The sequence below is a fragment of the Dendronephthya gigantea genome, unplaced genomic scaffold (genome assembly GCF_004324835.1).
Source record: "Dendronephthya gigantea isolate DGI-Jeju-01 unplaced genomic scaffold, DenGig_1.0 000204F, whole genome shotgun sequence".
Taxonomy (NCBI): domain Eukaryota; kingdom Metazoa; phylum Cnidaria; class Anthozoa; order Malacalcyonacea; family Nephtheidae; genus Dendronephthya; species Dendronephthya gigantea.
The window spans coordinates 1593-73681 of NW_021163214.1; the positions used below are offsets into that span (position 1 = coordinate 1593).

Here is a 72089-nt window from a genome sequence, read left to right on the forward strand (position 1 = left end):
TATATAACCTGTGCAGTTAAACCCGTCTCCTGTATATCCAGAAATACATCATTATGCAGATATAAGATGCATCTGTGTTAATGGACGTAGCATTAGAAAGACATGGGGGAGATGTTACGAATTCGTAAATATCTGTGATTGCTGTTGTAGCATTTTCATTTTTTTTGTGTTTTACTCAAGCATTTGTGAAAAACATTATTTCTGAAATAAACGTTGCAGCATTTTATTATTTTCCTTTACTCTTTTTCACTTAACATTTTGTAAAAAAAATTTATGTTGTCTTACCAGTGCAATTAAATCCATCTCCAGAATATCCAGAATCACATGTGCAAATATAAGATCCATCTGTGTTACTGCACGTAGCATTGGAATGACATGGGGATGTTACGCATTCGTCAACATCTAAAATGACAGTTGTAGCATATTTTTTTTTTATTGTGTTCTACTTTAACTTTGTGAAAAATATTATCTCCGTTGTATAACCTGTGCAGTTAAACCCGTCTCCTGCATATCCAGAATTACATGTGCAGATATGAGATGCATTTGACTTAATGGACGTAGCATTGGAAAGACATGGGGAGATGTCACGCATTCGTAAATATCTGAAATGCCTGTTGTAGCATTTTCATTTTTTTTTTGTGTTTTAATCAAACATTTGTGAAAAATATTATTTCTCAAATATCCGTTGTAGCATTTTATTATTTTCCACTTACTTTTTTTACTTAACATTTGGTGAAAAATATTTCAGTTTGTTGTCCTACCTGTGCAATTAAATCCATCTCCAGAATAGCCAGAATCACATGTGCAAATATAAGATCCATCTGCGTTACTGCACGTAGCATTGGAATGACATGGGGATGTTACGCATTCGTCAACATCTAAAATGGCAGTTGTAGCAATTTTAGTTTTTTTATTGTGTTTTACTCCAACTTTGTAAAAAACATTATCTCCGTTATATAACCTGTGCAGTTAAACCCGTCTCCTGTACATCCAGAATTACATGTGCAGATATGAGATGCATTTGTGTTAATGGACGTAGCATTAGAAAGACATGGGGGAGATGTTACGCATTCGTATATATCTGAAATGGCTGTTGTAGCATTTTCATTTTTTTTGTGTGTTTTACTAAAACATTTGTGAAAAACATTATTTCTCAAATAACCGTTGTAGCATTTTATTATTTTCCACTTACTTTTTCTACTTAACATTTGGTGAAAATTAATTCTGTTGTCCTACCTGTGCAATTAAATCCATCTCCAGAATAGCCAGAATCACATGTGCAAATATAAGATCCATCTGTGTTACTGCACGTAGCATTGGAATGACATGGGGATGTTACGCATTCGTCAACATCTAAAATGGCAGTTGTAGCAATTTTATTTTTTTTATTGTGTTTTACTCCAACTTTGTAAAAAACATTATCTCCGTTATATAACCTGTGCAGTTAAACCCGTCTCCTGTATATCCAGAATTACATGTGCAGATATGAGATGCATTTGTGTTAATGGACGTAGCATTAGAAAGACATGGGGGAGATGTTACGCATTCGTATATATCTGAAATGGCTGTTGTAGCATTTTCATTTTTTTTGTGTGTTTTACTAAAACATTTGTGAAAAACATTATTTCTCAAATAACCGTTGTAGCATTTTATTATTTTCCACTTACTTTTTCTACTTAACATTTGGTGAAAATTATTTCTGTTGTCCTACCTGTGCAATTAAATCCATCTCCAGAATAGCCAGAATCACATGTGCAAATATAAGATCCATCTGTGTTACTGCACGTAGCATTGGAATGACATGGGGATGTTACGCATTCGTCAACATCTAAAATGGCAGTTGTAGCAATTTTATTTTTTTAATGTGTTTTACTCGAACTTTGTAACCCGTCTCCTGTACATCCAGAATTACATGTGCAGATATCAGATGCATTTGTGTTAATGGAGGTAGCATTGGAAAGGCATGGGGGAGATATTACGCATTCGTAAAGATCTGAAATGGCTGTTGTAGCATTTTCATTTTTTTACTCAAACATTTCTGAAAAACATAATTTCTGAAATAACTGTTGTAGCATTTTATTATTTTCCATTTACTCTTTACTTAAAATTTGGTGAAAAATATTTCTGTTGTCCTACCTGTGCAATTAAATCCATCTCCAGAATATCCAGAATCACATGTGCAAATATAAGATCCATCTGTGTTATTGCACGTAGCATTGGAATGACATGGGGATGTTACGCATTCGTCAACATCTGAAATGGCTGTTGTAGCATTTTCATTTTTTTTGTGTTTTACTCAAACATTTGTGAAAAACAATATTTAATGAAAAAACTATTGTAGCATTTTATTATTTTCCTTTACTCTTTTTTACTTAACATTTTGTAAAAAAAATTTATGTTGTCTTACCAGTGCAATTAAATCCATCTCCAGAATATCCAGAATCACATGTGCAAATATAAGATCCATCTGTGTTACTGCACGTAGCATTGGAATGACATGGGGATGTTACGCATTCGTCATCATCTAAAATGGCAGTTGTAGCAATTTTATTTTTTTATTGTGTTTTACTCCAACTTTGTAACCCGTCTCCTGTATATCCAGAATTACATGTGCAGATATGAGACGCATTTGTGTTAATGGACGTAGCATTGGAAAGAAATGGGGGAGATGTTACGCATTCCTAAAAATCTGAAATAGCTGTTGTAGCATTTTCATTTTTTTTGTGTGTTTTGCTCAAAAATTTGTGAAAAACATTATTTCTCAAATAACCGTTGTAGCATTTTATCATTTTCCACTTACTCTTTTTTACTTAACATTTGGTGAAAAATATTTCTATCGTCCTACCTGTGCAGTTAAATCCATCTCCAGAATATCCAGAATCACATGTGCAAATATAAGATCCATCTGTGTTACTGCACGTAGCATTGGAATGACATGGGGATGTTACGCATTCGTCAACATCTAAAATGACAGTTGTAGCATATTTTTTTTTTATTGTGTTCTACTTTAACTTTGTGAAAAATATTATCTCCGTTGTATAACCTGTGCAGTTAAACCCGTCTCCTGCATATCCAGAATTACATGTGCAGATATGAGATGCATTTGACTTAATGGACGTAGCATTGGAAAGACATGGGAAGATGTCACGCATTCGTAAATATCTGAAATGCCTGTTGTAGCATTTTCATTTTTTTTTTGTGTTTTAATCAAACATTTGTGAAAAATATTATTTCTCAAATATCCGTTGTAGCATTTTATTATTTTCCACTTACTTTTTTTACTTAACATTTGGTGAAAAATATTTCAGTTTGTTGTCCTACCTGTGCAATTAAATCCATCTCCAGAATAGCCAGAATCACATGTGCAAATATAAGATCCATCTGCGTTACTGCACGTAGCATTGGAATGACATGGGGATGTTACGCATTCGTCAACATCTAAAATGGCAGTTGTAGCAATTTTATATTTTTTATTGTGTTTTACTCCAACTTTGTAAAAAACATTATCTCCGTTATATAACCTGTGCAGTTAAACCCGTCTCCTGTATATCCAGAATTACATGTGCAGATATGAGATGCATTTGTGTTAATGGACGTAGCATTAGAAAGACATGGGGGAGATGTTACGCATTCGTATATATCTGAAATGGCTGTTGTAGCATTTTCATTTTTTTTGTGTGTTTTACTAAAACATTTGTGAAAAACATTATTTCTCAAATAACCGTTGTAGCATTTTATTATTTTCCACTTACTTTTTCTACTTAACATTTGGTGAAAATTATTTCTGTTGTCCTACCTGTGCAATTAAATCCATCTCCAGAATAGCCAGAATCACATGTGCAAATATAAGATCCATCTGTGTTACTGCACGTAGCATTGGAATGACATGGGGATGTTACGCATTCGTCAACATCTAAAATGGCAGTTGTAGCAATTTTATTTTTTTAATGTGTTTTACTCGAACTTTGTAACCCGTCTCCTGTACATCCAGAATTACATGTGCAGATATCAGATGCATTTGTGTTAATGGAGGTAGCATTGGAAAGGCATGGGGGAGATATTACGCATTCGTAAAGATCTGAAATGGCTGTTGTAGCATTTTCATTTTTTTACTCAAACATTTCTGAAAAACATAATTTCTGAAATAACTGTTGTAGCATTTTATTATTTTCCATTTACTCTTTACTTAAAATTTGGTGAAAAATATTTCTGTTGTCCTACCTGTGCAATTAAATCCATCTCCAGAATATCCAGAATCACATGTGCAAATATAAGATCCATCTGTGTTATTGCACGTAGCATTGGAATGACATGGGGATGTTACGCATTCGTCAACATCTGAAATGGCAGTTGTAGCAATTTTTTTTTTATTGTGTTTTACTCGAACTTTGTAATAAACATTATCTCCGTTATATAACCTGTGCAGTTAAACCCGTCTCCTGTATATCCAGAATTACATGGGCAGATATGAGATGCATTTGTGTTAATGGACGTAGCATTGGAAAGACATGGGGGAGATGTTACGCATTCGTAATATCTGAAATGGCTGTTGTAGCATTTTCATTTTTTTGTTGTGAAAAACATTATTTTTCAAATAACAGTTGTAGCATTTTATTCTTTTCCATTTACTCTTTTTTACTTAACATTATTATGTTTACCAAAACTCGAGACGTTTTAAAATGAACTCACATTTATTTAACAAGTTCTGGCCTTTTATACAAAACACTATACGATATTTGCATAACATAAAACAATTAACATACACCTAATAACATAAAATTAACATAAACATAACATTTCCTCCGCCACAAAACTGAGAGTTCAATGTTAATGGTCAGTACTCTTAGTAATTATATCTATGTAACTATAATAAATCTACTTATTCTATTTCTATTTTTTTTTAATTCTTTTACCGATAAATAGAGGCATTTCAAAGTCTATTAAGAGATTATACTTCTTCGATTAAACGTTTTGGATTCGTGCGAATACGAATTGGATACCTGCGAGTACTTGAAAGTTTTTCCCCACCGTTTATAATACCAGTAATAGGTTCTTCTGTATTCGTTGATGTTGGTAGTGGAACTGGAGATAGTGAGTCTGTTTTCGGGATTAAGGTGGTAGTGGAACTCGCCTCAATGGTTTGTCCTGGGTTGCCATTACTTGCCACACTGACTTCCGGCGTTGAAGATAAAGCAGTTGGTGGTGACATAACATCAGCTGCAGTTGATCCGGCGAGACTTCGTAATTGATCCACATGTCGTTTCCAAAACAGATCACCAACCTGAACTCTATAAGTAATTGGACTTAACTTCATTTGAACTACTCCTTTTATCCATGGATCCTTTCGTGGTCGATAGTCTTTCACCATTACTGGATCTCCAATTTCCAAGTTACGCGGTGGAGTTTGTGGTAAATCTTTGGATTTTCGCTCCATCTTAGCAGACAAACTAGGATGCAAAATGTCCAATCTGGTTCGGAGTCTTCGACCCATCAGGATTTCAGCTGGCGTGCAACCCGTAGCAGTGTGTGGAGTCGTGCGATATCCCAACAGAAAACGTGCCAATTTCTCCCCAGCAGATCCCTCTTCCTTCTTACGAATCTTCATGGCGTCTTTAAACGTTCTGACTGCTCTTTCTGCCTCACCATTTGAAGCTGGATGATACGGCGATGATAAACGACGTTGTCGAATTCCATTCAACTTTAAGAACTCTTTCATTTCTTCCGCCACAAATTGAGGACCATTATCTGACACGATCTCTTCGGGTAGACCATGAACTGAAAACAGGAAACGTAACGCTCGAACCGTGGCAGCAGCGGTAGTTGATGACATTGATAGGACTTCAATCCATTTAGACTTGGCATCTACCACCACCAAATACATCACACCATCCAGTGGACCCGCAAAGTCTATATGAATTCTTTGCCATGGACGCACTGGCCAAATCCAAGGATTACTCACTTTCAAGGGGGACTTACAACGGTTAGCTTGACAACTGGTGCAATCTCTGACAGTCTGTTCAATGTCTTGATCCAATGTTGACCACCACACATGTAAACGTGCCAAAGATTTCATTCGCACCATTCCTGGATGATTCATATGTAACTCCATCAACACTTGCTCTTGATATCTAGTTGGAATCACCACTCTGGTTCCTCTAAGAAGACAGCCTTCTTCTACAGTAAATTCGTCTTGCTTGGTGAAGTAAAATCGAAGTTCCTCATGCAAACTACCTTCCTCTGGCCAACCATGCAACAAGAAATAAACCACGCGAGACAAAACAGGATCTTTTTGCGTAGCTTCTCGGATCATACAAACCGAAATCGGTGCCCGTTCCAGTTGAACTCGATTTACTTCTTCAGCTTCTGAAGTCCACCCATCTGGCTCTTCCACAACTTTCCTCGGCAACCGGGACAACGCATCAGCATTAGCATTATTCTTGGAAGTTCGATATTCGATATCATATTGATACGCCCCAAGTTGAATCGCCCATCTCTGCAGACGTGATACTGCTAACACAGGAACACCACGTTTAGGTCCCAGAATCAACGTGAGAGGCTTGTGATCAGTTATTAACGAAAAACGCCGTCCATATAGGTACTGGTGAAACTTCTTCAATCCAAAAATTATTGCCAAGGCCTCTTTTTCGATCATGGAATAATTTTGTTCACTAGCGGAGAGTGTTCGAGACGCATAAGCTATTGGTTGTTCTTCTCCATCATCAGATACATGCGATAGTACAGCTCCTATTCCACAGGACGATGCATCAGCAGCTAGTCTCACGGATTTCTTGGGGTCGTAATGCGTTAACAATGGTGACTTCTCCAAAGCTGACTTTAAAGTTTCAAATGCCTTCTGACAGTCGTCGGACCAGTTCCAAGGAACATCTTGGGATAGCAACCGATTAAGAGGATTTACCAAAGTTGCCATATCCGGAATGAACTTGCGATAATAGTTCACTAAACCTAAGAATGACTTTAAATCTGTTGGATTTTCTGGAATTGGAACTTCCCGAATGGCTTGAACTTTACGAGGCGAAGGATGGATTCCTTGTCGATCCACCACAAATGCAAAATACTCCACTGAGGGTTGCAGGAACACACACTTCGATTTCTTCAGCTGAATTCCCATACTCTGAAGACGATTAAGAGTGCTGTCGAGATTTCGCAAATGTTCCTCATCATTCTTGCCCGTAATGATCAAATCATCAAGAATACCTCCAACTCCTTGTAGACCATTCAACACCACGTCCATAGTCTTTTGGAAAATGGCTGGGCTTGAGGCTACTCCAAAAGGCAATCTCGTGTACCGATATAGCCCCAAATGAGTGTTAATCGTAACATATGGCTTTGACTCGTCATCCAAAAGAACTTGTTGATACGCAGATGATAGATCAATCTTCGAGAATTTCTCGCCCCCGTTTAGTTTTGTAAATAATTCCTCAGCAGTAGGCATTGGATATTCTTGCACATCAAGACATGGATTAATGCTGACTTTATAATCCCCACATATCCGTACACTTCCATCTGGTTTCAATACAGGCACGATTGGAGTTGCCCACTCGGAGAACTCGACCTTTTCCAACACCCCGAGTTCCTCCAACCGGTTTAGTTCCTCGCCGATTTTGTCTTTCAGAGCAAATGGAACAGGTCTGGGTTTGAAAAATTTGGGCGTCGCGTTTGGCTTCATCTTCAAATGTGCCTTCACTCCTTTGACCGTACCCAACGAATCATCAAATAACGAGGAATACTGACTAGTTAGTTGCTCCACATTGTTGACCCGCTTAATTGAAACTTTCTTTATTTGACTCCAATTCAGCTTTAACACCGACAACCAGTTGCGACCTAATAGAACAGGGCCTTCATTATTAGTCACTATAACAGGTAGATGAGCCTTTTGGTTCCCATACACCACGCCCACATCAATTTCACCCAACACCGGAATTTCGTGTCCGGAATAACTTCGCAATTTAACGTTGGACTTTCGTACTGGTTTTGTTGACGACAATTTCCTCCAGACGCTTTCTGGCATAATTGACACCGCAGCTCCCGTATCCACTTCCATCGTTACTGGTTTTCCTTCAATCGATACGAGTACTTTCAGCTCTGTATGTTTTCTCCCCGAATCAGTCAACATAAACACCGGCCATGTTGTATCCATAACCTCTTCTTGGCTTTCCCGGTCACTTTCAACGTCGCTATCTGTCTTTACGTTATGGATTCCGCTCGGTTTCTTTTTTTTCCTCTTTTCATCCTTCCCTTTCGACTTTCCAGATCTTGTTTTCTTCCAGTTATTGTTGCCAGATCTCTCGGGACATTTCTTAATTATATGTCCATAATTTTGACAACCATGACATTTCGACTTTCGAAAGAAGCACTTGTCCGGAACGTGATTCTTCTTGCCACAACGAAAACACTCGGGTAATACGGTCTCTAGTCGGTGCAACGATTCTCCATGCAAGGCTGAAGTTTCTCTGTCCGTTAGTTCCGCTGCGCAAGCTTTTTCCACGGCTAACTTTAAAGTCAATTCCGCTTCACCTAGTAGCTTGCGTTGAATCACCCGGTTTCGTAATCCACACACAAATCGGTCTCGAATCGCTTCGTCTCGATAGCCACCAAATTCACAAGTTTCAGCTAGTCTCTGTAATTTAGCGAGATAATCCCTTATCGATTCAGACTGTTCTTGTTCAGCCTTGTGGAACTTGTATCGCTCGGCAATAACGATCGGTTTTGGCTCCAAATGTTGAGTCAACGTCTCTACAATTTCTTGATACGTTAGTTCTTTCGGTCTTCTCGGTGCTGTAATAGATCTGAGCAAAGCATACATCTTACTACCCATTAAGGTAAGTATGCTCGATGCTTGTTTCTCCGTAGGTACATTGTTCACTTCGAAAAATATTTCAAGCCGTTCGACGTATTGCTTCCAGTCATTATTCGACGAATATTCTTCTATATGTCCCATGAACGACAGATTAAAACCAACATTTGGCTGGGCAGCTTGCCCTTCTTCGTCCATCGTAATCCACAAAATCCTCGTCGCCAATTATTATGTTTACCAAAACTCGAGACGTTTTAAAATGAACTCACATTTATTTAACAAGTTCTGGCCTTTTATACAAAACACTATACGATATTTGCATAACATAAAACAATTAACATACACCTAATAACATAAAATTAACATAAACATAACATGGGGGAGATGTTACGCATTCGTAATATCTGAAATGGCTGTTGTAGCATTTTCATTTTTTTGTTGTGTTTTACTCAAACATTTGTGAAAAACATTATTTTTCAAATAACAGTTGTAGCATTTTATTCTTTTCCATTTACTCTTTTTTACTTAACATTTTGTAAAAAATATTTCAGTTGTCTTACCTGTGCAATTAAGTCCATCTCCAGAATAGCCAGAATTACATGTGCAAATATAAGATCCATCTGTGTTATTGCACGTAGCATTGGAATGACATGGGGATATTACGCATTCGTCAACATCTGAAATGGCTGTAGTAGCATTTTCATTTTTTTGTGTTTTACTCAAACATTTGTGAAAAACAATAATTTCTGAAAAAACTGTTGTAGCATTTTATTATTTTCCTTTACTCTTTTTTACTTAACATATTGTAAAAAAAATTTATGTTGTCTTACCAGTGCAATTAAATCCATCTCCAGAATATCCAGAATCACATGTGCAAATATAAGATCCATCTGTGTTACTGCACGTAGCATTGGAATGACATGGGGATGTTACGCATTCGTCATCATCTAAAATGGCAGTTGTAGCAATTTTATTTTTTTATTGTGTTTTACTCGAACTTTGTAACCCGTCTCCTGTATATCCAGAATTACATGTGCAGATATGAGACGCATTTGTGTTAATGGACGTAGCATTGGAAAGAAATGGGGGAGATGTTACGCATTCCTAAAAATCTGAAATAGCTGTTGTAGCATTTTCATTTTTTTTGTGTTTTTTACTCAAAAATTTGTGAAAAACATTATTTCTCAAATAACCGTTGCAGCTTTTCTATGGGAACATCGGGAATTTTTCAATCCCGCCCGTGTTCTGTTATCCACGGACGGCGTTCATTGTAACACACAAGGGCAATATTGTTTGTATAGGAGCTATCGCGGGGCTATTTTGAAAGCTCTTGCACTGTTGTAGTTCATTTATCGTGTATATATTATGCATATATTATATTATGTTTTTCTGTATATCTCTTACTACGCATACTCCGCATTTTTATTTGTCGTTTATCATACGTTTGATTTACTCAATATGGGCTAGAGCAACATGACTGTTTACAGATGCCCACGTTGAGATTTCAACATTGGGTTTTTTGCTGCGCAGGACGAGTTCATGATTTTACTTGTTATATATGCGTTGTGTGGTTTGTGATGTTTGTCGTGCTGATGTAGTTTTATGCATATATCGCTCGTTCGTTCTGTGTAGGAAAAAATGCATGTCTTAGTGGGTAGGGCGTTTTACGTTTCCGGATGCCCACAGTTGAAGTCAATATATTGTGGGTTGGTGCGGCATGTTGTTTTCAGATTGCCCGATAATTTTCAGTATTTGCAGCATCACGGGATAATCAAATGCGGCTAACCTCGTTGTATGCCATGATTATTCCGCTGCCTTTTCCATTCTTCCTGTCTTTTTTAATATTTTTCAATTGTATTGTGCGTGGCGTGTCTCTGGTATATAGTATTTTACGTATCACCACAGACATTCGTTTCGCTCTTGCTCTGCTCTTTGTTTATTCCTTAGTTCTTGCTATACGGAATTATGCCTGCTACCACTACCAGAGCGAGTAAACGAGTGAAGAGGCGAACGCAACCAACCCGACCCGGCCGACCGCGACGATCGTCCCGCTCCGGTCCACTCACGGCTCCCAGTACATCGGTGAATACCTTGCCGCAGCCATTGTCCGCGCCAACTACTGCACCAACAACAGACAACACCTCTGCGGGGTCTACCAACCATTTTACCCTCTCAGAAGCTACTCTTGCCCGAATAATTTCGGAAACAACGCAGGCGGTCATGGCCAACCTCCAGTCACACACCATCCCATCTACACCGCCCGAGTTCTCGACGGAGACGCGTGAATTGCCAGTGGTTGCTTCGGGTGTGTTGGGTACGGCAGACGCCACGATGCAGGGGCCGGTGGCGTCTGCTTTACTCAATATATCAGGTGAGCCTAATTTAGTGCCGGTATCGCGGTCCCCAACGCCAAGCTCCAAATTTAATTCCATCAGTTTGCCTATCGGAGCAAACGTTAGTGCCAAATTGAAGTCGAAAATTTGGGCCAATGAATTTTTAGATTTCAGCCTATTGCTTGGTTCTGGGGCTTGTGATACTCGTTATCAGCTGTCGGTGGGGCCTCAAGAAGGCTCCAATGTTCCGCTTTTATCTTTGGAACCAACACAACAGAGTGAAGTCCATCCCTAATATCGAGGCATGGACTTCAAGCGTTTCAAATTTTTGTCGGGGTGTACACAACTAAATTCCCCATGGAGGCCCCCGCTTTGATGAAATACGGCGAAGTTGTTCGCGATTTGGCTGCTCGCGGGGGTGACTGGCGTTTTTACGACGCTCAATTTCGTCTTTTGCGTCAAACTAACCCAGCCGATGCACCGTGGAGCGACACTCACTGGGAACTGTGGATAAGGGCGCAAAATTTCAATCATTCACGCTTCACTAAAACCCAGCTACCTACGCGTAATCATGGGTCTAATTCGCCAGCGTCAGTTCCTGCCCTATTTGTTCCCAGGGGATTTTGTCGCAAGTTCCATCGGGGCGGCGATTGTCCGGGCTGTAATTTTAAACATCAATGCTTTAAATGTGGTGTAGTCCACTCCGCACTCCGATGTAATTTTCGTCCCTCACGCTCAAATTCGCAGTCAACCCCTGCAGCATCCAAGTCCCGTCCTGCCAACACCAGTACAAATTAATAAACTCTCCCCTCTACTATGTGGATATGATGTGCGATTGACATCTATGTTATATAATGGTTTTCAATTTGGTTTTCCCCTTCATTTTGAAGGCATTCGTATATCGTTTTTTGCAACAAATCTTGTTTCGGCCCTGCAGAACCCGGAAATCGTTAGTGCTAAACTTTCGAAAGAATTAGCGGCGAATCGCATTGCTGGGCCCTTTGACAATCCCCCTTTTCCCAATTTTCGAGTCTCTCCGCTAGGCGTTGTTCCTAAGAAAACTCCAGGGGAGTACCGTTTGATTCACCATTTGTCATTTCCGAACGGTGCTTCTGTTAACGATGGGATTGCTCCCGAGCATACCTCTGTGAACTATGCTCGTGTCGATGATGCAGTTTCTATGATCAAGCAGCTTGGGCGCGGTTGTTTTCTTGCGAAGACAGATATCAAAAGCGCATTTCGTATTATTCCCATACGCCCTGCCGATTACGATCTCTTGGGTATTTTTTGGCAAGGCAAATATTATTATGATCGAGTTATGCCTATGGGGTGTGCGTCGTCATGTCGCACTTTCGAGATGTTTAGCACTGCTATCGAATGGGTTGCTAAGACACACTTGTCAATCGCGCATCTAATCCACATTCTCGATGATTATCTAATGGCCGCACCTACTTATCACCAATGTCGCATTGACCTTGTTCGCTTTTTGTCTCTCTGTGAACACGTAGGCGTGCCAATCGCTCCAGAAAAAACAATCGGCCCACACAACGTTCTTTCCTTTGCCGGCATTGAATTAGATACTTTGCGCATGGAAGCCCGCTTACCTTTGGATAAAACTGACAAATGCAAGCAATATTGATATCGGCCTTTCTTTGTCGCAAAAAGGTCACATTACGCGAGATACAATCTTTAACCGGTTTGCTCAATTTTGCTTGTTCAGTCGTTGTCCCTAAGCGGGCCTTTCTCCGACGTCTTATTGATTTAACTAAGGGCGTACGGTGTGCTCATCATTTCATTCGCCTAACTAAATCGGTAAAGGCTGATCTCGAAATTTGGCAGTCGTTTTTAGCCAATTTTAATGGCCGATTATTATTTTTTTATTTTTATTATTATTTAAAAATATTTTAGAACGGTAGCTCTTCAGGGCTCTTACGCACCTGATTTTCAAGAGGCCGTTCGTTTACAAGTTAAAAACACACTATACTATACAAATATATACAAATAAATTACCAGTTACTTAAGTAAGTACAATAGGCGTCGGAAATGTTTATCATTCTAGAGAATAGTGACCGAGAATTGATCTAAACTTCTGGCTACTCAAGCCTGGGTCTTTAGCCTCTGGGGGTAAATTATTCCAGGCCGAAGCAGCTGCATAGCTTATGCTTTTTTTCATGAAATTTGTATTAGGTTTGTCAAGGCTGAAATCTCGGTTGTTGCTACGGAGGTTATACCTTGAGTTTGTTTTAATATCAAACATATTCGTTGTGGTACTTGGCATTTTGTCATTCCTAATCTTGTGCGTAAAAATTAATTTCTTTCGTTTAAAGCGTTCTTTCAGGGGTTGCCAGTGAAGTTCTTTTAAAACATCTCGTGATCTCGTTTCGTATGTTTTACTAGTGATTACGCGTGCTGCTCTGTTTTGCAATTTTTGTAATTTATCAATTAAATAATCACTGCAATTGTCCCATACAAGGCTACAATAGTCGAAATGTGGTAGAATAATGGCATTGTAGACTTTTTAATGTTGTTTTTGGAACTAATTTTCTCATTCTCCGCAACGTGCCAATACCTTTTGAAATTTTTGTTTGAATGTTTTCGATTTGCCTTTCCCAAGTAAGGTGTTCGTCTATAACAACACCAGAGTTTTAGAAAAACTTACTCGTTTGATTTTTGTTTCACCTACGTGGATTTCCGGTTCATTTGACATATTAGAGAGCTTTTGTCTAGATCCAATTACCATGTATTCGGTCTTCTCCTTATCAGAGTGAGTTTGTTAGTCAATAGCCACTGGTGTATGTTCTCTAGGTCGTGATTTAGGGAATCCTGAATTTCCATTGCCGATTTGCCTTGTGTTGAAATGTTTGTATCATCAGCAAACATGCTAACAGTCGATGTTGACAAGCAATTTGGAAGATCGTTTATGTACAATAGAAATAGTAATGGTCCGAGGTTTGAACCCTGCGGTACACCACATTTAACGATTCTTTTGTCAGATAATATTTGATTAACTTTACAAATTTGAGTCCTATTAGAGAGATAAGACTGGAACCATTTAAATGATTTTTCTCTTATTCCATAGTGGAAGAGTTTCCTTAGCAAAATACTATGGTCAACACAGTCAAATGCCTTTTTTAGGTCAAGGAAGATAACACCGTTCAAACTTCCCTTATCCATGTTGACAAACCATTGATTTGTTATATTAAGGAGAGAGGTCTGAGTGCAGTGTGATTTTCTAAAACCAGATTGTTGTTGTACTAGTATATCATTCTTTTCTAGATAAGTTTCCAGCTGTTGAGTGATAAGTTTTTCGAATATTTTTGCAACGTTAGATAAAATTGAAATTGGTCTGTAGTTACTGCAATCGGTCTTGCATCCCGATTTATGTATTGGTGTGATTATTGCCGTTTTAAAATCATTTGGAAATATGCCTGTATTTATAGACGTGTTGAATATTAGTGTGAGTGAATGTGCTATTATATCAGCTGAGTCTTTTAAAAGTTTGTTAGATATTCTATCATATCCTGATGATTTAGAAACATCGATAGATGATAGGATTTTGTGAACGTCTATTACAGTAACATTTTTTATCTGGAATTGCGAGTTACAGTTGGAGAGGTATGACTCAGGCAATTTTGAAGCTTGTTCCAGATTATTAGCTAAGTTGGTTCCAATTTCGTTGAAATAAGTATTGAAGGTGTTTGATATGGATGGAGCATCTGTAAAACTTTGGTTTTCGTGCTTAACTTCAGAAATAATGGTCGTTTTTGTATTTTTATTAGTAAGTTTATTGATTGTTTTCCACATCTGTTTTGGTTGGTTTTCGCAGTTGTTTAGGGTGTTTGTAAAATAGTTGGTTTTAGTTCTCTTTATCAAAATGTTAAGCTCATTTCGTGCTTTTCTAAAAGCATCATGGATTTGTTTTGATCCAGTTTTCACTGATTTTCTTTTCAAAAAGTCCCTACGATGCATCAAGTTTTTAATCTCCCTGGTAATCCATGGGGCATGTTCACTTCTTACTTTCCTAGTGATCGGTGGTGCATGCCTGTCAGCTACTGTAACATATATATCTTTCCATTCATCCCACATTTCATCCGGGTTATTCGTTACTGAGATTGTTTGCAAATGAATTGCTAATTCTTGTTTGAATTCGTCAACGTTGTAGTTTTTAAATTGCCTTGTTTTAATTATTTTTGGCGCTTTTCGTTGTATTGAGATTTTTCTTTGAATAAATATGAGACTATGGTCGCTAATCCCTATGTGGTCTACACCAGTATTCATGATTATTTCTGGTTTGTTTGTAAAAGCTAGGTCAATTTGTGTTTTAGATGTCTCAGTTACTCGTGTAGGTTCGTTAATTAATTGTTCAAATTGTAGAGTTTTTGTGAGTTCGGCAAGTTTCTTTGTCTGGGAACTGGCATTGTTGTTTACAATTTGAGACCAGTCACAGTTGAAATCTCCAATTAATATTACTTCTTTGTTTTCATTGTCCATTTTCTTAACGAGGTCTTCATATATATTAAAGATTTCTATCATAGAGTCAGGTGGTCTATACCAACAATTTATCAAAAAGGGTTTCGATTTAGGTTTAGAGATCTCAATTGTGATCGTTTCAAGTTCGTTAGACATCAGCTCTTTTCTTATGCTATAATTTATATGAGTTCTTAAGTAAATAGCAACTCCCCCCCCATTTCGGTTCCTGTCTTTACGTACAATTTCGTACCCATTATTCCGACTTCATGATTCGGAACCGTAGCATCAAGCCGAGTTTCGTTAATACAAATGACATCAAATTGTTGGTTTAAAAGATAAAGACGAAGTTGGTCTAGGTTTTTCACTAGACTTCTGATATTCAGAAGGGCAATAGTAAATCCTTTTAATTTAAATGGTTTAAGCTTATTAGCATTCGAATTTGGTTCGCAGTTGTGGACTTCAGTTTTACTATTCTCGATCACTTCCCTCCTTAAATTATGTTGATAGTTGCATTTGGAATCATTTTTGGTGTAGTGATTAAGCTCAGGGCGCGTATTATTAACTATAGTATTACGATTAGTTAAAGAAATATAATCTGCTGTATAATTCCTTTTGTTGTGAAATAGTCAAGTTTTAAAAAAATTGATATAGTTTTTTGCCAGTAAGGCTGTACCTTGCCTATTTAGGTGTAAACCTGATCCATTAAGATGTCTAGTGTTTATATTGCTGTGATCAATAAAGTACCAATTTGATTCTTCGCAAAGATTCGATAACAATTTATTAGTTTCATGAATCTTAGTGTTTAACATCGGATCTTGTCGTTTTACAATTTCTGAGATAGCTATTTCGCAAGTAGGATTCCGTTTTACTATACCTTGACATAACGCCTTCGCTTCGGCTGCTAGCTCCTCTGGTTTCTTGTTCTGTATGTCGTTTGTACCAACATGTAAGATAATCGTATTGGGCTTTGTACGTAGCGTTGGTTGTACGTAATGCTCCATGTCCGCTATTTTGGCCCCTGGGAAGGTTTTAACTTGGATTTTTTTCCCAGCAGAACGCGAGAGTTTGGCTGGCTGCAGCATCTTTACCATAGAGTCTCCAAGGATAATGATTGGACTTTTTATTGACTTTGTGTTTGTTGCTTGTGTTTGAGGTTGAGTGTTGATGCCTGCCTGATTCCTATCAGTTATATCCGATTTACCATTTGAATTAATGCCTGGTTGCTCATCGTCGTCAATATTAAGAGCCTCATAGCGATTACTGAGTTGAATGTTTGCTCTCCGGTCTCGGTTCTACGGCCTTGTCCTTGTTTTCGCGTCGAATTTAGTTTTGTTTTGTTCTGTGCTTGAGACGGTTGTTGCTCAATATTAGTATCGGTATAGGGAGCTGCTTGAAGAAGTCTTATTGATGTAATTAGGCTAAGCCTTTCATTGTCAAGGTCCTTGATTTTTGTGTTCATATCCGAAGCTATAAGTGTTAAATTTTCAATCTTGTTCCGAAGAGTTTGGTTCTCGTCCTTTAACTCTTGATTTTCTCGTCTTAGCTCGTTTATTAACATGTGTTTGTCATCAACTTTTGTTCCAAGCACCTCTTGTTTCAGATCATTAACTTTCCTGTTTAATGTAGTGTTCAAATCATTGATTTTATTCTCCAAATAGTTAAAAACATCTTTAAATGCTTCGTCAACAAGTGGGAGGTTAGGGTCGTATGACTCGTTGCTAATTTCCGATTCATTAGTATTCAGGGTCGAAGCAACATAACCTTCGTCCTCGTGGCGACCTTGGTTCGATTTGTTTAGATTTAGTAGACTTTCGGATGCAACTAGGGCAGCTGATTTCATTTTATCCGTGACTTCATCTCTCTTTTTTCCATTTACGGTGACTGTTAGTGAATCGGGATACCACTGCAAGTCAATATCTTCGGATTTAAACTGCTTTGTAGTTCCTCTCGGACAACCCCAATCTCCGTCGGTCAAATTAAGTACTTCTTCTACAAATATCTGCAAATCTTCGTACGATCTTGTCCAGGTTAACTTGCCTTTCTTATTGAGTGCTACGCCATGCAAACAGCTAACTTTTGCTGAGGAATTATTACTCATTATCAAATTTGATTATAGCTTTTGAACGGAGCTCCCAACTCAAGGGTTGTACAAAGGTACCACGTAATTTTTCGGTAATAATTATACCTAACTAATTATTCCAAAGTCTCAACATCTCCCTCATTCAAGAAGATTTAATAAATGTCAGAAGAAATTATAAAGTTTTAAATGTTTTTTTTCTCAATGTTTTCTCACAGTTATACTAAATATGTTCTGGATACTCAATCTGGATTCACTCCGTAACGCTGTGGCTTACGCACTCTGCGTCCATATCTCGTGATCTGGATTCCTTCTGTATTTGCGTGCTTCTCTTCTTCAACTGGTAAATGTTCTGTCTGCAGTGGTACGTGTTCTGTCTGTGGGGTATCCTCTTCTGAGTCCTCATTGAATGAGTCACACTGCCTTTCATTAGTCTTTAAAAGGTGTCGTCGATTTCGTCTGAATATTTGACCATCTTGAGTCTGTACCAGATACGATTGTGGTGCCGTATCATGTTGCTCAATGACAGTCACTTGTACCCACTTTCCTTTCCTTTGCATTCTTGCAGCCTCTCCTTTACGAAGGGGCGGTAGAACTCTTGACCCAATGTCATAGTATTTCTTTTGGATTTGCTGACTTGATCGCAATTTTTCCACAACATTTTGTTGGATTTGTGGCTGTAACAATGGTGTAATGGTCGGAAGACGACTCTTCAATCTGCGACTCATAAGCAGTTGTTCTGGCGATTTATTAACGCTATCCAAAGGACTATTACGGTATTCCAGTATTGATAAATAGGGATCTTGGCCACTTTCATCAGCTTTCTTTAGTAATTTTTTTACTGTTTGGACTGTTCTTTCAACCTGTCCATTGGACTGAGGATACCCAGGGCTCGAAGTGATGTGAAGAAACTCCCAAACTTCGGAAAAGTTCTTGAATTCAACACTTGCGAACTGTGGTCCATTATCGCTGACGACCTCATCCGGTATTCCATGACGGGCAAAAATTGACTTTAATGCAGTGATGGTTGCTGAACTCTTTAAACTCGGAAGCTTAGCTACTTCTGGAAATTTAGAATAGTAGTCGACACACTGAAGATAGTTAGTGTTCTTGAACTCGAATAAATCAACTCCTATCTTTGCCCATGGCCGGTCTGGTATCTCATGAGGAGTCAAGGGCTGTTTGATGTTACTGCCGATCGTTTTTTCTCAATGACATGTGGCATGACTCTGCTAGCCTTAACCTGTACACTGATTCTGCGGCTAGCTTCGGCTATGGCGCGCTTTTTGGTTTTGAGTGGTGTTACGGTGCCTGGCCCGACAATTGGAAAACTTTTAACATAACGATTTTGGAATTCTACCCAATCGTATTAAGCGTTCTTCTGTGGGGAGACCAGATGCGTAACCAGCGTATAACTTTTTTCACCGATAATGCGGCATTGGTTAATATTATAAATAAGGCTACTTCTCGTGATGTGACTGTTATGGTGTTTGTTCGACGCCTGGTGCTGGCTTGTTTGCAATTTAATATTCTCTTTCGCGCTCGCCATGTAGCGGGGGTTACAAATGTTTTGGCTGACTCCTTATCTCGCTTGCAGGTTTCGAAGTTCAAACGGCTAGCTCCGGTGGGCGTTCGGCCAACACCGACAGTCATACCGCCTCACCTTCTCCCACACAATTGGCCGCTATTACCTCGCGGTTAATTCAATCTAGTTTGCAGCCTTCGTCAATCCCTACCTATCGCAGGGCATGGAAACTCTACAATCAGTTTTCTTCTGCAGTTTTTCAATCTGCTTCAGTCAAACTGCCCATATCGCCTTCAGACTTGGGTTTATTTATCGCATTCATGTTTTAGCGCAATTATGCAGCCTCGACCGCGAATACATATGTTTCTGCATTAGGTTATTGTCACCGTTTAACGGGCGTGCATGACCCTACAAAGGTATTTTGGGTTCTCGAAATGTTGAAAGGATATGGTAAGCTTGGCTCCGGTGTTGATGCACGCCTTCCAATCACTATTTCTATCCTCCGCACAATTTTACAACAGACTTCTCTCGTTGCATCTAGTGAATATCGCGCACTTTTATTTAGGGCAATGTGTAGAATTGTGTACGACAGCCTTTTTTGCCTTTTTGCGGGTTGGTGAAATAACGACTTGCCCACGGTCTCCCGGCGTGCTTCAATTATCTCAAGTGGTTCAGCTTGTTGATAATTTGGGCAATATTTCCGGTTTGAAAATCAATTTTGCGAACTTTAAACATTCCTACAATCAACCTCGTGTTTCTCTTACACTTCACCACCGTTCCGATATTTGCCCTGTGCAGACATTACTCGACTATTTTGCGCGTCGCGGTTTATCCGATGGCCCACTTTTTCGCACTCTCGATGGGCGCGCAGTAACACGCAGACTATTTACTGAGCATTTGGCTTTGATTTTTCGTGCATGTGGTCTTGACCCTACTAAGTATAAGGGGCACAGTTTTCGAATTGGTGCAGCTACTTTCGCTGCGGAATGCGGTTTTTCTGACGCTCAAATCAGAGTAATGGGTAGGTGGAAATCCAACGCATTCCGCAAGTACATTCGTAGTCCAAACTTATCTTCGCGACCTATTTCGCATCATATGTCGACATGAGTCATTTATTGCCGTGCCTGGTGGGGGTTGACCTTGGCTGCACACTTCTTAGTTCGTACTTATTTCGTTATATCCCATATTCGTTGCAACTACGATAACTACGATGAGACTCATTGGTAATCGGGCGCAATGCTGATACAGGGGTAAAGCTAGCGCTCCTCTACCTCATATCACTATTTTCATATTGGCGACTCAGGTTGCAGATACTCGGCCTGTCAATGCAGGGGCACGACTGGTTGGAGATCTGTACCTTTTCCTTGCTGCGATTCTTATATGTGGGTTTCTTATATGCATGTTTTATATATTATTTGTTTTGCTGATTTTACAAGTCTGTCTGTGGATACCTTGTCATGACGGGATGGGGTTTGTCTCCTTTACCCAAGGAGCCTTGTCGCGTTTAAATTAGCCCCACCTTTTCTGTGCAAATTGTTTAGTAATTGAATTTATTGTTTGTTGATTAATAATTAATTTGTTGTTAAGTAAAAATTAATAAATCGGCATGTGCGTTAGACAATTACGCACATTGCCAAAATTATTCCAACTCTGTGTCTGAGTTGTTTTTGTACGAGATCTAGAACACAGAAAACAGAGCTCGTCATGACAAGGTATCTTTTAGATATGAAGGGAAGCGATAAAAACTATTTCTTCTGTCTTACCTGTGCAAGTAAATCCATCTCCAGAATATCCAGAATCACATGTGCAAATATAAGATCCATCTGTGTTATTGCACGTAGCATTAGAATGACATGGGGATGTTACGCATTCGTCAATATCTAAAATATCAGTTGAAGCAAATTTTTGTTGTATGTTTTACTCGAACTTTGTGAAAAACATTATCTCCGTTGTATAACCTGTGCAATTAAAACCCGTCTCCTGTATATCCAGAATTACATGTGCAAATATAAGATCCCTAAGTGTTATTGCACGTAGCATTGGATTAATTGACTTGGGGAGATCTTTTGCATTCGTCAACATGTGAAACGAATGCCGTAAAATTTTTGTTTTTCACTCCTATATTTTTTACTAAAACATTTGTTAAAAATATTATTATCTCCGTTGTATAACCTGTGCAGTTAAACCCGTCTCCTGTATATCCAGAATTACATGTGCAAATATAAGATGCATCTGTGTTAATGGACGTAGCATTGGAAAAAAATGGGAGGAAGGATACGCATTCGTCAACATCTGAAATGGCTGTTGTAGCATTTTCATTTTTTTGTTGTGTTTTACTCAAACATTTGTGAAAAACATAATTTCTGAAATAACTGTTGTAGCATTTTATTATTTTCCATTTACTCTTTACTTAAAATTTGGTGAAAAATATTTCTGTTGTCCTACCTGTGCAATTAAATCCATCTCCAGAATATCCAGAATCACATGTGCAAATATAAGATCCATCTGTGTTATTGCACGTAGCATTGGAATGACATGGGGATGTTACGCATTCATCAACATCTAAAATGGCAGTTCAAGCAATATTATTTTTTTGTGTTTTACTCGAACTTTGTGAACAACATTATCTCCGTTGTATAACCTGTGCAATTAAAACCCGTCTCCTGTATATCAAGAATTCCATGTGCAAATATAAGATCCGTCAGTGTTATTGCACCGTAGCATTCGATTGACATGGGGGACATGTTTTGCATTCGTCAACATGTGAAATGAATGCCGTAAAATTTTTGTTTTTCACTCTACTATTTTTTTACTAAAACATTTGTTTAAAATATTATTATCTCCGTTGTATAACCTGTGCAGTTAAACCCGTCTCCTGTATATCAAGAATTACATGTGCAAATTAAGATCCGTCAGTGTTATTGCACGTACCATTGGAATGACATAGGGGAGATGTTATATGCATTCGTCAACATGTGAAATGAATGCCGTAAAATTTTGTTTACACTGTAGTATTTTTTACTAAAACATTTGGTAAAAATATATATTATCTCCGTTGTAGCTATAACCTGTGCAGTTAAACCCGTCTCATGTATATCAAGAAATACATGTGCAGATATAAGATGCATTTGTGTTAATGGACATGGCATTGGAAAGACATGGAGAAAATTTTACAAATTCGTAAAAATCTGAAATGGCTATTGTAGCATTTTCATTTTTTTGTTGTGTTTTACTCAAACATTTGTGAAAAACATTATTTCTGAAATACCCGTTATAGCATTTTATTATTCTCCATTTACTCTTTTTACTTGAGATTTGGTGAAAAATATTTCTGTTGTCTTACCTGTGCAAGTAAATCCATCCCCAGAATATCCAGAATCACATGTGCAAATATAAGATCCATCTGTGTTATTGCACGTAGCATTAGAATGACATGGGGATGTTACGCATTCGTCAACATCTAAAATATCAGTTGAAGCAAATTTTTGTTGTATGTTTTACTCGAACTTTTCGAAAAATATTATCTCCGTTGTATAACCTGTGCAATTAAAACCCGTCTCCTGTATATCCAGAATTACATGTGCAAATATAAGATCCCTAAGTGTTATTGCACGTAGCATTGGATTAATTGACATGGGGAGATCTTTTGCATTCGTCAACATGTGAAACGAATGCCGTAAAATTTTTGTTTTTCACTCTACTATTTTTTATCAAAACAATTGTTAAAAATATTATTATCTCAGTTGTATAACCTGTGCTGTTAAACCCGTCTCCTGTATATCCAGAATTACATGTGCAAATATAAGATGCATCTGTGTTAATGGACGTAGCATTGGAAAGACATGGGAGGAAGGTTACGCATTCGTCAACATCTGAAATGGCTGTTGTAGCATTTTCATTTTTTTGTTGTGTTTTACTCAAACATTTGTGAAAAACATTATTTCTGAAATACCCGTTATAGCATTTTATTATTCTCCATTTACTCTTTTTTACTTGAGATTTGGTGAAAAATATTTCTGTTGTCTTACCTGTGCAAGTAAATCCATCCCCAGAATATCCAGAATCACATGTGCAAATATAAGATCCATCTGTGTTATTGCACGTAGCATTAGAATGACATGGGGATGTTACGCATTCGTCAACATCTAAAATATCAGTTGAAGCAAATTTTTGTTGTATGTTTTACTCGAACTTTTCGAAAAATATTATCTCCGTTGTATAACCTGTGCAATTAAAACCCGTCTCCTGTATATCCAGAATTACATGTGCAAATATAAGATCCCTAAGTGTTATTGCACGTAGCATTGGATTAATTGACATGGGGAGATCTTTTGCATTCGTCAACATGTGAAACGAATGCCGTAAAATTTTTGTTTTTCACTCTACTATTTTTATCAAAACAATTGTTAAAAATATTATTATCTCAGTTGTATAACCTGTGCTGTTAAACCCGTCTCCTGTATATCCAGAATTACATGTGCAAATATAAGATGCATCTGTGTTAATGGACGTAGCATTGGAAAGACATGAGAGGAAGGTTACGCATTCGTCAACATCTGAAATGGCTGTTGTAGCATTTTCATTTTTTTGTTGTGTTTTACTCAAACATTTGTGAAAAACATTATTTCCGAAAAAACCGTTGAAGCATCTTATTACTTTCCATTTACTCTTTTTAACTTGACATTTGGTAAAAACTTTTTCTGCTGTCTTACCTGTGCAAGTAAATCCATCTCCAGAATATCCAGAATCACATGTGCAAATATAAGATCCATCTGTGTTATTGCACGTAGCATTGGAATGACATGGGGGTGTTACGCATTCATCAACATCTAAAATGGCAGTTCAAGCAATATTACTTTTTTGTGTTTTACTCGAACTTTGTGAACAACATTATCTCCGTTGTATAACCTGTGCAATTAAAACCCGTCTCCTGTACATCCAGAATTCCATGTGCAAATATAAGATCCCTCAGTGTTATTGCTAGTAGCATTGGATTGACATGGGGAGATGTTATGCATTCGTCAACATGTGAAATAAATGCCGTAAAGTTTTTGTTTTTCACTCTAATATTTTTTACTAAAAAAATTGTTAAAAATATATATTATCTCCGTTGTATAACCTGTGCAGTTAAACCCGTCTCCTGTATATCAAGACTTACAGGTGCAAATATAAGATGCATGTGTGTTAATGGACGTAGCATTGGAAAGACATGGGAAGAAGGTTACGCATTCGTCAACATCTGAAATGGCTGTTGTAGCATTTTCATTTTTTTTGTTGTGTTTTACTCAAACATTTGTGAAAAACATTATTTCCGAAAAAACCGTTGAAGCATCTTATTACTTTCCATTTACTCTTTTTAACTTGACATTTGGTAAAAACTTTTTCTGCTGTCTTACCTGTGCAATTAAATCCATCTCCAGAATATCCAGAATCACATGTGCAAATATAAGATCCATCTGTGTTATTGCACGTAGCAATGGAATGGCATGGGGATGTTACGCATTCATCAACATCTAAAATGGCAGTTCAAGCAATATTATTTTTTTGTGTTTTACTCGAACTTTGTGAACAACATTATCTCCGTTGTATAACCTGTGCAATTAAAACCCGTCTCCTGTATATCCAGAATTCCATGTGCAAATATAAGATCCGTCAGTGTTATTGCACCGTAGCATTCGATTGACATGGGGGACATGTTTTGCATTCGTCAACATGTGAAATGAATGCCGTAAAATTTTTGTTTTTCACTCTACTATTTTTTACTAAAACATTTGTTTAAAATATTATTATCTCCGTTGTATAACCTGTGCAGTTAAACCCGTCTCCTGTATATCAAGAATTACATGTGCAAATACAAGATCCGTCAGTGTTATTGCACGTACCATTGGAATGACATAGGGGAGATGTTATATGCATTCGTCAACATGTGAAATGAATGCCGTAAAATTTTTGTTTTTCACTCTACTATTTTTTACTAAAACATTTGGTAAAAATATATATTATCTCCGTTGTAGCTATAACCTGTGCAGTTAAACCCGTCTCATGTATATCAAAAAATACATGTGCAGATATAAGATGCATTTGTGTTAATGGACATGGCATTGGAAAGACATGGAGAAAATTTTACAAATTCGTCAAAATCTGAAATGGCTGTTGTAGCATTTTCATTTTTTTTGTTGTGTTTTACTCAAACATTTGTGAAAAACATTATTTCTGAAATACCCGTTATAGCATTTTATTATTCTCCATTTACTCTTTTTTACTTGAGATTTGGTGAAAAATATTTCTGTTGTCTTACCTGTGCAAGTAAATCCATCTCCAGAATATCCAGAATCACATGTGCAAATATAAGATCCATCTGTGTTATTGCACGTAGCATTAGAATGACATGGGGATGTTACGCATTCGTCAACATCTAAAATATCAGTTGAAGCAAATTTTTGTTGTATGTTTTACTCGAACTTTGTGAAAAATATTATCTCCGTTGTATAACCTGTGCAATTAAAACCCGTCTCCTGTATATCCAGAATTACATGTGCAAATATAAGATCCCTAAGTGTTATTGCACGTAGCATTGGATTAATTGACTTGGGGAGATCTTTTGCATTCGTCAACATGTGAAACGAATGCCGTAAAATTTTTGTTTTTCACTCCTATATTTTTTACTAAAACATTTGTTAAAAATATTATTATCTCCGTTGTATAACCTGTGCAGTTAAACCCGTCTCCTGTATATCCAGAATTACATGTGCAAATATAAGTAGCATCTGTGTTAATGGACGTAGCATTGGAAAAAAATGGGAGGAAGGATACGCATTCGTCAACATCTGAAATGGCTGTTGTAGCATTTTCATTTTTTTGTTGTGTTTTACTCAAACATTTGTGAAAAACATAATTTCTGAAATAATTGTTGTAGCATTTTATTATTTTCCATTTACTCTTTACTTAAAATTTGGTGAAAAATATTTCTGTTGTCCTACCTGTGCAATTAAATCCATCTCCAGAATATCCAAAATCACATGTGCAAATATAAGATCCATCTGTGTTATTGCACGTAGCATTAGAATGACATAGGGATGTTACGCATTCGTCAATATCTAAAATATCAGTTAAATTTTTGTTGTGCAATTAAAACCCGTCTCCTGTATATCCAGAATTACATGTGCAAATATAAGATCCCTAAGTGTTATTGCACGTAGCATTGGATTAATTGACATGGGGAGATCTTTTGCATTCGTCAACATGTGAAACGAATGCCGTAAAATTTTTGTTTTTCACTCTACTATTTTTTATCAAAACAATTGTTAAAAATTTTATTATCTCAGTTGTATAACCTGTGCTGTTAAACCCGTCTCCTGTATATCCAGAATTACATGTGCAAATATAAGATGCATCTGTGTTAATGGACGTAGCATTGGAAAGACATGGGAGGAAGGTTACGCATTCGTCAACATCTGAAATGGCTGTTGTAGCATTTTCATTTTTTTGTTGTGTTTTACTCAAACATTTGTGAAAAACATTATTTCCGAAAAAACCGTTGAAGCAACTTATTACTTTCCATTTACTCTTTTTAACTTGACATTTGGTAAAAACTTTTTCTGCTGTCTTACCTGTGCAAGTAAATCCATCTCCAGAATATCCAGAATCACATGTGCAAATATAAGATCCATCTGTGTTATTGCACGTAGCATTGGAATGGCATGGGGATGTTACGCATTCATCAACATCTAAAATGGCAGTTCAAGCAATATTATTTTTTTGTGTTTTACTCGAACTTTGTGAACAACATTATCTCCGTTGTATAACCTGTGCAATTAAAACCCGTCTCCTATATATCCAGAATTCCATGTGCAAATATAAGATCTGTCAGTGTTATTGCACCGTAGCATTCGATTGACATGGGGGACATGTTTTGCATTCGTCAACATGTGAAATGAATGCCGTAAAATTTTTGTTTTTCACTCTACTATTTTTAACTAAAACATTTGTTTAAAATATTATTATCTCCGTTGTATAACCTGTGCAGTTAAACCCGTCTCCTGTATATCAAGAATTACATGTGCAAATATAAGATCCGTCAGTGTTATTGCACGTACCATTGGAATGACATAGGGGAGATGTTATATGCATTCGTCAACATGTGAAATGAATGCCGTAAAATTTTTGTTTTTCACTGTAGTATTTTTTACTAAAACATTTGGTAAAAATATATATTATCTCCGTTGTAGCTATAACCTGTGCAGTTAAACCCGTCTCATGTATATCAAGAAATACATGTGCAGATATAAGATGCATTTGTGTTAATGGACATGGCATTGGAAAGACATGGAGAAAATTTTACAAATTCGTCAAAATCTGAAATGGCTGTTGTAGCATTTTCATTTTTTTGTTGTGTTTTACTCAAACATTTGTGAAAAACATTATTTCTGAAATACCCGTTATAGCATTTTATTATTCTCCATTTACTCTTTTTTACTTGAGATTTGGTGAAAAATATTTCTGTTGTCTTACCTGTGCAAGTAAATCCATCTCCAGAATATCCAGAATCACATGTGCAAATATAAGATCCATCTGTGTTATTGCACGTAGCATTAGAATGACATGGGGATGTTACGCATTCGTCAACATCTAAAATATCAGTTGAAGCAAATTTTTGTTGTATGTTTTACTCGAACTTTGTGAAAAATATTATCTCCGTTGTATAACCTGTGCAATTAAAACCCGTCTCCTGTACATCCAGAATTCCATGTGCAAATATAAGATCCGTCAGTGTTATTGCACGTACCATTGGAATGACATAGGGGAGATGTTATATGCATTCGTCAACATGTGAAATGAATGCCGTAAAATTTTTGTTTTTCACTGTAGTATTTTTTACTAAAACATTTGGTAAAAATATATATTATCTCCGTTGTAGCTATAACCTGTGCAGTTAAACCCGTCTCATGTATATCAAGAAATACATGTGCAGATATAAGATGCATTTGTGTTAATGGACATGGCATTGGAAAGACATGGAGAAAATTTTACAAATTCGTCAAAATCTGAAATGGCTGTTGTAGCATTTTCATTTTTTTGTTGTGTTTTACTCAAACATTTGTGAAAAACATTATTTCTCAAATACCCGTTATAGCATTTTATTATTCTCCATTTACTCTTTTTTACTTGAGATTTGGTGAAAAATATTTCTGTTGTCTTACCTGTGCAAGTAAATCCATCTCCAGAATATCCAGAATCACATGTGCAAATATAAGATCCATCTGTGTTATTGCACGTAGCATTAGAATGACATGGGGATGTTACGCATTCGTCAACATCTAAAATATCAGTTGAAGCAAATTTTTGTTGTATGTTTTACTCGAACTTTGTGAAAAATATTATCTCCGTTGTATAACCTGTGCAATTAAAACCCGTCTCCTGTATATCCAGAATTACATGTGCAAATATAAGATCCCTAAGTGTTATTGCACGTAGCATTGGATTAATTGACATGGGGAGATCTTTTGCATTCGTCAACATGTGAAACGAATGCCGTAAAATTTTTGTTTTTCACTCTTCTATTTTTTATCAAAACAATTGTTAAGAATATTATTATCTCAGTTGTATAACCTGTGCTGTTAAACCCGTCTCCTGTATATCCAGAATTACATGTGCAAATATAAGATGCATCTGTGTTAATGGACGTAGCATTGGAAAGACATGGGAGGAAGGTTACGCATTCGTCAACATCTGAAATGGCTGTTGTAGCGTTTTCATTTTTTTGTTGTGTTTTACTCAAACATTTGTGAAAAACATTATTTCCGAAAAAACCGTTGTAGCATTTTATTACTTTCTATTTACTCTTTTTTACTTGACATTTGGTAAAAACTTTTTCTGCTGTCTTACCTGTGCAAGTAAATCCATCTCCAGAATATCCAGAATCACATGTGCAAATATAAGATCCATCTGTGTTATTGCACGTAGCGTTGGAATGACATGGGGATGTTACGCATTCGTCAACATCTAAAATATCAATTGCATCAAATTTTTATTTTATGTTTTACTCGATTTTTGTGAAAAACATTATCTCCGTTGTATAACCTGTGCAGTTTAAACCTGTCTCCTGTATATCCAGAATTACAAGTGCAAATATAAGATCCCTCAGTGTTATTGCTCGTAGCATTGGATTGACATGGGGAGATGTTATGCATTCGTCAACATGTGAAATGAATGCCGCAAAATTTTCGTTTTTCACTATACTTTTTTTACTAAAAAAGTTGTTAAAAATATATATTATCTCCGTTGTATAACCTGTGCAGTTAAACCCGTCTCCTGTATATCAAGACTTAAAGGTGCAAATATAAGATGCATCTGTGTTAATGGACGTATTATTGGAAAGACATGGGAAGAAGGTTACGCATTCGTCAACATCTGAAATGGCTGTTGTAGCATTTTCATTTTTTTGTTGTGTTTTACTCAAACATATTTGTGAAAAACATTATTTCCGAAATAACAGTTGTAGCATTTTATTACTTTCCATTTACTCTTTTTTACTTCACTTTTGGTAAAAAACTATTTCTGCTGTCTTACCTGTGCAAGTAAATCCATCTCCAGAATATCCAGAATCACATGTGCAAATATAAGATCCATCTGTGTTATTGCACGTAGCATTGGAATGACATGGGGATGTTACGCATTCGTCAACATCTAAAATATCAGTTGAAGCAAATTTTTGTTGTATGTTTTACTCGAACTTTGTGAAAAATATTATCTCCGTTGTATAACCTGTGCAATTAAAACCCGTCTCCTGTATATCCAGAATTACAGGTGCAAATATAAGATCCCTAAGTGTTATTGCACGTAGCATTGGATTAATTGACATGGGGAGATCTTTTGCATTCGTCAACATGTGAAACGAATGCCGTAAAATTTTTGTTTTTCACTCTACTATTTTTTATCAAACAATTGTTAAAATTTATTATCTCCGTTGTATAACCTGTGCAGTTAAACCTGTCTCCTGTATATCCAGAATTACATGTGCAGATATAACATGCATCTGTGTTAATGGACGTAGCATTGGAAAGACATGGGAGGAATGTTACGCATTCGTCAACATCTAAAATAGCTGTTGTAGCATTTTCATTTTTTTTGTTGTGTTTTAATCAAACATTTGTGAAAAACATTATTTCCGAAAAAACCGTTGAAACATCTTATTACTTTCCATTTACTTTTTTAACTTGACATTTGGTAAAAACGTTTTTCTGCTGTCTTACCTGTGCAAGTAAATCCATCTCCAGAATATCCAGAATCACATGTGCAAATATAAGATCCATCTGTGTTATTGCACGTAGCATTGGAATGACATGGGGATGTTACGCATTCATCAACATCTAAAATGGCAGTTCAAGCAATATTATTTTTTGTGTTTACTCGAACTTTGTGAACAACATTATCTCCGTTGTATAACCTGTGCAATTAAAACCCGTCTCCTGTATATCCAGAATTCCATGTGCAAATATAAGATCTGTCAGTGTTATTGCACCGTAGCATTCGATTGACATGGGGGACATGTTTTGCATTCGTCAACATGTGAAATGAATGCCGTAAAATTTTTGTTTTTCACTCTACTATTTTTAACTAAAACATTTGTTTAAAATATTATTATCTCCGTTGTATAACCTGTGCAGTTAAACCCGTCTCCTGTATATCAAGAATTACATGTGCAAATATAAGATCCGTCAGTGTTATTGCACGTACCATTGGAATGACATAGGGGAGATGTTATATGCATTCGTCAACATGTGAAATGAATGCCGTAAAATTTTTGTTTTTCACTGTAGTATTTTTTACTAAAACATTTGGTAAAAATATATATTATCTCCGTTGTAGCTATAACCTGTGCAGTTAAACCCGTCTCATGTATATCAAGAAATACATGTGCAGATATAAGATGCATTTGTGTTAATGGACATGGCATTGGAAAGACATGGAGAAAATTTTACAAATTCGTCAAAATCTGAAATGGCTGTTGTAGCATTTTCATTTTTTTGTTGTGTTTTACTCAAACATTTGTGAAAAACATTATTTCTGAAATACCCGTTATAGCATTTTATTATTCTCCATTTACTCTTTTTTACTTGAGATTTATTGAAAAATATTTCTGTTGTCTTACCTGTGCAATTAAATCCATCTCCAGAATATCCAGAATCACATGTGCAAATATAAGATCCATCTGTGTTATTGCACGTAGCATTGGAATGGCATGGGGATGTTACGCATTCATCAACATCTAAAATGGCAGTTCAAGCAATATTATTTTTTTGTGTTTTACTCGAACTTTGTGAACAACATTATTTCCGTTGTATAACCTGTGCAATTAAAACCCGTCTCCTGTATATCCAGAATTCCATGTGCAAATATAAGATCCGTCAGTGTTATTGCACCGTAGCATTCGATTGACATGGGGGACATGTTTTGCATTCGTCAACATGTGAAATGAATGCCGTAAAATTTTTTTTTTCACTCTACTATTTTTTACTAAAACATTGTTTAAAATATTATTATCTCGTTGTATAACCTGTGCAGTTAAACCCGTCTCCTGTATATCAAGAATTACATGTGCAAATACAAGATCCGTCAGTGTTATTGCACGTACCATTGGAATGACATAGGGGAGATGTTATATGCATTCGTCAACATGTGAAATGAATGCCGTAAAATTTTTGTTTTTCACTGTAGTATTTTTACTAAAACATTTGGTAAAAATATATATTATCTCCGTTGTAGCTATAACCTGTGCAGTTAAACCCGTCTCATGTATATCAAAAAATACATGTGCAGATATAAGATGCATTTGTGTTAATGGACATGGCATTGGAAAGACATGGAGAAAATTTTACAAATTCGTCAAATCTGAAAATGGCTGTTGTAGCATTTTCATTTTTTGTTGTGTTTTACTCAAACATTTGTGAAAAACATTATTTCTCAAATACCCGTTATAGCATTTTATTATTCTCCATTTACTCTTTTTACTTGAGATTTGGTGAAAAATATTTCTGTTGTCTTACCTGTGCAAGTAAATCCATCTCCAGAATATCCAGAATCACATGTGCAATATAAGATCCATCTGTGTTATTGCACGTAGCATTAGAATGACATGGGGATGTTACGCATTCGTCAACATCTAAAATATCAGTTGAAGCAAATTTTTGTTGTATGTTTTACTCGAACTTTGTGAAAAATATTATCTCCGTTGTATAACCTGTGCAATTAAAACCCGTCTCCTGTATATCCAGAATTACATGTGCAAATTCAAGATCCCTAAGTGTTATTGCACGTAGCATTGGATTAATTGACATGGGGACATCTTTTGCATTCGTCAACATGTGAAACGAATGCCGTAAAATTTTTGTTTTCACTCTACTATTTTTATCAAAACAATTGTTAAAATAATATTATCTCAGTTGTATAACCTGTGCTGTTAAACCCGTCTCCTGTATATCCAGAATTACATGTGCAAATATAAGATGCATCTGTGTTAATGGACGTAGCATTGGAAAGAACATGGAGGAAGGTTACACATTCGTCAACATCTGAAATGGCTGTTGTAGCGTTTTCATTTTTTTGTTGTGTTTTACTCAAACATTTGTGAAAAACATTATTCCGAAAAAACCGTTGTAGCATTTTATTACTTTCTATTTACTCTTTTTTACTTGACATTTGGTAAAAACTTTTTCTGCTGTCTTACCTGTGCAAGTAAATCCATCTCCAGAATATCCAGAATCACATGTGCAAATATAAGATCCATCTGTGTTATTGCACGTAGCATTGGAATGACATGGGGATGTTCCGCATCTCGTCAACATCTAAAATCAATTGAATCAAATTGTTTATTTTATGTTTTACTCGATTTGTGAAAAACAATCTCCGTTGTATAACCTGTGCAGTTTAAACCTGTCTCCTGTATATCCAGAATTACAAGTGCAAATAAATCCCTCAGTGTTTATGCTCGTAGCATTCGATTGACACGGGGACATGTTTTGCATCGTCAACATGTGAAATGAATGCCGTAAAATTTTTGTTTTTCACTCTACTATTTTTACTAAAACATTTGTTTAAATATTATTATCTCCGTTGTATAACCTGTGCAGTTAAACCCGTCTCCTGTATATCAGAATTACATGTGCAAATATAAGATCCGTCAGTGTTATTGCACGTACCATTGGAATGACATAGGGGAGATGTTATATGCATTCGTCAACATGTGAAATGAATGCCGTAAAATTTTTGTTTTTCACTGTAGTATTTTTTACTAAAACATTTGGTAAAAATATATATTATCTCCGTTGTAGCTATAACCTGTGCAGTTAAACCCGTCTCATGTATATCAAGAAATACATGTGCAGATATAAGATGCATTTGTGTTAATGGACATGGCATTGGAAAGACATGGAGAAATTTTACAAATTCGTCAAATCTGAAATGGCTGTTGTAGCATTTTCATTTTTTGTTGTGTTTTACTCAAACATTTGTGAAAAACATTATTTCTCAAATACCCGTTATAGCATTTTATTATTCTCCATTTACTCTTTTTACTTGAGATTTGGTGAAAAATATTTCTGTTGTCTTACCTGTGCAAGTAAATCCATCTCCAGAATATCCAGAATCACATGTGCAAATATAAGATCCATCTGTGTTATTGCACGTAGCATTAGAATGACATGGGGTGTTACGCATTCGTCAACATCTAAAATATCAGTTGAAGCAAATTTTTGTTGTATGTTTTACTCGAACTTTGTGAAAAATATTATCTCCGTTGTATAACCTGTGCAATTAAAACCCGTCTCCTGTATATCCAGAATTACATGTGCAAATTCAAGATCCCTAAGTGTTATTGCACGTAGCATTGGATTAATTGACATGGGGACATCTTTTGCATTCGTCAACATGTGAAACGAATGCCGTAAAATTTTTGTTTTTCACTCTACTATTTTTTATCAAAACAATTGTTAAAAATATTATTATCTCAGTTGTATAACCTGTGCTGTTAAACCCGTCTCCTGTATATCCAGAATTACATGTGCAAATATAAGATGCATCTGTGTTAATGGACGTAGCATTGGAAAGACATGGGAGGAAGGTTACGCATTCGTCAACATCTGAAATGGCTGTTGTAGCATTTTCATTTTTTTGTTGTGTATTACTCAAACATTTGTGAAAAACATTATTTCCGAAAAAACCGTTGTAGCATTTTATTACTTTCTATTTACTCTTTTTTACTTGACATTTGGTAAAAACTTTTTCTGCTGTCTTACCTGTGCAAGTAAATCCATCTCCAGAATATCCAGAATCACATGTGCAAATATAAGATCCATCTGTGTTATTGCACGTAGCATTGGAATGACATGGGGATGTTACGCATTCGTCAACATCTAAAATATCAATTGAATCAAATTTTTATTTTATGTTTTACTCGATTTTTGTGAAAAAACATTATCTCCGTTGTATAACCTGTGCAGTTTAAACCTGTCTCCTGTATATCCAGAATTACAAGTGCAAATATAAGATCCCTCAGTGTTATTGCTCGTAGCATTGGATTGACATGGGGAGATGTTATGCATTCGTCAACATGTGAAATGAATGCCGCAAAATTTTCGTTTTTCACTCTACTTTTTTTACTAAAAAAGTTGTTAAAAATATATATTATCTCCGTTGTATAACCTGTGCAGTTAAACCCGTCTCCTGTATATCAAGACTTACAAGTGCGAATATAAGATGCATCTGTGTTAATGGACGTATTATTGGAAAGACATGGGAAGAAGGTTACGCATTCGTCAACATCTGAAATGGCTGTTGTAGCATTTTCATTTTTTTGTTGTGTTTTACTCAAACATATTTGTGAAAAACATTATTTCCGAAATAACAGTTGTAGCATTTTATTACTTTCCATTTACTCTTTTTTACTTCACTTTTGGTAAAAAACTATTTCTGCTGTCTTACCTGTGCAAGTAAATCTATCTCCAGAATATCCAGAATCACATGTGCAAATATAAGATCCATCTGTGTTATTGCACGTAGCATTGGAATGACATGGGGATGTTACGCATTCGTCAACATCTAAAATATCAGTTGAAGCAAATTTTTGTTGTATGTTTTACTCGAACTTTGTGAACAACATTATCTCCGTTGTATAACCTGTGCAATTAAAACCCGTTTCCTGTATATCCAGAATTACATGTGCAAATTCAAGATCCCTAAGTGTTATTGCACGTAGCATTGGATTAATTGACATGGGGACATCTTTTGCATTCGTCAACATGTGAAACGAATGCCGTAAAATTTTTGTTTTTCACTCTACTATTTTTTATCAAAACAATTGTTAAAAATATTATTATCTCAGTTGTATAACCTGTGCTGTTAAACCCGTCTCCTGTATATCCAGAATTACATGTGCAAATATAAGATGCATCTGTGTTAATGGACGTAGCATTGGAAAGACATGGGAGGAAGGTTACGCATTCGTCAACATCTGAAATGGCTGTTGTAGCATTTTCATTTTTTTGTTGTGTTTTACTCAAACATTTGTGAAAAACATTATTTCCAAAAAAACCGTTGTAGCATTTTATTACTTTCTATTTACTCTTTTTTACTTGACATTTGGTAAAAACTTTTTCTGCTGTCTTACCTGTGCAAGTAAATCCATCTCCAGAATATCCAGAATCACATGTGCAAATATAAGATCCATCTGTGTTATTGCACGTAGCATTGGAATGACATGGGGATGTTACGCATTCGTCAACATCTAAAATATCAATTGAATCAAATTTTTATTTTATGTTTTACTCGATTTTTGTGAAAAACATTATCTCCGTTGTATAACCTGTGCAGTTTAAACCTGTCTCCTGTATATCCAGAATTACAAGTGCAAATATAAGATCCCTCAGTGTTATTGCTCGTAGCATTGGATTGACATGGGGAGATGTTATGCATTCGTCAACATGTGAAATGAATGCCGCAAAATTTTCGTTTTTCACTCTACTTTTTTTACTAAAAAAGTTGTTAAAAATATTATTATCTCAGTTGTATAACCTCTGCTGTTAAACCCGTCTCCTGTATATCCAGAATTACATGTGCAAATATAAGATGCATCTGTGTTAATGGACGTAGCATTGGAAAGACATGGGAGGAAGGTTACGCATTCGTCAACATCTGAAATGGCTGTTGTAGCATTTTCATTTTTTTGTTTTGTTTTACTCAAACATTTGTGAAAAACATTATTTCCGAAAAAACCGTTGAAACATCTTATTACTTTCCATTTACTCTTTTTAACTTGACATTTGGTAAAAACTTTTTCTGCTGTCTTACCTGTGCAAGTAAATCCATCTCCAGAATATCCAGAATCACATGTGCAAATATAAGATCCATCTGTGTTATTGCACGTAGCATTGGAATGACATGGGGATGTTACGCATTCATCAACATCTAAAATGGCAGTTCAAGCAATATTATTTTTTTGTGTTTTACTCGAACTTTGTGAACAACATTATCTCCGTTGTATAACCTGTGCAATTAAAACCCGTCTCCTGTATATCCAGAATTTCATGTGCAAATATAAGATCTGTCAGTGTTATTGCATCGTAGCATTCGATTGACATGGGGGACATGTTTTGCATTCGTCAACATGTGAAATGAATGCCGTAAAATTTTTGTTTTTCACTCTACTATTTTTTACTAAAACATTTGTTTAAAATATTATTATCTCCGTTGTATAACCTGTGCAGTTAAACCCGTCTCCTGTATATCAAGAATTACATGTGCAAATATAAGATCCGTCAGTGTTATTGCACGTACCATTGGAATGACATAGGGGAGATGTTATATGCATTCGTCAACATGTGAAATGAATGCCGTAAAATTTTTGTTTTTCACTGTAGTATTTTTTACTAAAACATTTGGTAAAAATATATATTATCTCCGTTGTAGCTATAACCTGTGCAGTTAAACCCGTCTCATGTATATCAAGAAATACATGTGCAGATATAAGATGCATTTGTGTTAATGGACATGGCATTGGAAAGACATGGAGAAAATTTTACAAATTCGTCAAAATCTGAAATGGCTGTTGTAGCATTTTCATTTTTTTGTTGTGTTTTACTCAAACATTTGTGAAAAACATTATTTCTGAAATACCCGTTATAGCATTTTATTATTCTCCATTTACTCTTTTTTACTTGAGATTTGGTGAAAAATATTTCTGTTGTCTTACCTGTGCAAGTAAATCCATCTCCAGAATATCCAGAATCACATGTGCAAATATAAGATCCATCTGTGTTATTGCACGTAGCATTAGAATGACATGGGGATGTTACGCATTCGTCAACATCTAAAATATCAGTTGAAGCAAATTTTTGTTGTATGTTTTACTCGAACTTTGTGAAAAATATTATCTCCGTTGTATAACCTGTGCAATTAAAACCCGTCTCCTGTATATCCAGAATTACATGTGCAAATATAAGATCCCTAAGTGTTATTGCACGTAGCATTGGATTAATTGACATGGGGAGATCTTTTGCATTCGTCAACATGTGAAACGAATGCCGTAAAATTTTTGTTTTTCACTCTACTATTTTTTATCAAAACAATTGTTAAAATATTATTATCTCAGTTGTATAACCTGTGCTGTTAAACCCGTCTCCTGTATATCCAGAATTACATGTGCAAATATAAGATGCATCTGTGTTAATGGACGTAGCATTGGAAAGACATGGGAGGAAGGTTACGCATTCGTCAACATCTGAAATGGCTGTTGTAGCATTTTCATTTTTTTGTTGTGTTTTACTCAAACATTTGTGAAAAACATTATTTCCGAAAAAACCGTTGTAGCATTTTATTACTTTCTATTTACTCTTTTTTACTTGACATTTGGTAAAAACTTTTTCTGCTGTCTTACCTGTGCAAGTAAATCCATCTCCAGAATATCCAGAATCACATGTGCAAATATAAGATCCATCTGTGTTATTGCACGTAGCATTGGAATGACATGGGGATGTTACGCATTCGTCAACATCTAAAATATCAATTGAATCAAATTTTTATTTTATGTTTTACTCGATTTTTGTGAAAAACATTATCTCCGTTGTATAACCTGTGCAGTTTAAACCTGTCTCCTGTATATCCAGAATTACAAGTGCAAATATAAGATCCCTCAGTGTTATTGCTCGTAGCATTGGATTGACATGGGGAGATGTTATGCATTCGTCAACATGTGAAATGAATGCCGCAAAATTTTCGTTTTTCACTCTACTTTTTTTACTAAAAAGTTGTTAAAAATATATATTATCTCCGTTGTATAACCTGTGCAGTTAAACCCGTCTCCTGTATATCAAGACTTACAGGTGCAAATATAAGATGCATCTGTGTTAATGGACGTATTATTGGAAAGACATGGGAAGAAGGTTACGCATTCGTCAACATCTGAAATGGCTGTTGTAGCATTTTCATTTTTTTGTTGTGTTTTACTCAAACATATTTGTGAAAACATTATTTCCGAAATAACAGTTGTAGCATTTTATTACTTTCCATTTACTCTTTTTTACTTCACTTTTGGTAAAAAACTATTTCTGCTGTCTTACCTGTGCAAGTAAATCCATCTCCAGAATATCCAGAATCACATGTGCAAATATAAGATCCATCTGTGTTATTGCACGTAGCATTGGAATGACATGGGGATGTTACGCATTCGTCAACATCTAAAATATCAGTTGAAGCAAATTTTTGTTGTATGTTTTACTCGAACTTTGTGAAAAATATATCTCCGTTGTATAACCTGTGCAATTAAAACCGTCTCCTGTATATCCAGAATTACAGGTGCAAATATAAGATCCCTAAGTGTTATTGCACGTAGCATTGGATTAATTGACATGGGGAGATCTTTTGCATTCGTCAACATGTGAAACGAATGCCGTAAAATTTTTGTTTTTCACTCTACTATTTTTTATCAAAACAATTGTTAAAAATATTATTATCTCAGTTGTATAACCTGTGCTGTTAAACCCGTCTCCTGTATATCCAGAATTACATGTGCAAATATAACATGCATCTGTGTTAATGGACGTAGCATTGGAAAGACATGGGAGGAAGGTTACGCATTCGTCAACATCTGAAATGGCTGTTGTAGCATTTTCATTTTTTTGTTGTGTTTTACTCAAACATTTGTGAAAAACATTATTTCCGAAAAAACCGTTGAACATTTATTACTTTCCATTTACTCTTTTTAACTTGACATTTGGTAAAAACTTTTTCTGCTGTCTTACCTGTGCAAGTAAATCCATCTCCAGAATATCCAGAATCACATGTGCAAATATAGATCCATCTGTGTTATTGCACGTAGCATTGGAATGACATGGGGATGTTACGCATTCATCAACATCTAAAATGGCAGTTCAAGCAATATTATTTTTTTGTGTTTTACTCGAACTTTGTGAACAACATTATCTCCGTTGTATAACCTGTGCAATTAAAACCCGTCTCCTGTATATCCAGAATTCCATGTGCAAATATAAGATCTGTCAGTGTTATTGCACCGTAGCATTCGATTGACATGGGGGACATGTTTTGCATTCGTCAACATGTGAAATGAATGCCGTAAAATTTTTGTTTTTCACTCTACTATTTTTTACTAAAACATTTGTTTAAAATATTATTATCTCCGTTGTATAACCTGTGCAGTTAAACCCGTCTCCTGTATATCAAGAATTACATGTGCAAATATAAGATCCGTCAGTGTTATTGCACGTACCATTGGAATGACATAGGGGAGATGTTATATGCATTCGTCAACATGTGAAATGAATGCCGTAAAATTTTTGTTTTTCACTGTAGTATTTTTTACTAAAACATTTGGTAAAAATATATATTATCTCCGTTGTAGCTATAACCTGTGCAGTTAAACCCGTCTCATGTATATCAAGAAATACATGTGCAGATATAAGATGCATTTGTGTTAATGGACATGGCATTGGAAAGACATGGAGAAAATTTTACAAATTCGTCAAAATCTGAAATGGCTGTTGTAGCATTTTCATTTTTTTGTTGTGTTTTACTCAAACATTTGTGAAAAAATTATTTCTCAAATACCCGTTATAGCATTTTATTATTCTCCATTTACTCTTTTTTACTTGAGATTTGGTGAAAAATATTTCTGTTGTCTTACCTGTGCAAGTAAATCCATCTCCAGAATATCCAGAATCACATGTGCAAATATAAGATCCATCTGTGTTATTGCACGTAGCATTAGAATGACATGGGGATGTTACGCATTCGTCAACATCTAAAATATCAGTTGAAGCAAATTTTTGTTGTATGTTTTACTCGAACTTTGTGAAAAATATTATCTCCGTTGTATAACCTGTGCAATTAAAACCCGTCTCCTGTATATCCAGAATTACATGTGCAAATTAAGATCCCTAAGTGTTATTGCACGTAGCATTGGATTAATTGACATGGGGAGATCTTTTGCATTCGTCAACATGTGAAACGAATGCCGTAAAATTTTTGTTTTTCACTCTACTATTTTTTATCAAAACAATTGTTAAAAATATTATTATCTCAGTTGTATAACCTGTGCTGTTAAACCCGTCTCCTGTATATCCAGAATTACATGTGCAAATATAAGATGCATCTGTGTTAATGGACGTAGCATTGGAAAGACATGGGAGGAAGGTTACGCATTCGTCAACATCTGAAATGGCTGTTGTAGCGTTTTCATTTTTTTGTTGTGTTTTACTCAAACATTTGTGAAAAACATTATTTCCGAAAAAACCGTTGTAGCATTTTATTACTTTCTATTTACTCTTTTTTACTTGACATTTGGTAAAAACTTTTTCTGCTGTCTTACCTGTGCAAGTAAATCCATCTCCAGAATATCCAGAATCACATGTGCAAATATAAGATCCATCTGTGTTATTGCACGTAGCATTGGAATGACATGGGGATGTTACGCATTCGTCAACATCTAAAATATCAATTGAATCAAATTTTTATTTTATGTTTTACTCGATTTTGTGAAAAACATTATCTCCGTGTATAACCTGTGCAGTTTAAACCTGTCTCCTGTATATCCAGAATTACAAGTGCAAATATAAGATCCCTCAGTGTTATTGCTCGTAGCATTGATTGACATGGGGAGATGTTATGCATTCGTCAACATGTGAAATGAATGCCGCAAAATTTTTCGTTTTTCACTCTACTTTTTTTACTAAAAAAGTTGTTAAAAATATATATTATCTCCGTTGTATAACCTGTGCAGTTAAACCCGTCTCCTGTAATCAAGACTTACAAGTGCGAATATAAGATGCATCTGTGTTAATGGACGTATTATTGGAAAGACATGGGAAGAAGGTTACGCATTCGTCAACATCTGAAATGGCTGTTGTAGCATTTTCATTTTTTTGTTGTGTTTTACTCAAACATATTTGTGAAAAACATTATTTCCGAAATAACAGTTGTAGCATTTTATTACTTTCCATTTACTCTTTTTTACTTCACTTTTGGTAAAAAACTATTTCTGCTGTCTTACCTGTGCAAGTAAATCCATCTCCAGAATATCCAGAATCACATGTGCAAATATAAGATCCATCTGTGTTATTGCACGTAGCATTGGAATGACATGGGGATGTTACGCAATCGTCAACATCTAAAATATCAGTTGAAGCAAATTTTTTGTTGTATGTTTTACTCGAACTTTGTGAAAAATATTATCTCCGTTGTATAACCTGTGCAATTAAAACCCGTCTCCTGTATATCCAGAATTACAGGTGCAAATATAAGATCCCTCAGTGTTATTGCTCGTAGCATTCGATTGACACGGGGGACATGTTTTGCATTCGTCAACATGTGAAATGAATGCCGTAAAATTTTTGTTTTTCACTCTACTATTTTTTACTAAAACATTTGTTTAAAATATTATCTCGGTTGTATAACCTGTGCAGTTAAACCGTCTCCTGTATATCAGAATTACATGTGCAAATATAAGATCGTCAGTGTTATTGCACGTACATTGGAATGACATAGGGGAGATGTTTATGCATTCGTCAACATGTGAAATGAATGCCGTAATTTTTGTTTTTCACTGTAGTATTTTTTACTAAAACATTTGGTAAAAATATATATATTCCGTTGTAGCTATACCTGTGCAGTTAAACCCGTCTCATGTATTCAAGAAATACATGTGCAGATATAAGATGCATTGTGTTAATGGCACATGGCAATTGGAAAGACATGGAGAAAATTTTACAAATTCGTCAAAATCTGAAATGGCTGTTGTAGCATTTTCATTTTTTGATGTGTTTTACTCAAACATTTGTGAAAAAACATTATTTCTCAAATACCCGTTATAGCATTTTATTATTCTCCATTTACTCTTTTTTACTTGAGATTTGGTGAAAAATATTTCTGTTGTCTTACCTGTGCAAGTAAATCCATCTCCAGAATATCCAGAATCACATGTGCAAATATAAGATCCATCTGTGTTATTGCACGTAGCATTAGAATGACATGGGGATGTTACGCATTCGTCAACATCTAAAATATCAGTTGAAGCAAATTTTTGTTGTATGTTTTACTCGAACTTTGTGAAAAATATTATCTCCGTTGTATAACCTGTGCAATTAAAACCCGTCTCCTGTATATCCAGAATTACATGTGCAAATTCAAGATCCCTAAGTGTTATTGCACGTAGCATTGGATTAATTGACATGGGGACATCTTTTGCATTCGTCAACATGTGAAACGAATGCCGTAAAATTTTTGTTTTTCACTCTACTATTTTTTATCAAAACAATTGTTAAAATAATTATCTCAGTTGTATAACCTGTGCTGTTAAACCCGTCTCCTGTATATCCAGAATTACATGTGCAAATATAAGATGCATCTGTGTTAATGGACGTAGCATTGGAAAGACATGGGAGGAAGGTTACGCATTCGTCAACATCTGAAATGGCTGTTGTAGCATTTTCATTTTTTTGTTGTGTTTTACTCAAACATTTGTGAAAAACATTATTTCCGAAAAAACCGTTGAAACATCTTATTACTTTCCATTTACTTTTTTTAACTTGACATTTGGTAAAAACGTTTTCTGCTGTCTTACCTGTGCAAGTAAATCCATCTCCAGAATATCCAGAATCACATGTGCAAATATAAGATCCATCTGTGTTATTGCACGTAGCATTGGAATGACATGGGGATGTTACGCATTCGTCAACATCTAAAATATCAATTGAATCAAATTTTTATTTTATGTTTTACTCGATATTTGTGAAAAACATTATCTCCGTTGTATAACCTGTGCAGTTTAAACCTGTCTCCTGTATATCCAGAATTACAAGTGCAAATATAAGATCCCTCAGTGTTATTGCTCGTAGCATTGGATTGACATGGGGAGATGTTATGCATTCGTCAACATGTGAAATGAATGCCGCAAAATTTTCGTTTTTCACTCTACTTTTTTTACTAAAAAAGTTGTTAAAAATATATATTATCTCCGTTGTATAACCTGTGCAGTTAAACCCGTCTCCTGTATATCAAGAATTACATGCGCAAATATAAGATCCGTCAGTGTTATTGCACGTACCATTGGAATGACATAGGGGAGATGTTATATGCATTCGTCAAAATGTGAAATGAATGCCGTAAAATTTTTGTTTTTCACTGTAGTATTTTTTACTAAAACATTTGGTAAAAATATATATTATCTCCGTTGTAGCTATAACCTGTGCAGTTAAACCCGTCTCATGTATATCAAGAAATATATGTGCAGATATAAGATGCATTTGTGTTAATGGACATGGCATTGGAAAGACATGGAGAAAATTTTACAAATTCGTCAAAATCTGAAATGGCTGTTGTAGCATTTTCATTTTTTTGTTGTGTTTTACTCAAACATTTGTGAAAAACATTATTTCTGAAATACCCGTTATAGCATTTTATTATTCTCCATTTACTCTTTTTTACTTGAGATTTGGTGAAAAATATTTCTGTTGTCTTACCTGTGCAAGTAAATCCATCTCCAGAATATCCAGAATCACATGTGCAAATATAAGATCCATCTGTGTTATTGCACGTAGCATTAGAATGACATGGGGATGTTACGCATTCGTCAACATCTAAAATATCAGTTGAAGCAAATTTTTGTTGTATGTTTTACTCGAACTTTGTGAAAAATATTATCTCCGTTGTATAACCTGTGCAATTAAAACCCGTCTCCTGTATATCCAGAATTACATGTGCAAATTCAAGATCCCTAAGTGTTATTGCACGTAGCATTGGATTAATTGACATGGGGACATCTTTTGCATTCGTCAACATGTGAAACGAATGCCGTAAAATTTTTGTTTTTCACTCTACTATTTTTTATCAAAACAATTGTTAAAAATATTATTATCTCAGTTGTATAACCTGTGCTGTTAAACCCGTCTCCTGTATATCCAGAATTACATGTGCAAATATAAGATGCATCTGTGTTAATGGACGTAGCATTGGAAAGACATGGGAGGAAGGTTACGCATTCGTCAAACATCTGAAATGGCTGTTGTAGCATTTTCATTTTTTTGTTGTGTTTTACTCAAACATTTGTGAAAAACATTATTTCCGAAAAAACCGTTGTAGCATTTTATTACTTTCTATTTACTCTTTTTTACTTGACATTTGGTAAAAACTTTTTCTGCTGTCTTACCTGTGCAAGTAAATCCATCTCCAGAATATCCAGAATCACATGTGCAAATATAAGATCCATCTGTGTTATTGCACGTAGCATTGGAATGACATGGGGATGTTACGCATTCGTCAACATCTAAAATATCAATTGAATCAAATTTTATTTTATGTTTTACTCGATTTTTGTGAAAAACATTATCTCCGTTGTATAACCTGTGCAGTTTAAACCTGTCTCCTGTATATCCAGAATTACAAGTGCAAATATAAGATCCCTCAGTGTTATTGCTCGTAGCATTGGATTGACATGGGGAGATGTTATGCATTCGTCAACATGTGAAATGAATGCCGCAAAATTTTCGTTTTTCACTCTACTTTTTTTACTAAAAAGTTGTTAAAATATATATTATCTCCGTTGTATAACCTGTGCAGTTAAACCCGTCTCCTGTATATCAAGACTTACAAGTGCGAATATAAGATGCATCTGTGTTAATGGACGTATTATTGGAAAGACATGGGAAGAAGGTTACGCATTCGTCAACATCTGAAATGGCTGTTGTAGCATTTTCATTTTTTTGTTGTGTTTTACTCAAACATATTTGTGAAAAACATTATTTCCGAAATAACAGTTGTAGCATTTTATTACTTTCCATTTACTCTTTTTTACTTCACTTTTGGTAAAAAACTATTTCTGCTGTCTTACCTGTGCAAGTAAATCCATCTCCAGATATCCAGAATCACATGTGCAAATATAAGATCCATCTGTGTTATTGCACGTAGCATTGGAATGACATGGGATGTTACGCATTCGTCAACATCTAAAATATCAGTTGAAGCAAATTTTTGTTGTATGTTTTACTCGAACTTTGTGAAAAATATTATCTCCGTTGTATAACCTGTGCAATTAAAACCCGTCTCCTGTATATCCAGAATTACAGGTGCAAATATAAGATCCCTAAGTGTTATTGCACGTAGCATTGGATTAATTGACATGGGGAGATTTTTGCATTCGTCAACATGTGAAACGAATGCCGTAAAATTTTTGTTTTCACTCTACTATTTTTTATCAAAACAATTGTTAAAAATATTATTATCTCAGTTGTATAACCTGTGCTGTTAAACCCGTCTCCTGTATATCCAGAATTACATGTGCAAATATAACATGCATCTGTGTTAATGGACGTAGCATTGGAAAGACATGGGAGGAAGGTTACGCATTCGTCAACATCTGAAATGGCTGTTGTAGCATTTTCATTTTTTTGTTGTGTTTTACTCAAACATTTGTGAAAAACATTATTTCCGAAAAAACCGTTGAGACATCTTATTACTTTCCATTTACTCTTTTTAACTTGACATTTGGTAAAAACTTTTTCTGCTGTCTTACCTGTGCAAGTAAATCCATCTCCAGAATATCCAGAATCACATGTGCAAATATAAGATCCATCTGTGTTATTGCACGTAGCATTGGAATGACATGGGGATGTTACGCATTCATCAACATCTAAAATGGCAGTTCAAGCAATATTATTTTTTGTGTTTTACTCGAACTTTGTGAACAACATTATCTCCGTTGTATAACCTGTGCAATTAAAACCCGTCTCCTGTATATCCAGAATTCCATGTGCAAATATAAGATCTGTCAGTGTTATTGCACCGTAGCATTCGATTGACATGGGGGACATGTTTGCATTCGTCAACATGTGAAATGAATGCCGTAAAATTTTTGTTTTTCACTCTACTATTTTTACTAAAACATTTGTTTAAAATATTATTATCTCCGTTGTATAACCTGTGCAGTTAAACCCGTCTCCTGTATATCAAGAATTACATGGCAAATATAAGATCCGTCAGTTTATTGCACGTACCATTGGAATGACATAGGGGAGATGTTATATGCATTCGTCAAATGTGAAATGAATGCCGTAAAATTTTTGTTTTTCACTGTAGTATTTTTTACTAAAACATTTGGTAAAAATATATATTATCTCCGTTGTAGCTATAACCTGTGCAGTTAAACCCGTCTCATGTATATCAAGAAATACATGTGCAGATATAAGATGCATTTGTGTTAATGGACATGGCATTGGAAAGACATGGAGAAAATTTTAAATTCGTCAAAATCTGAAATGGCTGTTGTAGCATTTTCATTTTTTTGTTGTGTTTTACTCAAACATTTGTGAAAACATTATTTCTGAAATACCCGTTATAGCATTTTATTATTCTCCATTTACTCTTTTTACTTGAGATTTGGTGAAAATATTTCTGTTGTCTTACCTGTGCAAGTAAATCCATCTCCAGAATATCCAGAATCACATGTGCAAATATAAGATCCATCTGTGTTATTGCACGTAGCATTAGAATGACATGGGGATGTTACGCATTCGTCAACATCTAAAATATCAGTTGAAGCAAATTTTTGTTGTATGTTTTACTCGAACTTTGTGAAAAATTTTATCTCCGTTGTATAACCTGTGCAATTAAAACCCGTCTCCTGTATATCCAGAATTACATGTGCAAATTCAAGATCCCTAAGTGTTATTGCACGTAGCATTGGATTAATTGACATGGGGACATCTTTTGCATTCGTCAACATGTGAAACGAATGCCGTAAAATTTTTGTTTTTCACTCTACTATTTTTATCAAAACAATTGTTAAAATATATATTATCTCAGTTGTATAACCTGTGCTGTTAAACCCGTCTCCTGTATATCCAGAATTACATGTGCAAATATAAGATGCATCTGTGTTAATGGACGTAGCATTGGAAAGACATGGGAGAAGGTTACGCATTCGTCAACATCTGAAATGGCTGTTGTAGCATTTTCATTTTTTGTTGTGTTTACTCAAACATTTGTGAAAACATTATTTCCGAAAAAACCGTTGAAACATCTTATTACTTTCCATTTACTTTTTTAACTTGACTTGGTAAAAACGTTTCTGCTGTCTTACCTGTGCAAGTAAATCCATCTCCAGAATATCCAGAATCACATGTGCAAATATAAGATCCATCTGTGTATTGCACGTAGCATTGGAATGACATGGGATGTTACGCATTCATCAACATCTAAAATGGCAGTTCAAGCAATATTTTTTTGTGTTTACTCGAACTTTGTGAACAACATTATCTCCGTTGTATAACCTGTGCAATTAAAACCCGTCTCCTGTATATCCAGAATTCCATGTGCAAATATAAGATCTGTCAGTGTTATTGCACCGTAGCATTCGATTGACATGGGGGACATGTTTTGCATTCGTCAACATGTGAAATGAATGCCGTAAAATTTTTGTTTTTCACTCTACTATTTTTTACTAAAACATTTGTTTAAAATATTATTATCTCCGTTGTATAACCTGTGCAGTTAAACCCGTCTCCTGTATATCAAGAATTACATGTGCAAATATAAGATCCGTCAGTGTTATTGCACGTACCATTGGAATGACATAGGGAGATGTTATATGCATTCGTCAACATGTGAAATGAATGCCGTAAAATTTGTTTTTCACTGTAGTATTTTTTACTAAACATTTGGTAAATATATATTATCTCCGTTGTAGCTATAACCTGTGCAGTTAAACCCGTCTCATGTATATCAAGAAATACATGTGCAGATATAAGATGCATTTGGTTAATGGACATGGCATTGGAAAGACATGGAGAAAATTTTACAAATTCGTCAAAATCTGAAATGGCTGTTGTAGCATTTTCATTTTTTGTTGTGTTTTACTCAAACATTTGTGAAAACATTATTTCTCAATACCCGTTATAGCATTTTATTATTCTCCATTTACTCTTTTTTACTTGATTTGGTGAAAAATATTTCTGTTGTCTTACCTGTGCAAGTAAATCCATCTCCAGAATATCCAGAATCACATGTGCAAATATAAGATCCATCTGTGTTATTGCACGTAGCATTAGAATGACATGGGGATGTTACGCATTCGTCAACATCTAAAATATCAGTGAAGCAAATTTTGTTGTATGTTTTACTCGAACTTTGTGAAAATATTATCTCCGTTGTAACCTGTGCAATTAAAACCCGTCTCCTGTATATCCAGAATTACATGTGTAAATTCAAGATCCCTAAGTGTTATTGCACGTAGCATTGGATTAATGACATGGGGAGATCTTTTGCATTCGTCAACATGTGAAACGAATGCCGTAAAATTTTTGTTTTTCACTCTACTATTTTTTATCAACAATTGTTAAAATATTATTATCTCAGTTGTATAACCTGTGCTGTTAAACCCGTCTCCTGTATATCCAGAATTACATGTGTAAATATAGATGCATCTGTGTTAATGGACGTAGCATTGGAAAGACATGGGAGGAAGGTTACGCATTCGTCAACATCTGAAATGGCTGTTGTAGCATTTTCATTTTTTTGTTGTGTTTTACTCAACATTGTGAAAACATTTTTCCGAAAAAACCGTTGTAGCATTTTTACTTTCTATTTACTCTTTTTTACTTGACATTTGGTAAAAACTTTTTCTGCTGTCTTACCTGTGCAAGTAATCCATCTCCAGAATATCCAGAATCACATGTGCAAATATAAGATCCATCTGTGTTATTGCACGTAGCATTGGAATGACATGGGGATGTTACGCATTCGTCAACATCTAAAATATCATTGAATCAAATTTTTATTTATGTTTTACTCGATTTTGTGAAAAACATTATCTCTGTTGTATAAACCTGTGCAGTTTAAACCTGTCTCCTGTATATCCAGAATTACAAGTGCAATATAAAGTCCCTCAGTGTTATTGCTCGTAGCATTGATTGACATGGGGAGATGTTTGCATTCGTCAACATGTGAAATGAATGCCGCAAAAATTTTCGTTTTTCACTCTACTTTTTTACTAAAAAGTTGTTAAAAATACTTATTATCTCCGTTGTATAACCTGTTGCGTTAAACCCGTCTCCTGTATATCAAGACTTACAGTGCAATATAGATGCATCTGTGTTAATGGACGTATTATTGGAAGACATGGGAAGAAGGTTACGCATTCGTCAACATTGAAATGGCTGTTGTAGCATTTTCATTTTTTGTTGTGTTTACTCAAACATATTGTGTAAAACATTATTTCCGAATAACATTGTAGCATTTTATTACTTTCCATTTACTCTTTTTTACTTCACTTTTGGTAAAAACTATTTCTGCTGTCTTACCTGTGCAAGTAAATCCTCTCCAGAATATCCAGAATCACATGTGCAAATATAAATCCTCTGTGTTATTGCACGTAGCATTGGAATGACATGGGATGTTACGCATTCGTCAACATCTAAAATATCAGTTGAAGCAAATTTGTTGTATGTTTTACTCGAACTTTGTGAAAAATATTATCTCCGTTGTATAACCTGTGCAATTAAAACCCGTCTCCTGTATATCCAGAATTACAGGTGCAAATATAAGATCCCTAAGTGTTATTGCACGTAGCATTGGATTAATTGACATGGGGAGATCTTTTGCATTCGTCAACATGTGAAACGAATGCCGTAAAATTTTTGTTTTTCACTCTACTATTTTTTATCAAAACAATTGTTAAAAATATTATTATCTCAGTTGTATAACCTGTGCTGTTAAACCCGTCTCCTGCCAGAATTACATGTGCAAATATAAGATGCATCTGTGTTAATGGACGTAGCATTGGAAAGACATGGGAGGAAGGTTACGCATTCGTCAACATCTGAAATGGCTGTTGTAGCATTTTCATTTTTTTGTTGTGTTTTACTCAAACATTTGTGAAAAACATTATTTCCGAAAAAACCGTTGAAACATTTATTACTTTCCATTTACTCTTTTTAACTTGACATTTGGTAAAAACTTTTTCTGCTGTCTTACCTGTGCAAGTAAATCCATCTCCAGAATATCCAGAATCACATGTGCAAATATAAGATCCATCTGTGTTATTGCACGTAGCATTGGAATGACATGGGGATGTTACGCATTCATCAACATCTAAAATGGCAGTTCAAGCAATATTATTTTTTTGTGTTTTACTCGAACTTTGTGAACAACATTATCTCCGTTGTATAACCTGTGCAATTAAAACCCGTCTCCTGTATATCCAGAATTCCATGTGCAAATATAAGATCTGTCAGTGTTATTGCACCGTAGCATTCGATTGACATGGGGGACATGTTTTGCATTCGTCAACATGTGAAATGAATGCCGTAAAATTTTTGTTTTTCACTCTACTATTTTTTACTAAAACATTTGTTTAAAATATTATTATCTCCGTTGTATAACCTGTGCAGTTAAACCCGTCTCCTGTATATCAAGAATTACATGTGCAAATATAAGATCCGTCAGTGTTATTGCACGTACCATTGGAATGACATAGGGGAGATGTTATATGCATTCGTCAACATGTGAAATGAATGCCGTAAAATTTTTGTTTTTCACTGTAGTATTTTTTACTAAAACATTTGGTAAAAATATATATTATCTCCGTTGTAGCTATAACCTGTGCAGTTAAACCCGTCTCATGTATATCAAGAAATACATGTGCAGATATAAGATGCATTTGTGTTAATGGACATGGCATTGGAAAGACATGGAGAAAATTTTACAAATTCGTCAAAATCTGAAATGGCTGTTGTAGCATTTTCATTTTTTTGTTGTGTTTTACTCAAACATTTGTGAAAAACATTATTTCTAAATACCCGTTATAGCATTTTATTATTCTCCATTTACTCTTTTTTACTTGAGATTTGGTGAAAAATATTTCTGTTGTCTTACCTGTGCAAGTAAATCCATCTCCAGAATATCCAGAATCACATGTGCAAATATAAGATCCATCTGTGTTATTGCACGTAGCATTAGAATGACATGGGGATGTTACGCATTCGTCAACATCTAAAATATCAGTTGAAGCAAATTTTTGTTGTATGTTTTACTCGAACTTTGTGAAAAATATTATCTCCGTTGTATAACCTGTGCAATTAAAACCCGTCTCCTGTATATCCAGAATTACATGTGCAAATTCAAGATCCCTAAGTGTTATTGCACGTAGCATTGGATTAATTGACATGGGGACATCTTTTGCATTCGTCAACATGTGAAACGAATGCCGTAAAATTTTTGTTTTTCACTCTACTATTTTTTATCAAAACAATTGTTAAAAATATTATTATCTCAGTTGTATAACCTGTGCTGTTAAACCCGTCTCCTGTATATCCAGAATTACATGTGCAAATATAAGATGCATCTGTGTTAATGGACGTAGCATTGGAAAGACATGGGAGGAAGGTTACGCATTCGTCAACATCTGAAATGGCTGTTGTAGCGTTTTCATTTTTTTGTTGTGTTTTACTCAAACATTTGTGAAAAACATTATTTCCGAAAAAACCGTTGTAGCATTTTATTACTTTCTATTTACTCTTTTTTACTTGACATTTGGTAAAAACTTTTTCTGCTGTCTTACCTGTGCAAGTAAATCCATCTCCAGAATATCCAGAATCACATGTGCAAATATAAGATCCATCTGTGTTATTGCACGTAGCATTAGAATGACATGGGGATGTTACGCATTCGTCAACATCTAAAATATCAGTTGAAGCAAATTTTTTTTATGTTTTACTCGAACTTTGTGAAAAACATTATCTCCGTTGTATAACCTGTGCAATTAAAACCCGTCTCCTGTATATCCAGAATTACCGTGCAAAATAAGATCCCTAAGTGTTATTGCACGTAGCATTGGATTGACATGGGGAGATTTTGCATTCGTCAACATGTGAAATGAATGCCGTAAAATTTTTGTTTTTCACTCTACTATTTTTTTCAAAACAATTGTTAAAATATTATTATCTCGTTGTATAACCTGTGCAGTTAAACCCGTCTCCTGTATATCAGAATTACATGTGCAAATATAAGATGCATCTGTGTTAATGGACGTAGCATTGGAAAGACATGGGAGGAAGGTTACGCATTCGTCAACATCTGAAATGGCTGTTGTAGCATTTTCATTTTTTGTTGTGTTTTACTCAAACATTTGTGAAAAACATTATTTCCGAAAAAACCGTTGAAACATCTTATTACTTTCCATTTACTCTTTTTAACTTGACATTTGGTAAAAACTTTTTCTGCTGTCTTACCTGTGCAAGTAAATCCATCTCCAGAATATCCAGAATCACATGTGCAAATATAAGATCCATCTGTGTTATTGCACGTAGCATTGGAATGACATGGGATGTTACGCATTCATCAACATCTAAAATGGCAGTTCAAGCAATATTATTTTTTTGTGTTTTACTCGAACTTTGTGAACAACATTATCTCCGTTGTATAACCTGTGCAATTAAAACCCGTCTCCTGTATATCCAGAATTCCATGTGCAAATATAAGATCTGTCAGTGTTATTGCACCGTAGCATTCGATTGACATGGGGGACATGTTTTGCATTCGTCAACATGTGAAATGAATGCCGTAAATTTTTGTTTTTCACTCTACTATTTTTTACTAAAACATTTGTTTAAAATATTATTATCTCCGTTGTATAACCTGTGCAGTTAAACCCGTCTCCTGTATATCAAGAATTACATGTGCAAATATAAGATCCGTCAGTGTTATTGCACGTACCATTGGAATGACATAGGGGAGATGTTATATGCATTCGTCAACATGTGAAATGAATGCCGTAAAATTTTTGTTTTTCACTGTAGTATTTTTTACTAAAACATTTGGTAAAAATATATATTATCTCCGTTGTAGCTATAACCTGTGCAGTTAAACCCGTCTCATGTATATCAAGAAATACATGTGCAGATATAAGATGCATTTGTGTTAATGGACATGGCATTGGAAAGACATGGAGAAAATTTTACAAATTCGTCAAAATCTGAAATGGCTGTTGTAGCATTTTCATTTTTTTGTTGTGTTTTACTCAAACATTTGTGAAAAACATTATTTCTGAAATACCCGTTATAGCATTTTATTATTCTCCATTTACTCTTTTTTACTTGAGATTTGGTGAAAAATATTTCTGTTGTCTTACCTGTGCAAGTAAATCCATCTCCAGAATATCCAGAATCACATGTGCAAATATAAGATCCATCTGTGTTATTGCACGTAGCATTGAATGACATGGGGATGTTACGCATTCGTCAACATCTAAAATATCAGTTGAAGCAAATTTTTGTTGTATGTTTTACTCGAACTTTGTGAAAAATATTATCTCCGTTGTATAACCTGTGCAATTAAAACCCGTCTCCTGTATATCCAGAATTACATGTGCAAATTCAAGATCCCTAAGTGTTATTGCACGTAGCATTGGATTAATTGACATGGGGAGATCTTTTGCATTCGTCAACATGTGAAACGAATGCCGTAAAATTTTTGTTTTTCACTCTACTATTTTTATCAAAACAATTGTTAAAATATTATTATCTCAGTTGTATAACCTGTGCTGTTAAACCCGTCTCCTGTATATCCAGAATTACATGTGTAAATATAAGATGCATCTGTGTTAATGGACGTAGCATTGGAAAGACATGGGAGGAAGGTTACGCATTCGTCAACATCTGAAATGGCTGTTGTAGCATTTTCATTTTTTTGTTGTGTTTTACTCAAACATTTGTGAAAAACATTATTTCCGAAAAAACCGTTGTAGCATTTTATTACTTTCTATTTACTCTTTTTTACTTGACATTTGGTAAAAACTTTTTCTGCTGTCTTACCTGTGCAAGTAAATCCATCTCCAGAATATCCAGAATCACATGTGCAAATATAAGATCCATCTGTGTTATTGCACGTAGCATTGGAATGACATGGGGATGTTACGCATTCGTCAACATCTAAAATATCAATTGAATCAAATTTTTATTTTATGTTTCACTCGATTTTTGTGAAAAACATTATCTCTGTTGTATAACCTGTGCAGTTTAAACCTGTCTCCTGTATATCCAGAATTACAAGTGCAAATATAAGATCCCTCAGTGTTATTGCTCGTAGCATTGGATTGACATGGGGAGATGTTATGCATTCGTCAACATGTGAAATGAATGCCGCAAAATTTTCGTTTTTCACTCTACTTTTTTTACTAAAAAGTTGTTAAAAATATATTATCTCCGTTGTATAACCTGTGCAGTTAAACCCGTCTCCTGTATATCAAGACTTACAGGTGCAAATATAAGATGCATCTGTGTTAATGGACGTATTATTGGAAAGACATGGGAAGAACGTTACGCATTCGTCAACATCTCAAATGGCTGTTGTAGCATTTTCATTTTTTTGTTGTGTTTTACTCAAACATATTTGTGAAAAACATTATTTCCGAAATAACAGTTGTAGCATTTTATTACTTTCCATTTACTCTTTTTTACTTCACTTTTGGTAAAAAACTATTTCTGCTGTCTTACCTGTGCAAGTAAATCCATCTCCAGAATATCCAGAATCACATGTGCAAATATAAGATCCATCTGTGTTATTGCACGTAGCATTGGAATGACATGGGGATGTTACGCATCGTCAACATCTAAAATATCAGTTGAAGCAAATTTTTGTTGTATGTTTTACTCGAACTTTGTGAAAAATATTATCTCCGTTGTATAACCTGTGCAATTAAACCCGTCTCCTGTATATCCAGAATTACAGGTGCAAATATAAGATCCCTAAGTGTTATTGCACGTAGCATTGGATTAATTGACATGGGGAGATCTTTGCATTCGTCAACATGTGAAACGAATGCCGTAAAATTTTTGTTTTTCACTCTACTATTTTTTATCAAAACAATTGTTGAAAATATTATTATCTCAGTTGTATAACCTGTGCTGTTAAACCCGTCTCCTGTATATCCAGAATTACATGTGCAAATATAAGATGCATCTGTGTTAATGGACGTAGCATTGGAAAGACATGGGAGGAAGGTTACGCATTCGTCAACATCTGAAATGGCTGTTGTAGCATTTTCATTTTTTGTTGTGTTTTACTCAAACATTTGTGAAAAACATTATTTCCGAAAAAACCGTTGAAACATCTTATTACTTTCCATTTACTCTTTTTAACTTGACATTTGGTAAAAACTTTTTCTGCTGTCTTACCTGTGCAAGTAAATCCATCTCCAGAATATCCAGAATCACATGTGCAAATATAAGATCCATCTGTGTTATTGCACGTAGCATTGGAATGACATGGGGATGTTACGCATTCATCAACATCTAAAATGGCAGTTCAAGCAATATTATTTTTTTGTGTTTTACTCGAACTTTGTGAACAACATTATCTCCGTTGTATAACCTGTGCAATTAAAACCCGTCTCCTGTATATCCAGAATTCCATGTGCAAATATAAGATCTGTCAGTGTTATTGCACCGTAGCATTCGTTGACATGGGGGACATGTTTTGCATTCGTCAACATGTGAAATGAATGCCGTAAAATTTTTGTTTTTCACTCTACTATTTTTTACTAAAACATTTGTTTAAAATATTATTATCTCCGTTGTATAACCTGTGCAGTTAAACCCGTCTCCTGTATATCAAGAATTACATGTGCAAATATAAGATCCGTCAGTGTTATTGCACGTACCATTGGAATGACATAGGGGAGATGTTATATGCATTCGTCAACATGTGAAATGAATGCCGTAAAATTTTTGTTTTTCACTGTAGTATTTTTTACTAAAACATTTGGTAAAAATATATATTATCTCCGTTGTAGCTATAACCTGTGCAGTTAAACCCGTCTCATGTATATCAAGAAATACATGTGCAGATATAAGATGCATTTGTGTTAATGGACATGGCATTGGAAAGACATGGAGAAAATTTTACAAATTCGTCAAAATCTGAAATGGCTGTTGTAGCATTTTCATTTTTTTGTTGTGTTTTACTCAAACATTTGTGAAAAAACATTATTTCTGAAATACCCGTTATAGCTTTATTATTCTCCATTTACTCTTTTTTACTTGGGAGATTTGGTGAAAAATATTTCTGTTGTCTTACCTGTGCAAGTAAATCCATCTCCAGAATATCCAGAATCACATGTGCAAATATAAGATCCATCTGTGTTATTGCACGTAGCATTAGAATGACATGGGGATGTTACGCATTCGTCAACATCTAAATATCAGTTGAAGCAAATTTTTGTTGTATGTTTTACTCGAACTTTGTGAAAAATATTATCTCCGTTGTATAACCTGTGCAATTAAAACCCCGTCTCCTGTATATCCAGAATTACATGTGCAAATTCAAGATCCCTAAGTGTTATTGCACGTAGCATTGGATTAATTGACATGGGGAGATCTTTTGCATTCGTCAACATGTGAAACGAATGCCGTAAAATTTTTGTTTTTCACTCTACTATTTTTTATCAAAACAATTGTTAAAATATTATTATCTCAGTTGTATAACCTGTGCTGTTAAACCCGTCTCCTGTATATCCAGAATTACATGTGCAAATATAAGATGCATCTGTGTTAATGGACGTAGCATTGGAAAGACATGGGAGGAAGGTTACGCATTCGTCAACATCTGAAATGGCTGTTGTAGCATTTTCATTTTTTTGTTGTGTTTTACTCAAACATTTGTGAAAAACATTACTTCCGAAAAACCGTTGTAGCATTTTATTACTTTCTATTTACTCTTTTTTACTTGACATTTGGTAAAAACTTTTTCTGCTGTCTTACCTGTGCAAGTAAATCCATCTCCAGAATATCCAGAATCACATGTGCAAATATAAGATCCATCTGTGTTATTGCACGTAGCATTGGAATGACATGGGGATGTTACGCATTCGTCAACATCTAAAATATCAATTGAATCAAATTTTTATTTTATGTTTTACTCGATTTTTGTGAAAAACATTATCTCCGTTGTAAACCCGTGCAGTTTAAACCTGTCTCCTGTATATCAAGACTTACAGGTGCAAATATAAGATGCATCTGTGTTAATGGACGTTTATTGGAAAGACATGGGAAGAAGGTTACGCATTCGTCAACATCTGAAATGGCTGTTGTAGCATTTTCATTTTTTTGTTGTGTTTTACTCAAACATATTTGTGAAAAACATTATTTCCGAAATAACAGTTGTGCATTTTATTACTTTCCATTTACTCTTTTTTACTTCACTTTTGGTAAAAAACTATTTCTGCTGTCTTACCTGTGCAAGTAAATCCATCTCCAGAATATCCAGAATCACATGTGCACAAATAAGATCCATCTGTGTATTGCACGTAGCATTGGAATGACATGGGGATGTTACGCATTCGTCAACATCTAAAATATCAGTTGAAGCAAATTTTTGTTGTATGTTTTACTCGAACTTTGTGAAAAATATTATCTCCGTTGTATAACCTGTGCAATTAAAACCCGTCTCCTGTATATCCAGAATTACAGGTGCAAATATAAGATCCCTAAGTGTTATTGCACGTAGCATTGGATTAATTGACATGGGGAGATCTTTTGCATTCGTCAACATGTGAAACGAATGCCGTAAAATTTTTGTTTTTCACTCTACTATTTTTTATCAAAACTTGTTGAAAATATTATTATCTCAGTTGTATACCTGTGCTGTTAAACCCGTCTCCTGTATATCCAGAATTACATGTGCAAATATAAGATGCATCTGTGTTAATGGACGTAGCATTGGAAGACATGGGAGGAAGGTTACGCATTCGTCACATCTGAAATGGCTGTTGTAGCATTTTCATTTTTTTGTTGTGTTTACTCAAACATTTGTGAAAAACATTATTTCCGAAAAAACCGTTGAAACATCTTATTACTTTCCATTTACTCTTTTTAACTTGACATTTGGTAAAAACTTTTTCTGCTGTCTTACCTGTGCAAGTAAATCCATCTCCAGAATATCCAGAATCACATGTGCAAATATAAGATCCATCTGTGTTATTGCACGTAGCATTGGAATGACATGGGGATGTTACGCATTCATCAACATCTAAAATGGCAGTTCAAGCAATATTATTTTTTTGTGTTTTACTCGAACTTTGTGAACAACATTATCTCCGTTGTATAACCTGTGCAATTAAAACCCGTCTCCTGTATATCCAGAATTCCATGTGCAAATATAAGATCTGTCAGTGTTATTGCACCGTAGCATTCGATTGACATGGGGGACATGTTTTGCATTCGTCAACATGTGAAATGAATGCCGTAAAATTTTTGTTTTTCACTCTACTTTTTTTATCAAACAATTGTTAAAAATATTATTATCTCAGTTGTATAACCTGTGCTGTTAAACCCGTCTCCTGTATATCCAGAATTACATGTGCAAATATAAGATGCATCTGTGTTAATGGACGTAGCATTGGAAAGACATGGGAGGAAGGTTACGCATTCGTCAACATCTGAAATGGCTGTTGTAGCATTTTCATTTTTTTTGTTGTGTTTTACTCAAACATTTGTGAAAAACATTATTTCCGAAAAAACCGTTGTAGCATTTTATTACTTTCTATTTACTCTTTTTTACTTGACATTTGGTAAAAACTTTTTCTGCTGTCTTACCTGTGCAAGTAAATCCATCTCCAGAATATCCAGAATCACATGTGCAATATAAGATCCATCTGTGTTATTGCACGTAGCATTGGAATGACATGGGATGTTACGCATTCATCAACATCTAAAATGGCAGTTCAAGCAATATTATTTTTTTGTGTTTTACTCGAACTTTGTGAACAACATTATCTCCGTTGTATAACCTGTGCAATTAAAACCCGTCTCCTGTATATCCAGAATTCCATGTGCAAATATAAGATCTGTCAGTGTTATTGCACCGTAGCATTCGATTGACATGGGGGACATGTTTTGCATTCGTCAACATGTGAAATGAATGCCGTAAAATTTTTGTTTTTCACTCTACTATTTTTTACTAAAACATTTGTTTAAAATATTATTATCTCCGTTGTATAACCTGTGCAGTTAAACCCGTCTCCTGTATATCAAGAATTACATGTGCAAATATAAGATCCGTCAGTGTTATTGCACGTACCATTGGAATGACTTGGAGATGATATAGGGAGATGTTTATGCATTCGTCAACATGTGAAATGAATGCCGTAAATTTTTGTTTTTCACTGTAGTTTTTTTACTAAAACATTTGGTAAAAATATATATTATCTCCGTTGTAGCTATAACCTGTGCAGTTAAACCCGTCTCATGTATATCAAGAAATACATGTGCAGATATAAGATGCATTTGTGTTAATGGACATGGCATTGGAAAGACATGGAGAAAATTTTACAAATTCGTCAAAATCTGAAATGGCTGTTGTAGCATTTTCATTTTTTTGTTGTGTTTTACTCAAACATTTGTGAAAAACATTATTTCTGAAATACCCGTTATAGCATTTTATTATTCTCCATTTACTCTTTTTTACTTGGGATTTGGTGAAAAATATTTCTGTTGTCTTACCTGTGCAAGTAAATCCATCTCCAGAATATCCAGAATCACATGTGCAAATATAAGATCCATCTGTGTTATTGCACGTAGCATTAGAATGACATGGGGATGTTACGCATTCGTCAACATCTAAAATATCAGTTGAAGCAAATTTTTGTTGTATGTTTTACTCGAACTTTGTGAAATATTATCTCCGTTGTATAACCTGTGCAATTAAAACCCCGTCTCCTGTATATCCAGATTACATGTGCAAATTCAAGATCCCTAAGTGTTATTGCACGTAGCATTGGATTAATTGACATGGGAGATCTTTTGCATTCGTCAACATGTGAAACGAATGCCGTAAAATTTTTGTTTTTCACTCTACTATTTTTTATCAAACAATTGTTAAAATATTATTATCTCAGTTGTATAACCTGTGCTGTTAAACCCGTCTCCTGTTATCCAGAATTACATGTGCAAATATAAGATGCATCTGTGTTAATGGACGTAGCATTGGAAAGACATGGGAGGAAGGTTACGCATTCGTCAACATCTGAAATGGCTGTTGTAGCATTTTCATTTTTTTTGTTGTGTTTTACTCAAACATTTGTGAAAACATTATTTCCGAAAAAACCGTTGTAGCATTTTATTACTTTCTATTTACTCTTTTTTACTTGACATTTGGTAAAAACTTTTTCTGCTGTCTTACCTGTGCAAGTAAATCCATCTCCAGAATATCCAGAATCACATGTGCAAATATAAGATCCATCTGTGTTATTGCACGTAGCATTGGAATGACATGGGGATGTTACGCATTCGTCAACATCTAAAATATCAATTGAATCAAATTTTTATTTTATGTTTTACTCGATTTTTGTGAAAACATTATCTCCGTTGTATAACCGTGCAGTTTAAACCTGTCTCCTGTATATCAAGACTTACAGGTGCAAATATAAGATGCATCTGTGTTAATGGACGTATTATTGGAAAGACATGGGAAGAAGGTTACGCATTCGTCAACATCTGAAATGGCTGTTGTAGCATTTTCATTTTTTTGTTGTGTTTTACTCAAACATATTTGTGAAAACATTATTTCCGAATAACAGTTGTAGCATTTTATTACTTTCCATTTACTCTTTTTTACTTCACTTTTGGTAAAAAACTATTTCTGCTGTCTTACCTGTGCAAGTAATCCATCTCCAGAATATCCAGAATCACATGTGCAATATAAGATCCATCTGTGTTATTGCACGTAGCATTGGAATGACATGGGATGTTACGCATTCGTCAACATCTAAAATATCAGTTGAAGCAAATTTTTGTTGTATGTTTTACTCGAACTTTGTGAAAATATTTCTCCGTTGTTAACCTGTGCAATTAAACCCGTCTCCTGTATATCCAGAATTACAGGTGCAAATATAAGATCCCTAAGTGTTATTGCACGTAGCATTGGATTAATTGACATGGGGAGATCTTTTGCATTCGTCAACATGTGAAACGAATGCCGTAAATTTTTTTTTTCACTCTACTATTTTTTATCAAAACAATTGTTGAAAATATTATTATCTCAGTTGTTAACCTGTGCTGTTAACCCGTCTCCTGTATATCCAGAATTACATGTGCAAATATAAGATGCATCTGTGTTAATGGACGTAGCATTGGAAAGACATGGAGGAAGGTTACGCATTCGTCAACATCTGAAATGGCTGTTGTAGCATTTTCTTTTTTTGTTGTGTTTTACTCAACATTTGTGAAAAACATTATTTCCGAAAAAACCGTTGAAACATCTTATTACTTTCCATTTACTCTTTTTAACTTGACATTTGGTAAAAACTTTTTCTGCTGTCTTACCTGTGCAAGTAAATCCATCTCCAGAATATCCAGAATCACATGTGCAAATATAAGATCCATCTGTGTTATTGCACGTAGCATTGGAATGACATGGGGATGTTACGCATTCATCAACATCTAAAATGGCAGTTCAAGCAATATTATTTTTTTGTGTTTTACTCGAACTTTGTGAACAACTTATCTCCGTTGTATAACCTGTGCAATTAAAACCCGTCTCCTGTATATCCAGAATTCCATGTGCAAATATAAGATCTGTCAGTGTTATTGCACCGTAGCATTCGATTGACATGGGGGACATGTTTTGCATTCGTCAACATGTGAAATGAATGCCGTAAAATTTTTGTTTTTCACTCTACTATTTTTTACTAAAACATTTGTTTAAATATTATTATCTCCGTTGTATAACCTGTGCAGTTAAACCCGTCTCCTGTATATCAAGAATTACATGTGCAAATATAAGATCCGTCAGTGTTATTGCACGTACCATTGGAATGACATAGGGGAGATGTTATATGCATTCGTCAACTGTGAAATGAATGCCGTAAATTTTGTTTTTCACTGTAGTATTTTTTACTAAACATTTGGTAAAAATATATATATCTCCGTTGTAGCTATAACCTGTGCAGTTAAACCCGTCTCATGTATATCAAGAAATACATGTGCAGATAAGATGCATTTGTGTTAATGGACATGGCATTGGAAAGACATGGAGAAATTTTACAAATTCGTCAAAATCTGAAATGGCTGTTGTAGCATTTTCATTTTTTTGTTGTGTTTTACTCAAACATTTGTGAAAACATTATTTCTCAAATACCCGTTATAGCATTTTATTATTCTCCATTTACTCTTTTTTACTTGAGATTTGGTGAAAATTATTTCTGTTGTCTTACCTGTGCAAGTAAATCCATCTCCAGAATATCCAGAATCACATGTGCAATATAAGATCCATCTGTGTTATTGCACGTAGCATTAGAATGACATGGGATGTTACGCATTCGTCAACATCTAAAATATCAGTTGAAGCAAATTTTTTTGTATGTTTTACTCGAACTTTGTGAAAAATATTATCTCCGTTGTTAACCTGTGCAATTAAAACCCGTCTCCTGTATATCCAGATTACATGTGCAAATTCAAGATCCCTAAGTGTTATTGCACGTAGCATTGGATTAATTGACATGGGGAGATCTTTTGCATTCGTCAACATGTGAAACGAATGCCGTTTTTGTTTTTCACTCTACTATTTTTTATCAAACAATTGTTAAAATATTATTATCTCAGTTGTATAACCTGTGCTGTTAAACCCGTCTCCTGTATATCCAGAATTACATGTGCAAATATAAGATGCATCTGTGTTAATGGACGTAGCATTGGAAAGACATGGGAGGAGGTTACGCATTCGTCAACATCTGAAATGGCTGTTGTAGCATTTTCATTTTTTTTGTGTGTTTTACTCAAACATTTGTGAAAAACATTATTTCCGAAAAACCGTTGTAGCATTTTATTACTTTCTATTTACTCTTTTTTACTTGACATTTGGTAAAACTTTTTCTGCTGTCTTACCTGTGCAAGTAAATCCATCTCCAGAATATCCAGAATCACATGTGCAATATAGATCCATCTGTGTTATTGCACGTAGCATTGGAATGACATGGGGATGTTACGCATTCGTCAACATCTAAATATCAATTGAATCAAATTTTATTTTATGTTTTACTCGATTTTTGTGAAAACATTATCTCCGTTGTATAACCTGTGCAGTTTAAACCTGTCTCCTGTATATCAAGACTTACAGGTGCAAATATAAGATGCATCTGTGTTAATGGACGTATTTTGGAAAGACATGGGAAGAAGGTTACGCATTCGTCAACATCTGAAATGGCTGTTGTAGCATTTTCATTTTTTTGTTGTGTTTTACTCAAACATATTTGTGAAAAACATTATTTCCGAAATAACAGTTGTAGCATTTTATTACTTTCCATTTACTCTTTTTTACTTCACTTTTGGTAAAAAACTATTTCTGCTGTCTTACCTGTGCAAGTAAATCCATCTCCAGAATATCCAGATCACATGTGCAAATATAAGATCCATCTGTGTTATTGCACGTAGCATTGGAATGACATGGGATGTTACGCATTCGTCAACATCTAAAATATCAGTTGAAGCAAATTTTTGTTGTATGTTTTACTCGAACTTTGTGAAAAATATTATCTCCGTTGTATAACCTGTGCAATTAAAACCCGTCTCTGTATATCCAGAATTACAGGTGCAAATATAAGATCCCTAAGTGTTATTGCACGTAGCATTGGATTAATTGACATGGGAGATCTTTTGCATTCGTCACATGTGAAACGAATGCCGTAAAATTTTTGTTTTTCACTCTACTATTTTTTATCAAAACATTGTTGAAATATTATTATCTCAGTTGTATAACCTGTGCTGTTAAACCCGTCTCCTGTATATCCAGATTACATGTGCAAATATAAGATGCATCTGTGTTAATGGACGTAGCATTGGAAAGACATGGGAGGAAGGTTACGCATTCGTCAACATCTGAAATGGCTGTTGTAGCATTTTCATTTTTTTGTTGTGTTTTACTCAAACATTTGTGAAAACATTATTTCCGAAAAAACCGTTGAACATCTTATTACTTTCCATTTCTCTTTTTAACTTGACATTTGGTAAAACTTTTTCTGCTGTCTTACCTGTGCAAGTAAATCCATCTCCAGAATATCCAGAATCACATGTGCAAATAAGATCCATCTGTGTTATTGCACGTAGCATTGGAATGACATGGGATGTTACGCATTCTCAACATCTAAAATGGCAGTTCAAGCAATATTATTTTTTTGTGTTTTACTCGAACTTTGTGAACACTTATCTCCGTTGTTAACCTGTGCAATTAAACCCGTCTCCTGTATATCCAGAATTCCATGTGCAATATAGATCTGTCAGTGTTATTGCACCGTAGCATTCGATTGACATGGGGGACATGTTTTGCATTCGTCAACATGTGAAATGAATGCCGTAAAATTTTTGTTTTTCACTCTACTATTTTTTACTAAAACATTTGTTTAAAATATTATTATCTCCGTTGTATAACCTGTGCAGTTAAACCCGTCTCCTGTATATCAAGAATTACATGTGCAAATATAAGATCCGTCAGTGTTATTGCACGTACCATTGGAATGACATAGGGGAGATGTTATATGCATTCGTCAACATGTGAAATGAATGCCGTAAAATTTTTGTTTTTCACTGTAGTATTTTTTACTAAACATTTGGTAAATATATATTATCTCCGTTGTAGCTATAACCTGTGCAGTTAACCCGTCTCATGTATATCAAGAAATACATGTGCAGATAGAGATGCATTTGTGTTATGGACATGGCATTGGAAAGACATGGAGAAATTTTACAATTCGTCAAAATCTGAAATGGCTGTTGTAGCATTTTCATTTTTTTGTTGTGTTTTACTCAAACATTTGTGAAACATTATTTCTGAATACCCGTTATAGCATTTTATTATTCTCCATTTACTCTTTTTTACTTGAGATTTGGTGAAATATTTCTGTTGTCTTACCTGTGCAAGTAAATCCATCTCCAGAATATCCAGAATCACATGTGCAAATATAAGATCCATCTGTGTTATTGCACGTAGCATTAGAATGACATGGGGATGTTACGCATTCGTCAACATCTAAAATATCAGTTGAAGCAAATTTTTGTTGTATGTTTTACTCGAACTTTGTGAAAAATATTATCTCCGTTGTATAACCTGTGCAATTAAAACCCGTCTCCTGTATATCCAGAATTACATGTGCAAATTCAAGATCCCTAAGTGTTATTGCACGTAGCATTGGATTAATTGACATGGGGAGATCTTTTGCATTCGTCAACATGTGAAACGAATGCCGTAAAATTTTTGTTTTTCACTCTACTATTTTTTATCAAAACAATTGTTAAAAATATTATTATCTCAGTTGTATAACCTGTGCTGTTAAACCCGTCTCCTGTATATCCAGAATTACATGTGCAAATATAAGATGCATCTGTGTTAATGGACGTAGCATTGGAAAGACATGGGAGGAAGGTTACGCATTCGTCAACATCTGAAATGGCTGTTGTAGCATTTTCATTTTTTTTGTTGTGTTTTACTCAAACATTTGTGAAAAACATTATTTCCGAAAAAACCGTTGTAGCATTTATTACTTTCTATTTACTCTTTTTTACTTGACATTTGGTAAAAACTTTTTCTGCTGTCTTACCTGTGCAAGTAAATCCATCTCCAGAATATCCAGAATCACATGTGCAAATATAAGATCCATCTGTGTTATTGCACGTAGCATTGGAATGACATGGGGATGTTACGCATTCGTCAACATCTAAAATATCAATTGAATCAAATTTTTATTTTATGTTTTACTCAATTTTTGTGAAAAACATTATCTCCGTTGTATAACCTGTGCAGTTTAAACCTGTCTCCTGTATATCAAGACTTACAGGTGCAAATATAAGATGCATCTGTGTTAATGGACGTATTATTGGAAAGACATGGGAAGAAGGTTACGCATTCGTCAACATCTGAAATGGCTGTTGTAGCATTTTCATTTTTTTGTTGTGTTTTACTCAAACATATTTGTGAAAAACATTATTTCCGAAATAACAGTTGTAGCATTTTATTACTTTCCATTTACTCTTTTTTACTTCACTTTTGGTAAAAAACTATTTCTGCTGTCTTACCTGTGCAAGTAAATCCATCTCCAGAATATCCAGAATCACATGTGCAAATATAAGATCCATCTGTGTTATTGCACGTAGCATTGGAATGACATGGGGATGTTACGCATTCGTCAACATCTAAAATATCAGTTGAAGCAAATTTTTGTTGTATGTTTTTACTCGAACTTTGTGAAAAATATTATCTCCGTTGTATAACCTGTGCAATTAAAACCCGTCTCCTGTATATCCAGAATTACAGGTGCAAATATAAGATCCCTAAGTGTTATTGCACGTAGCATTGGATTAATTGACATGGGGAGATCTTTTGCATTCGTCAACATGTGAAACGAATGCCGTAAAATTTTTGTTTTTCACTCTACTATTTTTTATCAAAACAATTGTTGAAAATATTATTATCTCAGTTGTATAACCTGTGCTGTTAAACCCGTCTCCTGTATATCCAGAATTACATGTGCAAATATAAGATGCATCTGTGTTAATGGACGTAGCATTGGAAAGACATGGGAGGAAGGTTACGCATTCGTCAACATCTGAAATGGCTGTTGTAGCATTTTCATTTTTTTGTTGTGTTTTACTCAAACATTTGTGAAAAACATTATTTCCGAAAAAACCGTTGAAACATCTTATTACTTTCCATTTACTCTTTTTAACTTGACATTTGGTAAAAACTTTTTCTGCTGTCTTACCTGTGCAAGTAAATCCATCTCCAGAATATCCAGAATCACATGTGCAAATATAAGATCCATCTGTGTTATTGCACGTAGCATTGGAATGACATGGGGATGTTACGCATTCATCAACATCTAAAATGGCAGTTCAAGCAATATTATTTTTTTGTGTTTTACTCGAACTTTGTGAACAACATTATCTCCGTTGTAACCTGTGCAATTAAAACCCGTCTCCTGTATATCCAGAATTCCATGTGCAAATATAAGATCTGTCAGTGTTATTGCACCGTAGCATTCGATTGACATGGGGGACATGTTTTGCATTCGTCAACATGTGAAATGAATGCCGTAAAATTTTTGTTTTCACTCTACTATTTTTTACTAAAACATTTGTTTAAAATATTATTATCTCCGTTGTATAACCTGTGCAGTTAAACCCGTCTCCTGTATATCAAGAATTACATGTGCAAATATAAGATCCGTCAGTGTTATTGCACGTACCATTGGAATGACATAGGGGAGATGTTATATGCATTCGTCAACATGTGAAATGAATGCCGTAAAATTTTTGTTTTTCACTGTAGTATTTTTTACTAAAACATTTGGTAAAAATATATATTATCTCCGTTGTAGCTATAACCTGTGCAGTTAAACCCGTCTCATGTATATCAAGAAATACATGTGCAGATATAAGATGCATTTGTGTTAATGGACATGGCATTGGAAAGACATGGAGAAAATTTTACAAATTCGTCAAAATCTGAAATGGCTGTTGTAGCATTTTCATTTTTTTGTTGTGTTTTACTCAAACATTTGTGAAAAACATTATTTCTGAAATACCCGTTATAGCATTTTATTATTCTCCATTTACTCTTTTTTACTTGAGATTTGGTGAAAAATATTTCTGTTGTCTTACCTGTGCAAGTAAATCCATCTCCAGAATATCCAGAATCACATGTGCAAATATAAGATCCATCTGTGTTATTGCACGTAGCATTTGAATGACATGGGGATGTTACGCATTCGTCAACATCTAAAATATCAGTTGAAGCAAATTTTTGTTGTATGTTTTACTCGAACTTTGTGAAAAATATTATCTCCGTTGTATAACCTGTGCAATTAAAACCCGTCTCCTGTATATCCAGAATTACATGTGCAAATTCAAGATCCCTAAGTGTTATTGCACGTAGCATTGGATTAATTGACATGGGGAGATCTTTTGCATTCGTCAACATGTGAAACGAATGCCGTAAAATTTTTGTTTTTCACTCTACTATTTTTTATCAAAACAATTGTTGAAAATATTATTATCTCAGTTGTATAACCTGTGCTGTTAAACCCGTCTCCTGTATATCCAGAATTACATGTGCAAATATAAGATGCATCTGTGTTAATGGACGTAGCATTGGAAAGACATGGGAGGAAGGTTACGCATTCGTCAACATCTGAAATAACTGTTGTAGCATTTTCATTTTTTTGTTGTGTTTTACTCAAACATTTGTGAAAAACATTATTTCCGAAAAAACCGTTGAAACATCTTATTACTTTCCATTTACTCTTTTTAACTTGACATTTGGTAAAAACTTTTTCTGCTGTCTTACCTGTGCAAGTAAATCCATCTCCAGAATATCCAGAATCACATGTGCAAATATAAGATCCATCTGTGTTATTGCACGTAGCATTGGAATGACATGGGGATGTTACGCATTCATCAACATCTAAAAATGGCAGTTCAAGCAATATTATTTTTTTGTGTTTTACTCGAACTTTGTGAACAACATTATCTCCGTTGTATAACCTGTGCAATTTAAAACCCGTCTCCTGTATATCCAGAATTCCATGTGCAAATATAAGATCTGTCAGTGTTATTGCACCGTAGCATTCGATTGACATGGGGACATGTTTTGCATTCGTCAACATGTTGAAATGAATGCCGTAAAATTTTTGTTTTTTCACTCTACTATTTTTTACTAAAACATTTGTTTAAAATATTATTATCTCCGTTGTATAACCTGTGCAGTTAACCCGTCTCCTGTATATCAAGAATTACATGTGCAAATATAAGATCCGTCAGTGTTATTGCACGTACCATTGGAATGACATAGGGGAGATGTTATATGCATTCGTCAACATGTGAAATGAATGCCGTAAAATTTTTGTTTTTCACTGTAGTATTTTTTACTAAAACATTTGGTAAAATATATATTATCTCCGTTGTAGCTATAACCTGTGCAGTTAAACCCGTCTCATATATCAAGAAATACATGTGCAGATAGAAGATGCATTTGTGTTAATGGACATGGCATTGGAAAGACATGGAGAAAATTTTACAAATTCGTCAAAAATCTGAAATGGCTGTTGTAGCATTTTCATTTTTTTGTTGTGTTTACTCAAACATTTGTGAAAAACATTATTTCTGAAATACCCGTTATAGCATTTATTATTCTCCATTTACTCTTTTTTACTTGAGATTTGGTGAAAAATATTTCTGTTGTCTTACCTGTGCAAGTAAATCCATCTCCAGAATATCCAGAATCACATGTGCAAATATAAGATCCATCTGTGTTATTGCACGTAGCATTGAATGACATGGGGATGTTACGCATTCGTCAACATCTAAAATATCAGTTGAAGCAAATTTTTGTTGTATTTTACTCGAACTTTGTGAAAAATATTATCTCCGTTGTATAACCTGTGCAATTAAAACCCGTCTCCTGTATATCCAATTACATGTGCAAATTCAAGATCCCTAAGTGTTATTGCACGTAGCATTGGATAATTGACATGGGGAGATCTTTTGCATTCGTCAACATGTGAAACGAATGCCGTAAAATTTTTGTTTTTCACTCTACTATTTTTTATCAAAACAATTGTTAAAAATATTATTCTCAGTTGTATAACCTGTGCTGTTAACCCGTCTCCTGTATATCCAGAATTACATGTGCAAATATAAGATGCATCTGTGTTAATGGACGTAGCATTGGAAAGACATGGGAGGAAGGTTACGCATTCGTCAACATCTGAAATGGCTGTTGTAGCATTTTCATTTTTTTTGTTGTGTTTTACTCAAACATTTGTGAAAAACATTATTTCCGAAAAAACCGTTGTAGCATTTTATTACTTTCTATTTACTCTTTTTTACTTGACATTTGGTAAAAACTTTTTCTGCTGTCTTACCTGTGCAAGTAAATCCATCTCCAGAATATCCAGAATCACATGTGCAAATATAAGATCCATCTGTGTTATTGCACGTAGCATTGGAATGACATGGGGATGTTACGCATTCGTCAACATCTAAAAAATCAATTGAATCCAAATTTTTATTTTATGTTTTACTCGATTTTTGTGAAAACATTATCTCCGTTGTATAACCTGTGCAGTTTAAACCTGTCTCCTGTATATCAAGACTCTACAGGTGCAAATATAAGATGCATCTGTGTTAATGGACGTATTATTGGAAAGACATGGGAAGAAGGTTACGCATTCGTCAACATCTGAAATGGCTGTTGTAGCATTTTATCTTTTTTTGTTGTGTTTTACTCAACATATTTGTGAAAAACATATCCGAAATAACAGTTGTAGCATTTATCTTCCATTACTCTTTTACTTCACTTTGTAAAAACTATTTCGCTGTCTTACCTGTGCAAGTAAATCCCCGAATATCCCGAATCACAGTGCCAAATATAAGATCCATCTGTGTTATTGCACGTAGCATTGGAATGACATGGGGATGTTACGCATTCGTCAACATCTAAAATATCAGTTGAAGCAAATTTTTGTTGTATGTTTTACTCGAACTTTGTGAAAAATATTATCTCCGTTGTATAACCTGTGCAATTAAAACCCGTCTCCTGTATATCCAGAATTACAGGTGCAAATATAAGATCCCTAAGTGTTATTGCACGTAGCATTGGATTAATTGACATGGGGAGATCTTTTGCATTCGTCAACATGTGAAACGAATGCCGTAAAATTTTTGTTTTTCACTCTACTATTTTTTATCAAAACAATTGTTGAAAATATTATTATCTCAGTTGTATAACCTGTGCTGTTAAACCCGTCTCCTGTATATCCAGAATTACATGTGCAAATATAAGATGCATCTGTGTTAATGGACGTAGCATTGGAAAGACATGGGAGGAAGGTTACGCATTCGTCAACATCTGAAATGGCTGTTGTAGCATTTTCATTTTTTTGTTGTGTTTTACTCAAACATTTGTGAAAAACATTATTTCCGAAAAAACCGTTGAAACATCTTATTACTTTCCATTTACTCTTTTTAACTTGACATTTGGTAAAAACTTTTTCTGCTGTCTTACCTGTGCAAGTAAATCCATCTCCAGAATATCCAGAATCACATGTGCAAATATAAGATCCATCTGTGTTATTGCACGTAGCATTGGAATGACATGGGGATGTTACGCATTCATCAACATCTAAAATGGCAGTTCAAGCAATATTATTTTTTGTGTTTTACTCGAACTTTGTGAACAACATTATCTCCGTTGTATAACCTGTGCAATTAAAACCCGTCTCCTGTATATCCAGAATTCCATGTGCAAATATAAGATCTGTCAGTGTTATTGCACCGT

At 35.0% G+C, this 72089-nt stretch overlaps 3 protein-coding genes and 1 pseudogene across 3 annotated transcripts; 1 reads left to right on the top strand and 3 right to left on the bottom strand.

Annotated features, from left to right (window-relative positions):
• Positions 1–4948: 4948 nt before the first annotated feature.
• Positions 4949–9013, bottom strand: LOC114539507 (uncharacterized protein K02A2.6-like). Its single transcript, XM_028560142.1, has one exon. It carries the CDS (start codon positions 9011–9013, stop codon positions 4949–4951), a length of 4065 nt encoding a protein of 1354 aa, XP_028415943.1.
• A 1616-nt stretch (positions 9014–10629) lies between these two features.
• On the top strand, positions 10630–12709 carry LOC114539517 (annotated as a pseudogene).
• A 3535-nt stretch (positions 12710–16244) lies between these two features.
• Positions 16245–16709, bottom strand: LOC114539518. The gene has a single exon (XM_028560155.1). It carries the CDS (start codon positions 16707–16709, stop codon positions 16245–16247), a length of 465 nt encoding a protein of 154 aa, XP_028415956.1.
• A 1228-nt stretch (positions 16710–17937) lies between these two features.
• Positions 17938–21001, bottom strand: LOC114539519 (uncharacterized protein K02A2.6-like). Its single transcript, XM_028560156.1, has 2 exons — positions 20984–21001; positions 17938–18873 (listed from the first exon to the last, which is right to left on the bottom strand). The coding sequence occupies exons 1-2, from the start codon at positions 20999–21001 to the stop codon at positions 17938–17940; spliced, it is 954 nt and encodes a 317-aa protein (XP_028415957.1).
• Positions 21002–72089: the final 51088 nt, after the last annotated feature.

Coding starts and splice junctions, on each gene's coding strand:
- LOC114539507 (XM_028560142.1), bottom strand. CDS start 9,013: ATGGACGAAGAAGGGCAAGCTGCCCAGCCAAATGTTGGTTTTAATCTG.
- LOC114539518 (XM_028560155.1), bottom strand. CDS start 16,709: ATGGTAAAGATGCTGCAGCCAGCCAAACTCTCGCGTTCTGCTGGGAAA.